The following is a 60948-nucleotide window of genomic DNA, read 5'->3' as shown; positions in this document are numbered from 1 at the left end:
AGCAATGGAGGCTTTGAACATTGCCTACTCTGGTTCAATGCCCCCAACCTCCGCAGGGATACCTGAGAAACTCAGCTGGAGGTGTGAGTTGAAGATTTCGCGAACAGGAGGCCTCCTCCAAACAGTCCCATCTCACCCGCACTACTCGCTTGGGTCTACCAGGTCTGTCCAGAGTCTTCCCCCATCCGGTGACCCAACTCACCACAACATGGTGAGAGGTTGAAAACTCCAAAACATACAACCTCAGATCCGACGACATGATGACAAAATCAATCATCGACCTTCGGCCTAGGGTGCTCTGGTACCACGTACACTTATGAGCATCCTTATGTTCGACGATGGCGTTTGTTATAGATAATGCATGACTAGCACAGAAATACAACAACAAACATAGAGCGTATAGTGTCCTGCTGAAGTGAACATCGAGACCGCCGCATTGACTGCGAGTAATCAAGGCTGCTGTTTATATTCCGTACAGCAAAAACTTAGTCTCAAGGGTAGAGCTGAAGGTACAGCAGTTAGACAACTAGTTTAAAATGGTCAAAGAGTAGCTAGCCAGTGAGTCAGTTTCAGTGGCAGACTACTCAGGGTCGTTTTTTGTTTGACAGTAATTGGGGGCATTGTATCTGCGTATTAGCATATTAAAGGCGGTTAGCACTGCAGAGGCAGCCTCGGTGCACGAAGACTTTGTCGAATAAAGACAGGGAGTCTCCCTGCGGAAGTCCGCCAAGGAAGGCCGACGGGGCCGGATTAACTCATCTGATAACTATCAACCTTTTTATATTCATATTTCGATTATATTATACCTAGAACTTATTCATAGCTAGCATGTGTTTCCTTACCATTCCTGTTCATTACACTACCCGTAGACGTAGATATGTCACAAAGTATATACGGTCAACTTCTAACCTTCATTACCTATTCAGATCGGGGTGGTGGGACAGGTTTGCTTCTGTCCCCACATTAAATACACGTCCACACCACTCTCTGTTACTGCCACATCATTTGAACACCATTATGTGATGCTAACTAATCCTATCAAAGCATGCTTAATTGTTCTTTTTCGCCCACCAGGACCGCTAGCCGACTTTGTGGAGGAGCTGGACATGCTCCTCAGCGTCCTCTCGGATGATGGAACCCCCCTGATAGTCCTTGGGGACTTCAACATCCACCTCCAAGGAACGCAGGCTGCCGACTTCTTGTCTCTCCTGACCTCCTTCGACCTGACGCTGCTGAGCACACCGGCAACCCACAAGGCAGGCAAACAGCTTGACCTCCTGACACGTAACTGTATCACTGAGCTAACCTCTGTAACCCCACTGCACATTTCTGATCACTACTTTATCCAATTCTCTGTCTCTCTCCCTCCAACCACTCCTACCTCCCCTCCCCTCGTAACTTTCCGGCGCAGCCTCCGCTCCCTATCCCCCTCCCATTTCTACTCTATTGTAACATCCTCCCTCCCTCCCATTGACGAGTTCTCGTCCCACCCCACTAACACTGCCACCGACACCCTGTTAACCACTTTAACTGCATCACTTGACTCTCTCTGTCCCTTGTCAACCAGGCCTGCACGATCTTCTCCCTCCTGCCCATGGCTTACGGATGTTATTCGTTAAGAACGGTCCACCCTTCGAGCAGCTGAGCGGAGATAGCGCAAGTCCAAAGACGGTCTGGACCTTGATAGGTATCGCTCCCTCCTTAAATCCTTCTCTTCTCACATAACTGGTGCTAAAACACTCTACTTTCTTTACAAAATTAACTCTGCTTCAAACCCCCACAAACTTTTCTCTACCTTCTCCACCCTTCTTAACCCACCTCACCCACCACCTCCCTCCACCCTGACAGCAGACAACTTCTACTCCTTCTTTGAGAAAAAAGTCGGAGACATTGGCAGCGTTTCCCAGGACTCCATTGTTCTTAAGGACTTAAGAAAGCTCTTAAGAAGGGTTCGGCTAAGAAGGAGCGCTAAGATAGGGGTGTTTTCCAGACCCGTTCTTAACTGCCTTCTTAAGATCCCGCCAAAGAAGCCTCTTAAAAAGCTATTAGTGGGAGCTGTCCACTGCCGTGGTGTTGAAAGTAAATCAATCGATGCCAGGAAAATCGATCACCCACCACTTTATCCGCGCATGAATCACACACAACACCGTGTAAGGCCGTAATCATAATACATATTGGGGGGACACATCCACCCCAATATTCAAATCTGGTCAAAATGTCCCCCCCAATATATTGATATAAAAATTAGTGCTGTCAGTTTAACGCGTTATTAACGGCGTTAACGCAAACCCAAATTAACGGCGTTAATTTTTTAATCGCGCGATTAACTCTCTTTTTGGCCTAGCAAACTTTGTAGTTTTTTTCACATGCTGTTGCAACAACTGCCGACGTTAGAAAAACTACAACACCACACCGGGTCTAGCTATACCGGAAACAAACAACAGGCACACACACTTGTTTAGCTTGCGAGCCGGTTAAAGAGTAGTAGCAGAGCCCGTTTACGGATATTAGACATCGAAATGGATGCCAATAAGATTTTGAATGGAAAGTTTACTTTCCATAAAGTTGCCAAATGGTTCCATTGACAAGACCAAAGTGATCTGTGTGTTTTGTCGTTGTAAGCTGAGCTATCATCGCAGCACGTCCAGTCTGAAATACCACTTGATGGCCAAGCACACAGCTGATGCGATTCATGCAAATTCCCCGCCCCCTCGTCAAAGCCAGGCGATTGCAATGTTGTTTTCAACAACAACAAAAAAATTGCACAAAGCAATCCGAACCACTTTTCCATGGTGATAAGAGCATTAAAATTTGAAAAAAGAATGGGACAAAAAGAAATCAGGGACATTTAGAATAGATAAAAATGTGCGATTAATTGTGATTAATCGCGAGTTAACTATGACATTAATGCGATTAATCGCGATTAAATATTGTAATCGTTTGACAGCACTAATATTTACTAAAAGTGTACTGTGATACAATTTTTTAAAAGTGTGTTCAACATATTAACTTTAAAATTGGTAAAAGCATGATGGTAGTATACTTTTCATATATTTACAGATAGTACACTTTTTATTTGTATATTTAAAATATAGTATTGAAAATGTGAATATGCTTGAAATACTCTTAAGCATACCTTTTTTTCACCTGGGATCATACCAGAACAAGTAGCATTTGGGGCAAATGAGGTCTGCATATGAACCGCCCCAATATAAGCAGTATATAATTTACTAGTAAAATGGGAATAGATACTAGTAACTATTGGAATAGATACTAGTTGGAAACAAATAGTAGATATCTGTAAAGCAGAGCCCCATAGAATACAATTGTAAAAATGTGCAATTTGTTACTAGTAAAACGTGAATAGATACTAGTAACTATTGGAATAGATACTAGTAACTAAAGAATAAGTACTAGTAACTAGTGCTGTCAAACGATTAAAATATTTAATCGCGATTAATCGCATTAATGTCATAGTTAACATAGAAAAAGTGTACTATCTGTAAATATATGAAAAGTATACTACCATCATGCTTTTACCAATTTTAAAGTTAATATGTTGAACACACTTTAAAAAAATTGTATCACAGTACACTTTTAGTAAATATTAGTGCTGTCAAACGATTACAATATTTAATCGCGATTAATCGCATTAATGTCATAGTTAACTCGCGATTAATCACAATTAATCGCACATTTTTATCTATTCTAAATGTCCCTGATTTCTTTTTGTCCCATTATTTTTTTAAATTTTTATGCTCTTATCAACATAGAAAAGTGGTTCGGATTGCTTTGTGCAAATATTTTTTTATTGAAAACAACATTGCAATCGCCTGGCTTTGACGAGGGGGCGGAGAATTCGCATCATCTGTGTGCTTGGCCATCAAGTGGTATTTCAGACTGGATGTGCTGCGATGATAGCTCAGTTTACAACGACAAAACACACAGATCACTGGTCTTGTCAATAGAACCATTTGGCAACTTTTTAAAAGCAAACTTTACATTCAGAATCTAATTGGCATCCATTTCGGCATCTCGCGCTCGTCATCCACTCAAAACGTAACGTTAGCCTACTACCAGAGAATGTCTAATATCCGTAAACGGGCTCTGCTACTACTCTTTAGCCGGCTCGCAAGCCAAACGAGTGTTTGGCGTGCCTGTTGTTTTGTTTCCGGTCTAGCTAGATCCGGTGTGGTGTTGTAGTTTTTCTAACGTCGGTAGTTGTTGCAACATCATGTGAAAAAAACTACAAAGTTTGCTAGGCCAAAAAGAGCGTTAATCGCGCGATAAAATAATTGACGCCGTTAATTTGGGTTTAACGCCGTTAATAACGCGTTAAACTGACAGCACTACTAGTAACTTAAAAATAGAGACTAGTACGTTTATAGAAATAAATGTTAAAACGGCGTGTTCTGTGAGGTGTGGTCTTTGGTAGCCAGTTTGCATGTCAACTAAATATCTTCAACAGCTAATTTGCATGTTAACTTGATATCTTCAGAAGCTCATTTGCATGTTAACTAGATATCTTTCGGGATATGTCGGAATAGTTACTAGTAACTAAAGAATAGGTACTAGTATCCAATGAAAACTTACTAGTAAAATGGGAATAGATACGAGTAACTATTGGATTAGTTACTAGTAACTAGTGCTGTCAAACAATTAAAATATTTAATCGCGATTAATTGCATTAATGTCATAGTTAACTCGCGATTAATCACAATTAATCGCACATTTTTATCTATTCTAAATGTCCCTGATTTCTTTTTGTCCCAATCTTTTTTCAAATGTTAATGCTCTTATCAACCTAGAAAAGTGGTTCGGATTGCTTTGTGCAAATATATTTTTTATTGAAAACAACATTGCAATTGCCTGGCTTTGACGAGGGGGCAGAGAATTCGCATCAGCTGTGTGCTTGGCCATCAAGTGGTATTTCAGACTGGACGTGCTGCGATGATAGCTCAGTTTACAACGACAAAACACACAGATCACTGGTCTTGTCAATAGAACCATTTGGCAACTTTTTTAAAGCAAACTTTCCATTCAGAATCTTATTGGCATCCATTTCGGCATCTCGCGCTCGTCATCCACTCAAAACGTAACGTTAGCCTACTACCAGAGAATGTCTAATATCCGTAAACGGGCTCTGCTACTACTCTTTAGCCAGCTCGCAAGCCAAACGAGTGTTTGGCATGCCTGTTGTTTTGTTTGCGGTCTAGCTAGATCCGGTGTGGTGTTGTAGTTTTTCTAACGTCGGTAGTTGTTGCAACATCATGTGAAAAAAACTACAAAGTTTGCTAGGCCAAAAAGAGCGTTAATCGCGCGATAAAATAATTGACGCCGTTAATTTGGGTTTGCGTTAACGCCGTTAATAACGCGTTAAACTGACAGCACTACTAGTAACTAAAGAATAAGTACTAGTAACTTTAAAATAGTGACTAGAACATTCATAAAAATAAATGTTAAAACGGCTTGCCATACATCTGACCAGTCCAGTGCTGTATGAGAGGCCTAAGGGTAGATGGGCGAACAGCTTCCTGGATAGATACCTTCTCTGTGTTGTGCTCTATCTGACCTGAGGACAGCATGTTCCATACTGAGGCAGACAGACTTGCAGTTTTTTTCTCAGTCAACTCCTTTGTACATGCCGAGTACATGGTATGTAGGGTACATGGTGTGATACTTTCCTCAGCATTTTACAGATTGCACATGTGAAAAAAGTAAGTACTTCAAATTGTATTTACATTGTGCATTGCACAAGTCATATAATCAACGGGTGTTATAAAACAAAAAATACCCTTAAGCAGTTAATGCTTCTCTCAATTATTACATTATTACAAAGCCTACTGTTTTCTTATGCTTTGCATAAGAAAACTATTTCTCAACCTATTCCTCAGTAGAGCCAAGAGGTAGGAGAGGCTTAGGCCTATTAGCATGTGCTACAGGCAGACGACACAGGACTTTGTGCAAGGCCTGTCTTGAATGTATACTATGCTTTATTGTCTCTCATTTTGCCTATCTCAGTTCAGTTACCTATTATTATCATGTTACAACTTGTTGATTGAATACTTAATTCCTGTAACAATTTAGGCAGTTAAATAGTTCACCATTAGATTCTTTACCCTTAGGTTTTTTTGCTGCCTGTGTGTGTTCAATTTAAATGTCCTAGTCAATGTCCTTGACTAGCAACTGGCAAGGAGTCATCTTGACCTGTCCCAGTGACTGAAAAGAGAATGTGGTGACGTAGTAGCCTCATGTCATGAGCGGCAGGGCACAGCTGATCGAGTGATGACGAGGCGGTGTGACACAGGAATAACTGTCTGCGTCGAAGTAACTAACAACGATGGTAGCAAGACAAAGATAATTGACGAGGTAAAGGCGACATGATGTTGTTTAAATGGGCAGAATGTTATTGCTCGCTGTACTGCTTGGGCCATCGCTTAGGTTTTACAACATCTCAACACAAGAACAGTACGTTAGCTAGCTACCTATACATAAGTCAGTCGACAAGAGCTAGCTACGATTTAGTTTGGGGATAGCTAGCTTCGCAGCTAGCAAGGCAACGTTTCAGGCAAAGCGAATCCGTTTGGGTGGACTGAGGTAGTTAAATATATAAATAACGACCACGTCCTTAGGTGACTGTCTACTACGTGCGTTTTTCACAGAGAGGTATAGCAAAACAAGCATCAAAGAAAAACGAGCTACTACAATAACACGATGCTTTTCATTCTAGGTTTACTGACAGAGCGCAAATGAGGTTTCGGCTCATGGCAATGCGTGGTTTCCGCGCAATCAAACAGGGGCCTAGCAAGGCAGCTTGGTATTACTTAAGTTTCATAAACAATAGCAAGCTGTCGGTGTTGGGGAGTTAAGTGAGGTCTTCAGCCTCCGAAGAAGTTGAACAGGTCGCCATGGTTGCATTGTTAAATGACATGTATGCAGAAAGCTTAAGCTTAGACCAGGTACACGGACAGCATAACTAGTTGTATTTGCAGGGCAGTCAACGTTGTTATTGTTTATTTTCCCCTCGACGCAAACCGATGACGTTAAGACATCACTAATCAGTTGCGAAAGTGCCTATATATATATATATAGTCTATTGATATACTTTAACGGACTACCTGAAATTCTGATATGCTTTAACGGACTACTTGAAATTCATAGATTGTATATGGCTAGCCTTTATTTAACTTTATTTTTCGGAATGACTACATAACCAATCACAACAGGCTATTGCCTGCAGTTTCCAGCCTCCTTCTACCTGCACGGACTGAGCGAGCCTGTCAGCCGACTCCTCGCACTCTGGTTCTAGCTTGCATCTGTCATGTTACTCGTGTGGGTGGATTACACAACCAAACTGGTCTGATGCAAAACACGTGTCTGTGTCATCAAGGAAAGTATGCAACTAGCTAGAAAGAGACAACACAGAGCCGAACTAAGTATATTTTAGGCGAGAAATGGCTGGATAGGGATGTCCAAATTCTACATCGTACTATTTGAAACGTATCCATGAAAATCTAGCCAATCTTCAGTGGTAGTTTATTTACATTTGAAGGTTGATGCTGCGTTACGAGGTCAGGATGTGTTTGCCTTACAGAAGTGAAGATGAAACGAACATGACCAGCACCGATGGCCTCTCTAAATGCGAGGCGACCCGGCGGGAGACGGGGAGACGGGCACCTGCCGAGATGCTTCACCTTATGTTCGCCGTCATTGTGTGGCTCGTGACGGGTACTACCATCTCCAGTCTTAACAAATGGATTTTTGCCGTGTATAATTTTAGGTATCCGTTACTACTGTCTGCTCTCCACATGCTGACAGCTATAGTGGTGGACTATGGTCTTATAAAACTACGAGTAATCCGACACAAAGGGGCTGGCCAGAAGGACTTGACCACCAGCGCCAAATGCAAGGTGTTCCTATTGAGCTTGACGTTTTGTGCTAGCATTGCTTTTGGTAATGTGGGTCTGAACTATGTCCAGCTATCCTTTGCTCAAATGATCTACACCACCACGCCAATCTTTACCCTTGCCATTTCCACTCTAATCTTGGGAAAGCAACACCATATTCTCAAGTACACGGCTATGATGCCCATCTGTCTTGGAGCCTCCTTCAGTATCATGGGTGAGGTCCAGTTTGACCAGATTGGCTGCTTCTTTGTGTTTGCCGCTACCATGCTGAGAGGAGTCAAAACCATCCAGCAAAGTGAGTACAGTCAGAGTTTTTAACCCTTGGGAAATCTTATTCAAATATATTTTATTTGTTTTGTATGTTTTTTGCAGGCAAAATGTACAGTCGGAAGTGTTTTCTAGCTTTGGAGAACTTATAATTGCTGAGTGTTCTTTTCCCCCTCTGGAAAATTAGGTTTCAAAGCAAATGTCTATGAAATCCTGGTGTTACCTTCCCTCTAGTCTCCTAATGTGGCACATATATCTTCTTAAACCACTTAGGTAGTTGAATAGTTTATAAAGTTTTGACTCGCTTGTCCATATAGCAGTTTTGTGTTCTAACATATATTTTCTAAATTTCCATCAACGTTTTTACTCACAAGTGAACGGTGCATGGCAATTTATTGATCTCCGAAATTCTTGTCCAGAACAAGTCAGGGCTCGACATTAAGGCTTGTCCGGGACAAGTGGATTTTTTTGTGGGACAAGTGGAAGAGAAATGTACTTGCCCCACTGGACAAGTACACAAGTTAAAACTCAAGCAAAATAAAATGCCATGTTACGTTATGTGCCAGTCATTACGTCTATTTTACTGATTTTATTTGACTGAATTCTGCATTAGCAAAACACAAAAAAGTGGCTTTTATCCCAAGATCTCTACAGACCGTGCAGCTAATTTAAAGGTGACATGACATGCTGTTTTTGGATGCGTTTATATAGGCTCACTCATTCATTTCAATGTGGAGAAAGGCGGATATCGCGAGCCATAACACCAACAGCAGAACGGTTATCCAAATAACAAAGAAGTGTACAACACTGGCGTTACAGCGTTTGTATTCACACACACACTTGATGCCATTTATCTTTACGTTAGCAACAGTAACTCAGCTGTTAGCTGCAGAACTAATGTTACAGCCACATTCTAAGGGTAGCAAGCTAGGTAACCATATACAGTAAAGCAACAAAATGATATAGCTTTAGTTAACTTACTTGTCGAAGTTTTGTAGCTTGACCAAGGAGATTCAGTAATTATCCAGAATTTAATTTCAGCAAGGCCAGCTTTGTGTTGGCTCAAGTTGAGGAAACAGTAGTTGCTGAAATGTTTAGCGCAGACATGCAAAACTTTGGGAAGTTGTGTCGGCGTATTTCCAGCGAAAATAAAATTGAGATATTGGTTGTGCAGAGGCTCGGATGAAGGAATTAAATAAAGATTTGAGCTTGCATTTGTACATCCAAGCACTGAGCAACTGTTGTGCTTCGTTTGTTTGCTCGCCATGATGTCTCTCCAGGAAAAACCGATATCGCACTTGCCCTTGCACGGTGGTAGCTCAGTTTCTCATGGGCGGGCCAGATGATCTGGGCGGGCAAAGCATAGAGAGGGGAGGTAAACTTTCTCGTATCTACGTCACTTGGAGGAGATTTTTAAACAGAGCGTTTGAGCCTTCATTTTGTCAAAGGCGGAGAAGAACTCCCAGGGCTTTGTTTAGACCTATCGAAAATTCTAGCCACTGGGGGACCAAAGACAGGCTAGGGGAACTCATATCAATGTTAAATAACCTCATAAAATGAAGTTTTCATGTCATGTCACCTTTAATGCCCAACACTTGAAAGGGGGCTTATTACATGAATTATTTACTGTGTCGTCTCAGTTACACTGTCAGGGCTTGGAAATACCGTGACTTGCTAAAGTAGGCAAATGGCTAGTAGAAGATAACATTTCGTAATCATTTCAGTAAATCGAATAGCTGCACGACCCAGTGAAATGTTTTAGCCAGCAACTAACGTAATTTAGCATCGCTAACGACATTGGCTAACTCAACTTCGGTAGGCTATCCTCTGTATTTGCAAGCCAACTTACTTATACTATATCTAACATAATTTTGTATACTTTTACATATATTTATTTAGCAGACACCTTTATCCAAAGCGACTTTCAAGAGAGAGCTTTACAAAGTGCATAGGTCACGGATAATAACAACAAGATAGCCCCAAAAACATTGCGAGTAGCCAAAACATGAAGCACATTGTGAACAACCAAAATAAGTGCCAAAGGGAAGAACCATAAGATCATGTAGTTAAGCAAGTTACGATACATTACATTACAATACATGAGACAGTCGGCTGCTCTTGCATTGCCGGGTTAGGAAAGTCATGTAGCCATGCAGCAGCTATTCTGTGGAAGGTAAAAAATAAACTGCCTACTACATATGCACAGCACTTGACAAAATGTACTTTTACACTTGTAGGTTAACGCTAGTTTAACAAGTTACAATTAAACAACATGAACCGCTATAAGTGCAAGTTTACCTGTAGAAAAACAACTAAATGTTGGTGTTAATTTTTTCTACAATTTCACTTTCTACCCAGCAGAGGCTGATTTACCAAGGGATCCTTTAGAAGGTGTATACTTAACAGTTGAATGTTAGCTGATATTTAACAGTACATTTAACTGATACAAATGCTGTTAATGCTTGTTAGGTACTACACAGCTGCCAACGCCAACACAAAAACAAATCTAAAATAATCAATCTTTACCCGGACAAGTGACTTTTCTGCATGGACAAGTGCCTCAAAAAGTTAAGTTTGAGCCCTAAAAGTCATAATCACAAGGAAAAAAACTAATGTCCAAAAGACTCCTTTTCTTTTTATAAACATAAAATCCACTTCGGTCTTTGCTTTATATTATGTATACATACAGAATTACGTTTTTTGCTTCCTTCTAATAACAGCTTCCTTTGTTTTAGTATTTAGTAAAACCATTACTAAATAATGTTTGTATATTACAAAATGCTTATGTGCCGTAACCAATGACAGACAACAATTATAGTAATCAACTAAAAGCATGGAATTCACTTTACTTTTTACAAAAATTTAAAAATATATATTATTTGCTTATCAAAGCACAAATAATCAATACCAAATTACCAATAATTTAGATTATAACTATAAAACCAAATATTACTTTTGAATAAACAATACAAGGTATTTGGTTCTTATACCCCCTTTCCACTAGCCTGGTCCTAACCAGACCCTCGTACATTTCATTTGTACAGAGGGTCTGGGATTGCTCCATTGACAAACGTTAACTTCCTTGAAGGCGGTCCTCTGTTGAAGTTTAAAACTATTGGATCTGCCCAGAGCCACTCTGATTTGCCATAACCAATTGCAAGCGTTCGCCTTAGCCAACTCCTTCACCACTACTGTAACGGAGTTAGCTGCCGTAGCTGGAAAATCAAACTTTTCCCGAACCCCGTTGGGAGGAGGGCCACAACATCATGGCCACCAACAAAACTCAGCAAGGAATGTTCTTGCTCCGGCTTTAACCTATAGATATTCGGCAGCGTTGCCACAACCGCAGAATAGTTTCGCTCGCATCTTTCTCCGCCGCCATTACTGAACTACTCAAACTAGTGCACAACATTAACGTCATCGTTCTCAGCCACTCACACACAAAAAATGTATTTCTGGAAACAGACTTCAGAGCGAGCTCCTAGACCTAGTACAGAAGCAAAATCCAAATTGAGCGGAAGTACGTAGGAGGGCAGAGCCAGGCTACCTTTCCACCTAAGTGAACTGGGAGCTGGTGCTACAGCCGGTTCAGAGCTGCTTAAATTTGCAAGCCTTCTAAGAACTGGTTTGCTTTTCCACGGGCTCGAGAGCCACCACAGAGCCACGTTATTACGTCACTGTATACATATACAGCGCCAAACACAAAGCAGAGCCCGTCTAAAGACTGTTTATTAATCCGAACAACGCTAAAAACGCGAAGTTTAGATGCGAACACTGGCATTATCAGCGCAACATTTTATAAACTTTTTCTGTATCCACCTTATTCTCAGGGGGTCAACTGTAGAAATGATTATGGGTGCAACTTCCGGTGAGTAGCGGGAGTTGCCGTTTGCTGTACGTTAGTCCCAGCCAGTCGTCAACAGGGATTCTTTCGAAAGTAAGTTGGATAGTGCTTTGTCATTTCAGTCATTTGATAGGATTATGATAAAATGCAGCAACGAGTGTGTGCACTGCACTGCGATGCTAGCTAGGTTATCGAAAAGTCAGAGCAAATTTACTAGGGCTGCCACTAACGACTATTTTCCTTTCGATTAATCTGTAGACTATTTTATCGATTAGTCGATTAATCTAAACGATTCATTTTCCAAAAAAAAACAAAAACAAAAAAAACTGTAGGTTTAAACTATCAACTCCAACGTTAATTAAAATATTTAGATAAGGTACATAACATATCCCAACATACACGAACACACACCCCTTTTAAACCAAAAATTCCAAGGTGCTGGTTCTGGGCTGGTGCTCATGCCAGTTCGGTAATGATTAGATAGCGATATTCGCCAATTATCTAAGAACCAGGTAGTATACATTTACCACACTCTAGAGCCGGAGTAGGGCTAACGTCTTTAAATCACTTCATACGCCTCCATTGTCCTAGCAAAGCGTCATGGTTACGGTTAACAAGTTAGCTAAATAGCAAGAGCTAACCTAGAGAGCCATCTTATCGACCAACGTAGAATAAACCCCGATTCTAACCTACCTAAACATTTATTCAATGGAAACTCTAAGGTAGCAGGCAGACAACTTTATAGCTTTAATAATGCGTGTATTTAGCAGCTACAATGACAACATAGATTAAAAAGGCTATCCCTTATAAACATGAATAGACAACACCAGACAACGGTGGTTTTGCCTTTTTGGCGCCTGTATGTTTTCTTTTCAGGTGCTCGTGCATAGCGCAAGTGCTGCTGTGGTAAGCCATTGATACTTTGCACAGTGTACAAACCACCTTATTGTTTGGTGATAGCGTTAAGTCGAAGTATTCCCATACTTTTGAAGCCTCGGGTATTTGAGGACTCGGGTTTCGGAACCAAGTCGGACTCTGCATCTGCCATGATATTTGAGCGTTGACTGGAGCCGACCAATGACTTGAGCCAACAACAACCGACGTCATGCAAGCACCAATTACGATGTGATTTTGAAGAAGAACACTTGTTATAATGAATTGAAGCGTTTTTTGTATTTTTTATAATAAAAAATGTGTTTTAAAAGATGCGTCGATTTAAAATATTGATGTCGACGCATTTTCAGCGTCGACGTCGTCGATGCCGTAGACGAAACATTGTCAGCAACTACATTTCCCATTTTGTCATCACATTTGAATTCAAATGCTTATTTACACGTACCGTTTAGCTGAAATATGAATTGTAAAAATTTACAGCAATGGCGGTCAAAGGATTCTATTCGTCTTGTTGGTCACTGTAACCCCGCCCCTGACGCAAGCGGTTCTTACTTGGTTCCTACTTTAGCCCAGCGATGTTTTGTTGCAACCAGAGAATGGCTGTTTATCAACCCGAAGAACGCTGAGAACGCAAGTACATTCTTTTGAAGAACGTTCTTGCAAGCTTCCTTGCGAGAATGGTCTTGCAAGTCCGCAAGGACTTATGGGAAATCAGAAGCGTTCTCGCTGGTCAAGTCACCATCCGATGCATCCTCGATAAAAGGGGCCGATCAGGAACATTTCCGGGTATTTTGGGCGTTTTTGGTGACTTATGTTCTTGGATTGGAACCGTACTTGGGCAATGAAAGATGACTTCAAACAAGTTCGCAAGAACACAAGAACGGAAAAGAACGTGGATTGATAAACGGCCAATGTCTAATATGGGGAGAACTCCCACTCTCGGGAAGCGGGTTCTGAACTGGTTGCAGTTCCGCACTAGTTCCATATGAGGGTGCTAACGGTCGAGTGCAGAATGAATGGTCTATAGAGCTATACCCCTCAAAATCCAATTTCTCAGAATATAATTTGTTTTCTAGTCATTTGAATTTTGAATTCGAAAGGGGAGGAAAGACAAATAGACACTGCTGGGTGTAAGATTTTTTTAAAGTCGCTTTTTTGTTGTAAATAGCCTTTTACAATGTCACTGATGTCATACACATTGTACGACCAGAGATACTGCATTACAGCAAGCTCTGGTTAGTTCCTTTTTTCTCTCGAGGCATTGACAACACAGCTGACAGGTTAGGCTCTACTTGTCAATACACATGCTAGAAAGAGTTTTGGCTTGCTAATGTTGTTGCTAATGTTGCTAATGCTCTGACATTCTGATTCCACTTTGGATGCCATCAAGCGGGATCTCTGGTCGTAGTCAGTCCTTCGCTAACCAATCAACATTCGTTAGCAGAATGCTAGCGTATTATGGGCAACAACGACGCACCCTGTAAGAAATCGAAAAGGACATAAGTAGTCGTTCATTCAACTTTCGACCTATAATCCATGTTGACCATGCAAAAACTACAATCAAATCTGAGATTTCTCAACGACAATCAGGTGAAAGAGACAACTTTAGCTGTTTAGCTCCATAGACTCCCATTAATTTTGCACTCAATCGCAATCACTCTCAGTGGAACTCGGGTGGAACCGCAACAAAATTCGGTAGAATGGGGCTTAAAGGGAGTGGGCAGGCTCTCCTTAAACAGGCTCTGGTGCTACTTAACTCTTTCGAGTCTACAATCCCGCCGGCGTGATCAAATCGCATGTCGGGTTTAGTAACGTAAAGAATATAAACAGAGAGATGCAGATGCTGTCGATTTCTGTTGAAAGTGCAGTCTTGAAACTACATTCTAGTTTTTATTTTATGTAAATAGACCAAGTAAAAACGGAGATATGATCATTTCAATTCCATGAAAGAAGTGCGTCAAATAATGCACTCTTACGCGCGTTGCATTTATTTGAATAGCTTTATCGTCTTTTAAACGAAACGGAGAACAACATGTGAATCTGCAGACTCAGATCTATAGGATGCACATTTTAGGGAGACAAGAAAGAGAAAAAGAGGATTAGGGTTATTACTATTTTGAGTAGTTTTGGGGAGATTTTGAGTAGTTCAGGACTATATTTGGAGTTATTTGGGGTGAAATTAGGCGGACATCATGTCCAACATGCCGTCGACTTGTTATTTCACAAGAAACTTTGTGCGCTTGAGGACCCAGATTTTGTTGTTGACAACGAGAGGTGAGAAAAACTTTTTGTGAACATTTATTGCTTTCGTTTATCTTATTATATTCTTCTATTCTACTTCACTGTAGTGCAAATGCCAATGAACATATTGAACTTTGAATATTTGTACATGTTTTATTGACATACAGAGAATGAAGAGCGATTGCCAAAGAGGTCAAAGAGAAAGTCATACATGCGCCAATGCTGACTTCAAGTGGAGAAAAAAAAGGTACCTCACTCCATGGAAGTAAGTGCAAGACCTGTGATGTAGCCCTCTTGTCTCATGTTGTGGACAGAAACTGTTTTGAGGAGTGGCACAAATAAAAAATACAAAATGAATGCAAATGGCTAGACCTGCTTTCTTTGTAAATAGTTGTACATAGCTTGATTATGTCTCAACTTTACCTTTATATGTTCATTATGCAACTTGTGCATCAATTTCAAACTTTTGAAATGCTTGGTTGAGCATGTGTATGTGTTTTATAGTCAAAAAACTATAATTTTCCCATACTGAGCTTGTGTTTTTGTTGTGTGTGTTTGGGTCCAGTATGTTGATAAAGTATGCCAAAGTGCAAAACTTAATTAAGAAGTCATGTTGGTGAGATTGTGCTGAAAATAAAATAAAGATACCAAACATTGGTATGGTAAACATTTCTTTCTGTAGTATATCAAGGCCAAATCAAAGGTACTCAAAAATTGCCAAAATAGCACAGAACCACTTTCCCTGGTTCGGAGCCAGTTCTTAGGCTGTCGAAAGAGACGGAACTGATTTGAGATTAAGCACTGGCTCCGAACCAGCACCCAAAATTGTTGGTGGAATTATTATTCCAAAATTGTTGTTGGTGGAAAAGGAGTATGTCATCTCCCTTTGCAGAACTCATGTTGTGACACATTTTTAGCTGTCAGCTGATTTACTGCTGACTCTTTTTACTTGGTACTTAAATTGTTCCTACACATACTATATCACATGAAGCTGAAGACTTAAGGGGATCTCTCTGCCCAGCTAACCGGTTTTGTTGACTTGTTGACATTTGACTCAGGGCTGACCACCACATATTTCCTCTAAGGGTGGTTTGCCTGTAAATTCAGTGCTGGAGATTACTGATGTCATAAATCCTCATATTATGAGATAATTGTTTTGCAATTCTGAAACCACCCAGTTAGTACAGAGCTTCTGAAAATAGCATAAGTTCAGAAAAAGTGTCTTACATAACAAATGAACAGATAAACAAGTGTGAACTTAATTCTTGTTTCTTAATTCTTGTTCAATATCAGTGTTTCCCACAGATTAGAAAGCATTTTGTGGCGGGGGGGGGGGGGGGATTGTTTCATGTCAGACGGGGGGAGTTCAAAATAATTCCTTAGTTAATAATTAATTACACAGAACTTAATTATATGAATACTTACTACAGTAACCGAGAGTGTATGGAAGCAAATCGTGATCAAAATTCAGATGAAAATGCATTTCCAGAAATGCTTTTTCATTTTAAGAATGTGGCTGCATTATTTGACTCATAAATAAAATGAGTAATCAATCATTCTATTTGCATTTTAATTTTCTTCTTTAAGACTGCTCATTCTTTCACTTAATTAAAATGAAAACGAAAAAGACATTTGAAATTTAATTTTCAAAATATGCCCCAGCAAATAGGTACCAAAATTCGATTTGAAATGTAAAATTCGAAAATGAAAATGCATTTCCAGAAATGCGTTTTCATTTTAAGAACGTGGCTGCAAAATCGTGACCACAATTCAAATTCAAATGCATTTCCAGAAATGCTTTTTCATTTTCAAGAACATGGCTGCAAAATCGTGACCACAATTCAAATTCAAATGCATTTCCAGAAATGCATTTTCGTTTTCGAACTGCCCATAATTCGAAAACGAAAATGCATTCTGAGCGGCGCAGCAGAGTGACGTCAGTAGCCTCTCTACTTCAGCTCCCTGCTGACCGAGCTACCCATCTTGTTCGGTAGGGGGTGGTGTGCACATACGCATTGCATTACATGACAACATTTGCCGGCAAATTGACTGAATTGCCGAGTCTTTAGAGGACGCATCACAGATTATGGCGCTCCTTCGAGGTTTGATATTTCCCGGCATGACCGAACGGTCGTAGTTAGTAAGTAGTTTATTATATGGCATTTTTAGCTTCTTTTCATTTTGTAAACGAAAATAAATGGTACCTCTAGGCTAATTGTAGCTAGCTCTCAAGTCTCCTGACACCTGGTTTCATGTGTTGCCTAGCAACTCATTACTTTTGATATAAAGCGGACAACATGGTTCTGCTAAAATGGCTTTAATTTCAACACAAAATAACGACACAAGTGATTAAAAGAGTCTAGTCTTCATCCTCACTTTCGATGACAAATCTTTTCAGCATCATCTGGATAGTAAAACTCAGCCGCTGACTCGTATTGGCGGCGGAGAAAGATGCAAGCGAAACTATTCTGCGGTTGTTGCAACGCTGCCGAATATCCATAGGTTAAAGCCGGTGTTGTATCTCCCGATGCATGACTCTCTGGATTGGCACCCCCTCGCGGGAGCGCGCGCGATTCAAAGAGTGAAAGATTTCGTCTTGATATTGCATCCAAAAGAAGGGGAGACAGAAGTCTCACATTATACCGTCTTTGTTGTTGAATTCAAGAGAAGGATGTCTGTTATCTGTGTAAATATCAGAGGCTATTTTCAACACAAAATCCTTAAAATTCGTCATTCAAACGGTATAGTAAAGAACGCGAACCAACATTATTGCTCCAAGACATCGCATTTTAAGGAAATATACCCCAGTATGATCATGATTATTGCTACACAAAATGTATTTTGAGTAGCAGGTTCAAAGTATTTCACATGGCATACTAATGTATACTAATTCATACTAATGTATAGGTTCAAAGGCATGCGATTTAAATGTAGTTAGCCTGTGTGTAGGGTGGGTTACTCAGACAGGTCGAAAACAACAGCCTTGTGATCCAGAATAGGCTATCAGCTGTCCTGAAAAGGGACCAAAAGTTCACATGCCTAGCCTACAAAAGACAAGTACTAAAAACAATGTATCAACCATGTATCAACATCAAAAGAACCATCGAATCCTTTTAGGAAATATTATTCTTATTGTTTAAATAAATGAAATAAATGAAAACATAAAACATAATCCCTCACCTACCATGGACTATTCTGTTTTCAGACCTGTCCACCCTATACATACACGTGTTGGTATTCAATTTATGCTATTAAATGTACATAATGCTGGCGTAGAAGGATAGAAACGTATGCAAGGGGAGAGCATTTCATGGCAGGTTTCCCATTAGATGTAAGTGCAATGAACCCCCTGTTAACCCTGACTAGGACAGTGTGACATGCCTGAAACTTACTGTGGTTACTCATACTAGTGCCCTTAGTGTACAGTAAGAATCATTTGATGCTGGGATATACAGAACAGACAATAGAGGGGTGGTGCATCTCACGACAGGCTTAATGCACCCCCTGTTAACCCTGACTAGGAAAGTGTTACATGCCTGAAACTTGCTGTGGTTACTCATACTAGCCCCATATTGTGCAATGCACACACTGTGAATAACAGACACTATAAAATTAAAGATATTGAATACAATTAAATAATATAAACCTTTTATTATTTGCAATGCAGTTGCAGTCCCATATTACCTGCTGGTAGGTATTTTGATTTTGGGAAACAGTACAAATGAGCTGACAGGACAACCACTGTCCTGTTGTAGTTATACGCATAACCAATACAATCTAGTGTATGATAAATACGTGACTCCTTTTGTGTTATTTTCTTTGTTACTAATGTTTATTGAGGTACATCTTCACAAAGTATTTCTTTATGTCAAGGCAGTTCTGTATATCCCAGCATCAAATGATTCTTACTGTACACTGAGGGCACTAGTATGAGTAAGCACAGTAAGTTTCAGGCATGTCACACTGTCCTAGTCAGGATTAGCAGGGGGTGCATTAAGCCTGTCGTGAGATGCACCCCCCCTCTATTGTCTGTTCTGTATATCCCAGCATCAAATTATTCTTACTGTACACTGAGAGCACTAGTATGAGTAAGCACAGTAAGTTTCAGGCATGTCACACTGTCCTAGTCAGGGTTAACAGGGGGTGCATTGCACTTACATCCCATGGAAAACCTGCCATGAAATGCTCTCCCCCACATACGTTTCTATCCTTCTATGCCAGCATTATGTACATTTAAAAGCATAAATTGAATACCAATACATGTGTATGTATAGGGTGGACAGGTCTGAAAACAGAATAGTCCATGGTAGGTGAGGGATTATTATGTTTTATTTTTTCATTTATTTCATTGACTTAAACAATAAGAATAATATTTCCTAAAAGGATTTAATGGTTCTTTTGATGTCGATACATGGTTGATACATTGTTTTTAGTACTTGTCTTTTGTAGGCTAGGCATGTGAACCTTTGGTCCCTTTTCAGGACAGCTGATTCAGGATCAGAAGGCTGTTGTTTTCGACCTGTCTGAGTAACCCACCCTACGCACAGGCTAACTGCATTAAAATCACATGCCTTTGAACCTATACATTAGTATGAAGAGCCATACCATGTGAAATACTTTGAACCTGCTACACAAAATAAATTTTGTGTAGCAATAATCATGATCATACTGGGGTATATTTCCTCAGAATGCGATGTCGTGGAGCAATAATGTTGGTTCGCGTTCTTTACTATACCGTTTGAATGACGAATTTTAAGGATTTTGTGTTGAAAATAGCATCTGATATTTACACAGATAACAGACATCCTTCTCTTGAATTCAACAACAAAGACGGTATAATGTGAAACTTCTGTCTCCCCTTCTTTTGGATGCGATATCAAGACGAAATCCTTCACTCTTTGAATCGCGCACGCTCCCGCGAAGGGGTGCCAATCCAGAGAGTCATGCATCGGGTGATACAACACCTGAGCAAGAACATTGCTTGCTGAGTTGTGTTGGTGGCCATGATGTTGTGGCCCTCCTCCCCACGGGGTTCGGGAAAAGTTTGATTTTCCAGCTACGGCAGCTAGCTCCGTTATACAGTAGTGGTGAAGGAGTTGGCTAAGGCGAACGCTTGCGATTGGTTATGGCAAATCAGAGTGGCTCTGGGTGGATCCAATAGTTTTAAACTTCAACAGAGAACCTGCCTTCAAAGAAGTTAACGTTTGTCAATGGAGAGATCCCAGACCCTATGTACAAATTAAATGTACGAGGGTCTGATTAGGACCAGGCTATAGCAACGCTAGTGCTAAATAACTATTTAACTGGTTGGCTCCATGATGCCGGTAAGTAGCTAGGGCTCCTGAGACTGCTCACCAAAAGAACGAAGGGGAACCCACTTGTCTAGCAGATTAAGACATGTCCGGAGGTACCTAGAGAAAAGTAGCCTTCCTAGACCTTTAGCTACGATACTAATGCTGAAGGCTCGCTGATATAGCTGTCTGTCTTACTAGAATGGCACATGTATGCATTGTTGCTAACGTGTGCTGACGTTGTGACTGTGTGGGTGTGTGTGTGAGAGACGCGTGAGTGACAGAGATACGGAGGGAGAGCAGGGAAAGGAAATGCAGCTGAACTAATACGCTGCGTGTTTTAGCCTAAAAAGTGTTAAACCTTTTTTTTTTTACGAAACGCAATATGCGGTGGCCAGAGTTGATTCTGTGGTGCACCGCCACAAATTAGTCCATGTGTGGGAAACACTGCAGTATTAAATGTTTGTACCCAAAGCAAACTCGACACTACTGGTACATTTACCAGATGGAGATTTGACACACACAATTCGGATTTAAGATATAGGGTCTGGAAGTGTCCTCACCACCGCCCTGAAATGCCAAACTTGTTCAACTGTGCCATGTCCCATTTCAACTTGCTATTTTCAACCTCTCCCTTGTAGTCGTAAAGGGCCAACCTTAGTTGTTTACATTATCTGACACACATCAGCTGTGCATATGCTTTTGTTGGACTAACAAGTAGCTCACTACTAGTTTTTCAGTCATCCTATGGTTTCTCTGTGTGTAACATCATTTGTACAGTAGATATCTTATTTTTGAAAGTCTTAATCAAGTTTTATTTGTGTGTATTGTTATTTTTTCTCTTCCAAATGCACTTATCTCTTTCTCTTTGCTCTCTTTCAGGCATCCTTCTCCAGGAAGAGAAGATTAATTCTGTGTTTCTTCTATACTTAATGTCCATCCCCAGCTTCCTCATCCTCGCTGTGGCCGCCCTGACCTTGGAGAACTGGGCAATGCTGGAATCTCCACTGCACTATGACTGCCACCTGTGGCTCTTTATCCTGCTCAGCTGCCTGGGCTCTGTCATGTACAACCTCGCCAGCTGCTGTGTCATCACACTGACCTCTGCCGTCACCCTGCACATATTGGGGAATCTGAGCGTGGTAGGGAACCTGCTGTTGTCACAACTTCTCTTCGGCAGCGAGCTGTCGGCACTCAGCTGTGCCGGTGTGGTGCTCACGCTCTCTGGCATGCTCATCTACCAGAACTCTGAGTTCATCGCCAGCTACCTGGATGCGCGGGGGACCAAAACCAAGATGGCAGGTGAGACAACAGAGGCCAGCAATACTGTGGGCGGCGTAGTGGACCTAAACAGCGAAAGGTTGGCGGACCCTGTCCCACAAGATCTGACGGAGAGGATAGATGGAAAGAGGTTGGACAAGATTGACTGAAAGAAGGGAGAGAGTGATTCAGAGAATGAGACTGTTGACACTAATCCTGAATAAAGGGAATGTGTGTCGGGTCAGCCTGAACTGTGGAGAGGATCAAGATATGGTCTGGGACATGAGGGCATTGTCTCGGGTGATGTGACTGAACCTGTTGTGGTTTGGTTCGTTTTTTGCCTCTTCTTTGTGCCAAGTTAGTTACCTCAGCCAGGGTCTCTTTAGAATGACGGAGGGGTCTGAATGATGGAGAAAACAGATGCCTTTAATGATGACAGTTGAAATCCCATCCTTTACCAATACATGCAATACAGTATAAAGCCTCTACTGAAATATGCACGCATGAGCATACAAACAATTTGATACCTCCTGAGATCATGCACTATCACTCACATTACTCCACTGTGAAAATGTTCTCATTTTGAGGGTGCTTACTGAGATGGCTGGTGTGGCTGTAACAAACAGTTTATGCTATGGATAGCCCACGTCTTGGACAGGACAGGTAGCATCCTCCTAAACTATAGATGGGCACAAATGCTGAAAAAAGAAAATTCAAGTTACTGTTACCTAACTCTCCCCTGGTCTAGTTATCAGAGGATAAGGGTATTTCTGGCAGCTTTTTGTGGGGTGGACTGAGGTTAATTGTGTTTTTAAAATGGGTATGCTGTATTTGTTTAAATAGACAAATAGATTTTTTTGTTGGCATGGAAGCCGTTGATTCAGTTTTGTATGAAGACACTGCTTTGTCCTGTCTAAGGTAGTCCATGACTATTTCCTTTTTTATCAGGAAATAATTCACAATTTAGGATCTTTGATTTAGTCTCTTGACTGAGGTTAGTTACCTCCTCTTCTATGTAAAATAGTCCACAGTGCAGCATACCTCTATTAATATAGTCCTCTCTAAGGAGTCTCATTCATCTTTAGCATGGCCTTTTCCCCATGGAAAAGATCAGAAAATGGACACAGTGGAACTGACTCACCCTGGCCCTGTCCCCCATTTAAGAGAGTGCTGCATTTTGTCTCTGTTAAATATGTTTTTATAATAGACCTGCTGGACAGTGCTGTTGTAACTCCATGTACGTTTAGTGGTTATGTTGAATTTTTTAGTTTTTAAAAGATTGCAAAAGTTTTAGATTTGTATTTTGTTTGGTCAAATTAATATTTATTTAATCATTTGTGAGGGGAGGGGGGGAACTTAATTCTTTTTTCTTTTTTTTTTTTTTTTGATAGAAAGAGGTCTGTAATTGTCACCATTAGGCATGCTTATAATTAACCGTTAACCGACAACACGAATGTTTACCGGTTAATACTACTGGTTAAACAGTGTTAGCAATCTAGAAACAATGTCTTTTCACTTTCAGCAACTTTTCACTTTCCCTAGAGACAAAAAAAGTTGAATCTAGGTACTTTGGCAATCTCAGTTTTTGTTGAGCAACAGCATAATAACTAATTCTACTTCCATGTTGTTATAGCCACTTTTTTTGTTTTGCCATCTGTTTTTTTTCTGTTGCTGTTTATGCTGCTGCTACAGCTTAGCTATGCTACTATTCAATTAATCAACCCTTATGGGGGTAAAAAAAACATTTGTTGTATTGTTTTTTGTTATGGGTCACAGACCCATAAAAAAACTCTATTCTATATTTTTCGTCTTGTCGGTTAATGGTCGTTAACGAGCATCGGTTATCGGTCAAATTTGTATTTTTAAAATGAGCATCCCTAGTGACCAACCAATTCATTTTACCAGCATCAGTCAAATTGATGTCAGTAAAAGCCAATAGATCTATTGCTCCCAACTGGAAGAAAGGGAAACAATTTTCCGCAGTCACTGTCTGCTGGTCAGGTTATACAACTGTCCAGCCCAGGTGTGGGATTGCATGCAAGACTTCCCAAAGGAACTTATGTTAGTGGACGTCTTTAATCTTCCCTGCTTACTCAAAGGGCCTATACAGGTTAGGGCTGCACGATTAATCACATTTTAATCACGATCTCGATTTCGGCTTCCCACGATCAAATTCGCGTGATCGAGCGATATTTAAAATGCGTCATTCCGTTCATAGAACGCTCAGTATCAATTGTTTTTTTTGCAAAGCCAATCTAGCGTTCCGTAAACCAATAGGTGCGTTCGACATCGGCTGTGGCTGCATGAAACGACCAGCGAGAGTTGCCGCTTGCTGTCGGGGAGGAGTTATAAACGTCTCCTTAAGTCGGAAAATTTGTCATTTTATGTATTGGGCTATGGTAAACTCTTTCTCCAATCTGCAGGCTGCAGCCGGCTGCGGCGCTGCATGGAGTCGAATACGCCTAAAGTCTGATCACGTGCCTCCATGAGCCAGTCAGAGTTGTTCCCTGCACCATGCAGCTCAGTTTCTAGATGTAGACGGTTACAGACAAGAGTAACGTGAGGAAAATTTTGCAACAGATAGCAGTCGGTCATAAGTAAGCATATACAGAGGATAGATCGAAGTTGAGTTAGCCATTGTCATTAGCGATGCTAGCTAATGTTAGTTTGCTAGCTGTATAACATTTAACTGGGTCTTGCAGCGCTGCTTGATTTACTGAAATTATTCTGAAATGTTATGTTCTACTAGCCACTAGCCTACTTGAGCTAGGCACAGTTTTCCAATTCCTCTTTCAAGTAATAAGCCCCCGTTCAATTGTTGAGCATTAAATTAGCTGCAAGGTCTGTAGAGATCTTAGGACTAAGCCACTCGAGCGAACACAGATCTGTGTTTTGCTAATGCAGAATTCGGTCAAATAAAATCGGTAAAATAAACGTAATGAGTGGAACATAACATGAAGTAACGTGGCATTTTATTTTATGTGAGTTTTATATTGTACAGTGGGGCAAGTAAATTTCTCTTCCACTTGCCCTACAAAATAATCCACTTGTGCCGGACAAGCGAACAAGCCTTAATGTCGAGCCCTATGTATTGTTTTTTATTGATGGTATATTTTGAGTTTTATTCACATCCATTATGCAGGTACAGGTGCATTGTGACAATAACATTTGATGAGGTTAAAATCAACAAATAATCGTGATAATTAATCGTGATCTCAATATTGATCAAAATAATCGTGATTATCATTTTGGCCATAATCGTGCAGCCCTAATACAGGTGCCAAATAGTGTTCGAGGAGAGCATCTGATAAGGACCCAATCTCTCACATTACAATAGGTCTTCTTCTCTCTGTTGCTCATACACACAGCTTCAATTGTTAAAACTTTAATGTCAGAATCTGACTAACCAGGTTTATTTGAGATTCATTTAATTACTACAACCTGCCATGTTTTCTATATTTTGTCACAAGCACAGCAGTAAGCACAGTAGGATGTGCTGCCAAACTGGACCAGATGAGTGGAATGGCAATACAATAATTTGTTGCCAGTACTAAAACCTTTTCTACAATTTACACTCAAGAATTGTAGAGAAGTGTGTTGGAGTTATTAGTTGAATACCTCAGTTGACAACAAGGCCTTCAAAGCCCAATTGTAAAAAGGAAAAAAGGATTGAGTAAGCTGCTAAAGATCAAGCAGCTTTTTGTGCGGTCTACCCACAAGCAAGGTGTCCACTGGTCCGAACAAGAGTTGAATTCTAGTGAATGATCTCAAAAGCTTAATTTAAATTGATCATAGATTGTTCTAACAATGCTTTTCATTTAGAGAGACCAGTGCTGCATTAAGTTTTGGTTGGTTAGACTGTGTGACAGTTGTTGGGCACATACTTGAGGGTGGTGGAACGAAGCTCTTCTTGCACCGAGTTACGTAAATGCTGCCTTTCAGTCATATTGGCCCCTCTATATACAGTTTTTGTTGCAAAGTTAGGTGTAAATTATTATTTTATTATGTTTGTCTTTTACAACCATGGAAGGCTTGCTTACACACATTGGTTCAAGAACATGAATGTCTCAGTTTTATCTCAAAATTAAGAACAAACTGAATATTTTTATGTACACACATGGACAAAATAAGCAAATCAAAGAGTACAGCGATCCATGTCAACGTTGCTAGAATATTACTGCTATTTTTATTTGTATGTTCTGTGAAGCCTGATTGTGAACTGACTGAATTAACTGTCGAAAATATATGAGCTTTTTCTAACAACTAGGTGGAGCCATTACTCCAACTCCATATTTGACCTCGAAATGCACCAGTCTCAACTTTGTAGTAAAAAATAACTTGATGACAACACACTGTGTTTTGTGGAATCACATCCTCTGCCATATATGTGTATGTGCAACTGTGTCCTGCTTGTCTCCATACAGGGTTGTCTGCTCCCTCTAAACAAGCTGATGTTGAAGTGCTAGGCAGCTTTTTGCCTGAATAAGGCAGTGTTGTTTACCTCCCCCCTTTTTGCCGAAAGCTTAACCCTTTCCCTTCTGTACCAAGTCATTTGTGTGTAGGGCTAACTCTCCAGGAGAAGGAACAAAGCTTGTGTCAGAACAGTGTCATTACAAAGTCAGAACTCCCCACAGCCACGCATTATTACGTTCCTCGTGACATCATCTAAAGTCAATGGTGATGGAGAGTGTTGAGTAAAGAAGTGTGGGGAGGACAGATTGACTGACCTAGGATTCTTCCCAACCCTCCCAGAACTATGTCCCTTTTTCCTCCACCTTCTTATTTGTACGCAAGCAATGACTGGTCCTCTCCCCTGCCATCCCCAACATCCCTCCAGATACTCTACTGAGGTAGGGTGGGGGTAGGGGTGTGGTTCTAGGCTACCACAAACCAGTCTTAGAAAGGGGAAAGAGCTGGGACGAACTGCTCATGTCTGCTGAGTTGACATGTAAATCTGAATTTTGTTGGGAGACAACATCCTTGGTAAATGTTCTAAGCCATAGTGTTGTGAGGACACCCACCAACTGCACCCAGGAAACAGGTAGGGGACACTGACAGCATATCATACATTACTGTAACTTATAACTCATCATATCTGGTCCTTGTTTCCTTACAAATTAGTACTCCTCTATATTCTAATCCAGCTCCTATCTGCTACTGCATAATCATTGCAATAGCTGGAATGTTTATTGTATACCTTTTGAGTTTTGATGAGGATTTTCTCTCAAAAGTTGTCTAGTTCTAAAGTTGAAGTTCTGCATGACTATATTTGTACGTGCTTCAGGCATTTTTGTGTGGAGCAACTCAGCCAGATGCTGAAAGAAAAAGGACACTTTACTGTTCGCACAAACATGTTTTGGAGGAGCATGGTTCAGTCAGTGCACATTTAGGCTTTCTGTTTATATTCCAATTACTCAACTTGACATATGAGTTTAAGACAAGTCATTCAAAAAAAAATTAAAAAAAAGAATGACTTAAAATCTTCGCTGTCCTTGTTTCATGGAACATGTATAAGTACATATTTGGGTGATGGTAAATAGAGATTATTATTAATGACCTTCCCCCTTTGGCACACCCACACATTCCTAATCTCCTTAAAATAAACGGAATATTTCACACAGACATCTGTTATCCTTTCCTTGTCCACTTGTTTTCTGCCTCTTCACAGTGAAAAATTAGGATCACGTGTTTTTGTGTATGTAGGTTTAATGTATGTGTGTAGAATTGATATGTTACATTTTGTTGTGTATAAGCAATAGAGGTGATGTAGCTGTGCCCATGTCCTTCACCATGAGTATTTCAAAATATTTAAACTACAATAGTTACATACTTCCTTATCTCCATCTGATTTATATCATATTAAGATGGAGGTAGGACCATATGAGCGAGGGGCGGAGCCCACATTCACCCAAGAGACCTCAGAGACAACCCCCACGGAGAGCCTATCAGACCCACTGACCAGTCAAGCTCTGGCTGCTATAGAAGATGAAGCAGAGCTGAATAAACTGGTGACATACTGGCTGTCAGACTGTAGTAATTTGCTTTGTTTGAGTGGCCTCCTGGAACAGTTTATCTGAGGATATTAGACTTCCAGCAGCAGTGTCTTATATGAGCTTTAAAACATGCCTAAACAACCCTAAAACTGCCTTTTAATCTCTGATCACGTGTACAGTGTGTAATCAACTGTTTTCCATGCATTTTTAAATTAAGTATACTGTGTTACTTGAATGTAAAGAATTTTGCGACTCTTTAAAAAAAAAAGTTATCTCTGGCAGCTGGACAAGGCAGTCAATTTTGAGGAGAGGCAAATGATCCGTGCTGCATTGAGAGAACTGCTCAGGAGGAAGCGAGGTAAGATGATCTAATTAAAAGGGCAATGTTCCCTCTGATTAACACTTTCTTTAATGTCTTGTGACTGTACTATCAGAAACAGCGATACTGCTATACTGACAATCATAAACTCATCATTGTATATTTTTTCATGTTCTTTAAATATTGTTGTTTGTCACGTATTGTTTGTTTACATTATATTATGCTACATACTCTGCATCTCTCATATGTAAATTGAATAAACAGCTCTAAAAAAACCTAGTTCACTGTATTTATTTCCATCTATTTCCATCTCTTTATTCTCTTGTTTCTTCTTAGACAAGCGGGAGCAGGAGCGTGGGCCCAGGCTGCAGGGCTTGAGTAAAGCTGGCACAGCAGGGATGGGGTTGAATAGAGGAGGTCAGACCCGCATCATAAACCACCTGCTGAAAACACACATCAAGTTCTCACTAACTGCACATACACAACCACATACTTTCCCACTGCCTCTGTCTTTCTTATTTTCAAAGACAAATGGTGTTTGATTATGTATGATTTCCACTTTGCTTCCTTCATTGCCTATTTATCCCTGTATTTTCACAGTAGGGACAATACACTGCCAATTCTCAGGACCCAAGACAGGAGCCAGGTGAGTCATTCGCCCATTTGCCAATATTTACCCCAGAGCAGTTGCTGCCCTCTTCCAAACCAAGCACACAGCCCCTCTATCTCTGCCAACATGATGAGATCTGTGTTTACTCTAGGCCATTTTGTTTGTGAGGGAAAGTGTAATGTTCCAGCAAGCTTGTCCTCTCTCCTCAGTGTAATGAAACCCGCAGTGGCTTCTGCTCCCCACTCCCCTGCCCCTGTCACACCTAATACTAAAAACGTCAAGCAGATGTTACTGGATTGGTGCAGGATCAAAACAGAACCATATGAGGTGCGGTTAAGGTTCCCTCTCTCCCTCGAGATAGACTTGTGTTATCTTGAGTTAACAGCATGATACCAGTACCCTTACTGGTTCAGTATACCACTTCATTTTGCCTTTACTCTATACAGGGGGTTAACATCCATAACTTCTCCTCCAGCTGGAGTGATGGAATAGCTTTCTGTGCCCTGGTTCACCGTTTTTTTCCAGACGCTTTTGAATACTCCATTCTCAATCCTACCAAACGCAGGGAAAACTTTGAGCTGGCATTTAGCACTGCTGAGTGAGTTATTTCCCAACCTTTGACATAGAACCTTCAAACATAAACAATACATCACTTGACACTAACAAAACTGTGTTTCCTGCAGTGTCTAAAAACATAATCCAGGCGAGAGGTTGATTAGTCTTGATTAAACACACTTTCTGCTGTCCTTTGCAAACCAGTCCACATCAATCTCTTGCTGTACTTCTCTTTCTTACTCTCCCTGGACTGTAGGAGATTAGCAGACTGCCCCCCTCTGTTGGATGTTGATGACTTGCTGCGAATGGATGAGCCTGATTGGAAATGTGTGTATACCTACATCCAGGAGTTTTACCGCTGTCTGGTGGAGAAAGGCCTGGTCAAAACCAAGAAGAGACCCTAGGTTAGGACCTTATACAGAGATGTCAGATATCACCTCATCAGGAGAGGTGTAGTGCAATAAGGTCATGCATGTATCACAGAAAAATAAATGTTTAGTGTGTTCACCAAAACTGTTGTAAAATAGATAGTACATGTTTTCAATTTGAAATTGCCTACACTTCTCATTTTTTATGCTTCTAGTGCTGCATATGCCCACAGAGCATGTCTATGTCCTGGTTGTATGCGTTATCTTATGCTCATCTGTGTATGTGTTTGGAGAGGCACTAAGGATCAGTATATTGCTCTAAGATTACACATCTGCATTAAACCAGAAACATTGAGAATCATGCTCTGGCTTTTTCTGGTGCACTGTATGACCTTTGAAAATACCTTTTTATGTACTGTATGACAGTGTATGACTGTATATGTGTGGCGGCCTGCAGAAACCCTTCACATGGTGAAAATTATTTGTATTCAGGAGAGTTTGTAGTTTCTATCTATCCATCATCTGCCGCTTTTTCGGGGGTCGGGTCGCGGGGGCAGCAACCTAAGCAGGGATGCCCAGACTTACCTCTCCCCGGCTACTTCCACCAGCTCTTCCTGGGGGACCCTGAGGTGTTCCCAGGCCAGCCGAGAGACATAGTCCCTCCAGCGTGTTCTGGGTCTTCCCCAGGGCCTCTTCCCAGTGGGACGTGCCCAGAACACCTCACCAGGGAGGCGTCCAGGGAGGCATCCTTATCAGATGCCCGAGCCACCTCAACTGGCCCTTCTCGACACGGAGGAGCAGCGTTTCTACTCTGAGCCCCTCCCGGATTACTGAGCTTCTCACCCTATCTCTAAGGGAGAGCCCGGACACCCTGCGGAAAAAGCTCATTTCGGCCGCTTGTATTCGCGATCTCGTTCTTTCTGTCACTACCCACAGTTCGTGACCATAGGTGAGGGTAGGAACGTATATCGACTGGTAAATAGAGAGCTTCGCTTTTCCACTCAGCTCTTTCTTCACCACGACGGACCGATGCAGAGCCCGCATCACTGCGGACGCCGCATCGATCCGCCTGTCGATCTTGCGCTACCTTGTTCTCTCACTAGTGAACAAGACCCCGAGATACTTGAACTCCTCTGCTTGGGTCAAGATATTCTCCCCGACCTGGAGATTGCACTCCACCCTTTTCCGGTCAATAACCATGGCCTCATATTTGGAGGTGTTGATTCGCATCCCAGCCGCTTCGCATTTGGTTGCGAAGCGCTCCAGTGAGAGCTGGAGGTCACGGCCCGATGAAGCCATCAGGACTACATCATCCGCAAAAAGCAGCGACCCAATCCTGAGGTCACCAAACCGGACCCCCACAACGCCCTGGCTGAGTCCAACCCTCACCGGGAACAAGTTCGACTTACTGCCGGCAATGCGGACCAAACTCTGGCACCGGTCGCACAGGGACCGGACAGCCCAGATCAGGGAATCCGGTTCCTCCTGAATCAGAAGTTTGACAATCCAACGGACCCTCCTCTCCAGAACCCCTGAATAGACTTGACCAGGGAGGCTGAGGAGTTTGATCCCCCTTTTTAACCCTTGTGTTCTCCTCGGGTCATTCTGACCCATCAGTCATTGTGACCCACCGTCATTTGCGACAACTTTACCGCATACAAAAACAAAGTGAAGCATTTTCTTTTAACCGTTGGGCTGTCTCAGACCCCCCACATTGCGAAGGTTAAAACAAATAATAATAATTTGCTTTTGTATTGGGTAAAATTGGGTAAACACAACAATGGTTTGTTATGAACCTTTTGGTCATGTGACCCGAAGGCAGCACAAGGGTTAAAGAGGGGAACCACCAACCCGGTCTGCCAGTCCAGAGGCACTGTCCCCAATGTCCACACAATGTTGCAAAGTCGTGTCAACCAAGACAGCCCTACAACAACCAGAGCCCCCCCCCCCCGATGTCCCCAGACTCTGCCTCCACGTCGGAAAGCGTATTGGTGGAGGTCTTCAAAGTATTCCTTACACCAATCCAGGACGTCCCCCATTGAGGTCGGCAGCACACCATCCCCACTATATACAGCGTTGACAGTGCACTGCTTCCACCTCCCGAGTCGCCGGATGGTGGTCCAGAACCTTTTCGAAGCCATTCGGAAGTCATTCTCCATGGCCTCACCAAACTCCTCCCACGGCCGGGTTTTTGCCTCCGCGACCGTCAAAGCCGCATTCCGCTTGGCCTGCCGGTACACATCAGCTGCCCTTGGAAGCCTACCAGCCAATAAAGTCTGACAGGCTTTCTTCTTCAGCTTGATGGCATCCCTCACCTCCGGTGTCCACCACCGGGTCCGAGGGTTACCGCCGCGACATGCACCGACCGACTTGCGTCCGCAGCTTTGGTCAGCCGCCTCAACAATGGAGGCCCAGAACATGGCCCATTCGGACTCAATGTCCCCGGCCCACCCCGAGACATGATCGAAGCTCTCTCTTGGAGTTGAAGCTCATTCTGACAGGGGATTCTGCCAGCCGTTCCCAGCAGACCCTCACACTATGTTTGGGCCTGCCAGGCCAGACCGGCGTCTTCCCCCACCATCATAGCCAACTCACCATCAGGTGGTGATCAGTTGACAGCTCCGCCCCTTTCCTCACCCGAGTGTCCAAAACATTCGGCCTCAGATCTGACGACACGACTACAAAGTCTATCATCGAACTGAGACCTCGGGTGTCCTGGTGCCACGTGCACATCGGGGGGCCGTTCCTCCCAATCACGGCCCCCCAGGTCTCACTGTCATTGCCCACATGAGCATTGAAGTCCCCCAGGATGACGAGGGCATCTCCGGGAGGAGCGCTTTCCAGCACCCCCCCAGAGACTCCAAAAAGGGTGGGTACTCTGCGCTGCCGTTTGGTGCATAAGCACAAACAACAGTGAGGACCCGTCCCCCCACCCTAAGGTGGAGGGAGGCTAACCTCTCGTCCACCAGGGTGTACCCCAACGTACAGGCACCGAACAGAGGGGAAACAAGTATTCCCACCCCACCTCAACACCTCTCACTGAGGGCAACTCCAGAGTAGAAGAGAGTCCAGCCCCTCTCAAGGAGACTGGTTCCGGAGCTGGTGCTGTGCGTTGAGGCGAGGCCGACTATATCTAGCCGGAACTTCTCTACCTCGCGCACCAGCTCCGGCTCCTTTCCCGCCAGTGAGGTGATGTTCCACGTCCCTAGAGCTAGCTTCTGCAGCCAAGGATCGGACCGCCAAGGCCCCCGCCTTCGGCCACCGGCCGTCTCACACTGCACCTGACCCCCATGACCCCTCCTGCGGATGGTGAGCCCACTGGAAGGGGGTCCCACGTTGTCTCTTTGGGCTGTGCCCGGCCGGGCCCCATGGGAAGGGGCAAGGGCGTTGTTAGACCCTTTTTACTGGGGCACATGCCCAAGTATAAATCTGCTGTGCCCCAGTAAAATCAAAAGTTTGAGTTTTAACAATTTACTTTATTAGTCAGTGTATTCATCCCAATCAGTATCCCAATCAACATTTGTAAAATCAAAGCAGTTAATCCGAAAACTTAAACCAATGCCCGCAGAATTCCATGTCAGCTCGCTCGCTCTTTTGAGCTTGCCAAATAGCCACTGCAGCACGCACACAGAAGTCCAGGTGTAGGACTTGGCACACAAGTCAGAATTGAGGTAGGCTAAGAAAACATTACAAAACTAAAGAGAGAGTGGGGTGTGCTTGCACAGTTGCAGTTGTGTATGTTTCAGGGACGTGCAAAGGTACGGCTATTGTTGCCCAGGCAACAGCCCATTTGCCCTGATTGTCTGATCTGCCCCTCTGGAGAAAGTAACTTTTTTTTTTGTGACTGCATCAATAAGATAAGCCCATCATTAGTAAAGTTAAATAAAGTAAAATTGTGATATCATCCAGTTCTGTGTTAATTTGATTTGCCACCATAACGTCAGCGTTGCCATCTGCCATGGGCGTTGCCACAATATAACAAAAAAGTTGTTGGACCCCCCACATTAGCAATCAAAATATTAGTGCATGACTGGTCTACTAGTCCAGCGTTCTTTCCATTGCTTCACAATCAAATCTGTTCCACTTTATCAGTAGGGGGAATACCCATTGCAATATAATCCTCCGGATTTTCCTGGTTTCCTACACAAACAGCCTCATCACGCACGTAGATTTAACCCCCATACTCTTTGATCAAAGCGTCACGCTTGCAGCTAGCACTTCAGACATCTACTGTTCCACAGACGAGATGGACATAAGGAGGTTTTTTTTACGAGGAAGAGGAAAGTAAGTTAGAGTTGCCCTAGTTTGCCCTTCAGTGGCCAAAGCACCCTTATGAGACATTCTAGATTCTTTGATACTATTATAGCATGAAGTCACAAAGATCCTTCTGCAAACATTATGATTATAGCTAGATAAGCAAACTATTTACCTACAACTAGCACGAGGCAATACCATACTTTAATTACCCATTACAAGTGGAACAGCATTTGTTGATTTTTTAATCTGGGTCTGAAATATGTTGTGCTTTTTGGCCTGTTCAGGCGTCTGTTTCAGGCATAAAACAATGAAGAATGTTTTTTCCAAGTAGCTAGAGCTACTGTCATGGCTTTTTATTGCCATAACAACCGTGAGCTAATCTGGAGTCAACGTTAGCTAACTAGTTTTTCTAAAGACTGAATTTTTTGTTGTTGTTTTTAAACCCTTTATTTCAGAAATGTCTTCCAAATTAAACAAGGTTGCCCAACGTTGTAATTTTGGCAATTTGCAGAATTTCATTGCTACATGTTACCCAGCTAACACATGACGTTGCGGCAATGTTGCCAGTAAGTGCTCAGTTGGTAACCCGCGACGTTACCTTCAGGCAACATCATGGCAACTTTGTAGCAATGTTATAAAGGGAATGTTGCCAGTTGGTCCCATGGACAACGTTGCCGTTACGTCGCTCTTTGGTCGTAGGACAATGGATCTCGATTGCATTATCAGTGGTTTATCCAGAGTTTGAGAGATCACACTGGACTGTTCTCAGTTGTGACACTTTTGTAAGGTAGCCGTAGTCTACATGAATTTAAATCCCATCCCAGCACGTATAACTGTAGACCAGTGTTTTTCAAAGTCTGGGTCGCGAACGGGTGGGTCGCGGGGGATGAAAATTGGGTCGGCAAATATGTTTTCATAATTATTTTGTCTTAGGTTTTTGTAAATGACTTAACAACCATTTTAGAATAGTGCTTTGTTTCCTGTTTATTTCCCGTTTTATATGGTATTTTCTTTTATTTTGAAATGATGGCGCAACAAGCTGGTGCTAGTGCTGTAATCGGACGTAGCCTACCTGCAGAAGAAGAAGTTAGGAAGGATAGCGCACTGACGTGTAGCTCGCAGAATAAATACGGGGTATAAAAAGTATAAAGTATGTTGAGTTTCGGAGTTAAGTCGTTATGTTAGCCTGGCTTCAGAAAAGGTACTAAAGCAACGCGTGTGCCAGAGCCAGACAAGTCAACAGAGGTCCAAGTCCAACCAGAAACATCGGATCATGAGCTTCAAACAAATATGCATGGCCGCGGGAACTCGGGGTGGAAAACCAGGCTAAGAAACGTAAGGGTGGGGCTGAAAAATTGAGGCAAAAAGACATCACCTTCACTAGACAAGGTTTTACCAATGAAAGACGGCTGTGTTTATTTAATATAAAGCTCAAAAACTATTTTGCGCTCGCATTAAATGTGGAAGTATCTTTCTTTCCAAACTAGCATCACATCAAACACAGACTGCATGCATTAGCAAGGCAGCTGTGGTGTAGATACTTTAGAACTAATTATTATGTTAAAACTTGAACAAATAAATAATAACGGTAGGGAAATTGTACATTTGCAAACACCCCTTTTCATATCATTTGGGTCGCGATGGTTTGTCATTTTGAAAATGTGGGTCGCTGAAAAAAAAGTTTGAAAACCACTGCTGTAGACAATGCATGTCATTAATGTGCAGCTCAGCCCCAGCATGTCATTGGTCATCAATTTTCTCATGTGCAAAAAAAAAACATAGTTTTAATAAATAAAATACTTCACTGATTTAGTCTTTCATTCTTTACTATAAACATGTAGAAAAGCAATCAATGTGTGATGTGTAACATGATTAAGCAAACATTCTTTGTAGGCACACCAAAGCTGTATGACACACAATGCAAATTTGTGCTCCAATAATTAATTTAACAATACAAAATTGTTAAATGTGACCAAAAGGTAAGCGACTCTTAAGAGTTTAATTTCCAAAGACAAGTCATCACAGAATATTACAATTCTTCCTTAGCAAACCTGCCCCTCAGTCTGCCCCTGAGCAACAACTTTCGCTGAAACTGGGGTTTCAGAAGAGATTTTGCAGGGGTTCCACCGTCTTTCATGCATTGGATTTGAACTGGAAATTAGCTACTTAGAAGGTGAGTCTCTTTACAGAAATAGTTTTAAGTAGGCCTATATAAATTTATTTGCAGAAATTAAATGGGGCATGCTATTACGTGTAGGTTTGAAATGTAGGCTATTTAGCCTGTTAATTTGCTATCAGATTCACATTGTTTACGTTAGGATTTCGCTAGCTAGAGGTAGGCTAATAGGTTAAACCCTCCAGAAAGTTATGTTGAAATAGTGAAAATGCATGTATGATATCAAAGTTTAGCGTCTCACAAATCACCCACAAAAGAATCAATGAAAATAAATGTTCAGAACTGTTAGAAAACCTAGCTCCAAAATAGATTATTTATTCCTGAATTTTGGTCATGGCATGCACATGCCGTTATAAAACACAGCGTTGTCGCTCCTTAGTAAGGACCTTACATGTTTGAGCCATATAATTCAAAATCACCTTAAATTTATTGAGTGAGTTACAAAATGCTTTGATATCTATATCACTCCTAAATATTATAGCTAGCACAGAGGTGCAATTAGAATTCCCATTGGAGAAAAAGGTTTTCATGGGCATTCTTCATGAAATGAGTATGTTACATTTTTTGAGGAATACTGTTTACACCATGCAACAACAATTTACTGTAAAAGCGCTTGACTTATGGAGAATGACTGGTTGGGATTGTAGCCCAATGCTGGACCTTTAAAGAAAAAGGGGTAAGTATACTTTAAATCTATAAGACTATCATGTCTCTAATTCCTCCAAATTGTACATCACATCTGTTTTTGGATTAAGTTTATTCGTTTTAATATCAATATGCTAATACTATACATAAACTGTGCACTGTCCACTGTGTCCCTGGGAAATAAAGGTAAAGTGATGAATGACTGTTTATAACTGTTACAATAATTGTATGAGCCATGGCAACCTTAAAGGCTATGTTTTGAAGCAAAAGTATGACTTACAGGGGCGATTGACTGGGTTTTTGGGGTATTTCACACTGTTCCTTAAGGTCTCCGAATAGGGTATGTAACATTGGTTGGGTTGAAAATGGCCCGGGTGCTCTTCTATGCCCCCTGATAGATCCTCTGAACTGTTCCTGGGAAAAAACACTAGCTTTTCTCCTTTTATGGTATGCTCATTAATATTTAGATAAGCTGCGCACTGATTGTTTGGTTTTCAACGAGTGAAGCTGGGGAGCAAAAACACAACACGGCCAACAGCAGCACTCACTGAAACACCGAAGGTGGAGACTTTAAATAAAAACGCGCAAATAAATCTATTATGTCTACACAACACTGTTTTCAACAGATTGACTACATATCATTTGAGATAATAACACTACTTGTTTCCACTTCTGTGGTTGAAGCAAACTGGATTGACTTGGGTGGGTAGAACATTAGGCTTAGCAACCAAACCATATCGTGATTCAACTCGGCTTCAGTTAGCTAGCTCTAGATATCTTGCTGAAAAATAACCTGACAAAGATCAGGGGCCTGTACTACGAATCGAGATTTGGCGTTAGCGAGGTAATTTCAGGTTCAACCCAGGGTTTTCTGTACTACGACGGTGGATCACTTGATCCACTGGTAACATATGCTGAACGGCTAACCTGGTCGGGAGCAGGTTAAGTTGGAGATCAGAGATCAACCGGTATAAAAACCCTGCCCACTAACTAATTCTTGACGATAATGTAGTCACCGTCCATAGAAGATCCTGTGGAGCTTGGTGCGCGGATAGTCAGAGGTGCGCTCAGAAGAAACAGAACATTTAGAGACAGACAAAACCCTTTCGCATTCCCTCATCATGTCTTGATGAAAAAGAGATTTCCAAAGTGCCCTTTGTAAAAACTTTGGACTCCAATATGTTGACAAAATGAAACAAGGTTTTTCACTCAATGTTCTGATTTCCCTTCTGGAAATGTATGCAAATGATATCATATTTTACAACTTAACCCATTCTGTTGTCCTTGGGTTGCTTTGAGCCATTTTCTAATCATTTCCATATCAGAAATGTGTTTTTTTCCCCAATCAAAACCTTTCAAACCAAGAAGAACAATGGGTATCTGTACAAAGCTCTTCACAAGTGATACATAAATGATCATTTCACTACTTTCATTGAATTTTGATGTTTCATTCACTTTTATAGCATTTTTAGGACATTGAAAGAGATAAGTGGTGAAAACCCCTAGAAAAGATTAAAACGGCACAACAAGAAAGCCACAAAAAGGTATTAAAAAGACCAAAACGTAAAACAAAAGTTTAACAAATACACCCTCGTGTGTTCTCCCTTCCCTATGAATAAAGTAAAATATGTCAGTGTAACTAATTTTAGTGTCATTCATTCAGGCAATTACTATCTCTTCTCAAATTCCAGTTTTTCTGTCTCCAGCCTTGTTGTTTTTTATTAAAAGCCTCTAATAATCGAGCTCCAGGGTTTTTTTTTAATACAGGGCCCCTCACATTGTCTGCTCCAACCTAATACAAAAGAACATTGTCCCTTTCCAAGGCACACTTGGTCAAAGTTGAAGGTGTCCATTTGACTATTACAAGGTTCATTGCTTATACGTTGTGTCTTTGTCTTGGCTTTGAAGTGGAGGACCTAGGCTCATGGGGAGGAAGATGTTCCTATTCCTGCTGAGTTTAACACCATAGCAATTTAATCAATTGAGTCATATTTGAAATGAGCACTTTAAGGACTTGTGTCTTATGTTGAGACCACCACCATTAGTAAGTTATCACAGACACTTCAATCACAGCCACACGTTCACACACTCTCACCATCTGTGTTGCAAGTGGTAAATACAACTCAAAAGTGTACCCCCAAAATGAGCAGGCAGACACAGTTTCCTGATCATCTAGGACCTCCACTTGAGAAAGTAAATGGTATATTTGATCAATATTCAGCAACCACATATGGCATACATACTGGCGTATGACTATTAGTTTCACTGTTACCTCTGTATGGCACAGTGGGACGACAGTCACTGCAGAAAACAGTAATACATTTCACTCCTACAATATTCATAAATAATTGTTGAATGAACATGGTCACATAGATTACTTGAAACATACATATGCCTGGGCTTCCAACCTGCTGCCACCAGGGTCTGAAGAAATGCCCCCTTCCACTCCTTCCATCATGGGGTGACCCTGATAGATATCCTAAAAAAGGGACGAGTTCAGGCAATTCAGCCTTGTACTTGTTGGCCTTAAAATATGTACAAGTATTGGCTTACCGTTTTGAATTATGGTTTTATTTTTGATTTGCTCCCACAATCGTTTGCCACTGCAGGGTTGCCACTGCAGGGTTGCGACTAAAATAATACAGCAACAAAAGTTTAACGTTGTGGAATGCACACGTGTAATTATGATCACATCTTCAATAAGTCATGTAGCTTATGCATTTACAGCTGCTATTTTCTGCCAGATTGGCTGCAGCGACTTTGTTGAATTTTGCCTATAATATATGTCTTTATTCCTGATATGATTGTATTACAATATTTCACGCAAGAGGAGCAGACAAAGTTTTTTTTCTGCTCCTCCTCCGTGAAATATGCGGCTCTTGTTTCGTCCATGTTTGCGATTGGACATACGGTTCAAACACCGCCCCTTTATGTGAACGCGCACGTCTCTAGATTGGAAAGATCTGGGTTGAGTTAGAGAATTGATAACCGCCTTCGTAGTACCGCTTATCGTGACTGCGATTGCTAGGCTTCGCGTAGCCGGGTAACTGAAAGTAATCCAGAGCATGTTGATCTTGATTCGTAGTACAAGCCCCTGGACAAACATGCATTGTTAATTGTAGATTTACATGACACAGGTTATTTATTTGAATAAAACACAATCAGGAACATGAAACAACGTTAGCCCCATTGCCAATAAACTAGGCTAAACTATCACACATTCTACCTATGCTATTGCGTTAGCAAGCTAAACTATTTTACATGCCTACTACAGTCTCGGTGTTACTAGTAACAGTTACTAGCAATGCTAACGGATCCTGTATCTAGCACCTGCCTTTCTCCAGTTCATTCAAATAAATTATCACGACAGGCGTTAGCAATAAGCCAGACTGCTGTTTGTTTTCTGGCTATTTTTTCAGAAGCTTCCCTTTCTAATGACAACTACAGCTAGTCAAGCTAGAGTCATTTGATGTGTGTAGAAATGTATTTAGCTTTCTACTTATGCTAAATACAGGACACGTTAGCATTGCTAATAACTGTTAGCACAACATCATACTGTCCTTACAGGTTGCGGTTGCAATAAGCATACGGTCGGAACAGCACCTCTTTCCAGGTTCAGCTTCCTAGCAAATCCTGCTTGAAATTGTCCAAGGTTGTGAAAACTGTCTTGGGTGAAATGTTCAGAGCAAATGAATGATTGAGTGTCGAACTTCGGGATCTTCTCATAGACAACAGCAGCCATGCCTGTCGAATGTTTGGCTCCTTGGGAAGACTGTGAGTGTTAGCCTTCCCTGTACGGCCTGGAACACAGCATTTACGACCGTGGTCCATTTTCAATATCCTTGTTATAATTCAAAACGACGCTACCTCGGGCTGGTGTGGATGTACATTTTGGGGCATGACAAAGATATAGACCAGAGCCAAAAAGGGCGGTCCCCGGTCATACGTCACACCAGTGGCTTTGTTGAAAAGCTAGCGTTTTACAGCCACATTTCTTCTTTTTGAGATTTGCATAGGAAAGAGGTGTCAATGGACTTTGATATTCACTGTATGTTCATTTTACCCACCGAACTGTCGTTATTCAATTATGACAAGGTAAAATCGGTTTTGCAATCAATCGCCCCTTTAAAACTTTTGCATCACCAGATGCCATACCCCGAGGTGTCCACTCTGGTCTGGTGGAGGAGAATCCATTGGGGGCCTAGAAAAACAGCTGGCAGCCAGGCAAGTGCAAATATAAGACACAAAAAAATACTCGAACCATTGCCAACTCATTGTAAGGCATACCTAAGTTGTTCTGATCGTGGGGGGAAACATATTTGTCAAAACAACAAATGTTGTCATACTAATACTTTGTATACCCCATTCAGCTGTACCATCTTGGGCAAATACCATTCAAGGTATAACATTTGTTATTTACATCAATGTCACAGCTAATGTCGAAGAACCACAGTGTATGCCAATCATGCAAACTCTTGTACACTCGTTTTACTTGTCCTTAATTACAGACACATTGCAGGTTATGCTCCGGAAGATAGTGAGATTGGAGGAGAACCAGCGAGAGGCTCTCCTATTCAGGCGACTACAGGGCATACACACTGAAGAGGTGCCAGTGATGGACCTACAGGTGGCCCAAACACAGGCTGAACTCCAAGACCATGAGGAGCGCCTTAAGGTGCTGGAGTTGCAAAAGAGAGTGGTGTTTGGAGATGCCATAAACTATGGCTTACACGCAGCGTTCAACATTCACATTGCTGCTGACAATAAGTTAAGGACTTCTAACTGCAGACGCTGTGATGAAGTGGAAGATGGGACTGGGAGAGAAGGCTGTGGAGCTCCTCACAGCGGAGACACTCAAACACGAATGAATCATGATTGCAGCTTCCATATCCAAACCTTTCACATGGCTATGTGACAAAAAACTAGAATCACATAATATTTTATTGATGATGTATATTATTTTAGATGTGATTTTTTTTGATGACTTGTATAGCTCCTTTTCACACGTGCAATTATGTTGATCGAACACTAACTTATTTTGTGCTTTATTGTCGGGGTCAACAGACAGGACCTGATGCAGTGATTGGCAGAAGATTTTAATTAACTGTTTGGCACTTTGTTTGAAATAAAATGACTGAATTTTACATGGAAATGCTGCCTTGTTTATGATTAGCTTGAGTTAGGCTACACATTACACAAACATAGAAGCTAAAGTTGGCTACCAACTTCGGCAACTATCGATACCAACGTTGGTATCAATAGCCTGATTGATAGCGTGATAAGATCGATACTTAAGTTTCATTCCACACCGAGTACATAACTCCCTTTACATCATAGTGGTTGTGCAAACACCGTCTAACTTTGCTCAAACTCACTTTGCCCCTTCCCTGCTAGGCTGAGTTGTTGCCGTGTACGTGCAGTAACACGACTCAGCGGCACACATTAACAGTATTTTTGACAAAACTCGTTGTCTTGTGTTTTATTAAGATCATAATCATGAACAATTAATTAAAGGAAACATTTTAAATGTTCATTCAAATATTCATATTAATGATGCATTCACTTAATCAATTATGAGGCATTGCTTTCCCCGACACGAAAGTAGATAGACTGCTTTTCTAAGCCAAAAGTATCGGTATTGGCAATACTGGTCCTGTATTTACTCCTTGGTATCGGATCTATACCACATCGTGCAGTGTCGCACACCCCTAGCAGCTGTAGAGTGAGGCAATAGAGGATCCCTCTAGATTGAAGAGAGCTTGATCGACTGGTGGAGTCTGCCTGGTGTGTAATACTGTTCATTCACCAATCAGAAGCTTTAACCCGCCCCCTGACTTGGTGACGGGGGACGACGGATTTATTTTGCTGCAGAAAGTTACACCGTGGATAAATGTAAGTATAAATAAATAAATGTAAGTATAAATAAATAAATGTGAACACATGAAAACGTAAATCTATATATACACACACAAATACATGTAACATTTATATATTTAGTGTCTCATTTAATTTGTAATTTATATATTTTGTCTGTCAATTAGGCATTACATTATATAATTAGTCATTTATTTAAGCTTTGTGTTATAATATTTATTTATTTAGTTTTGGCCCCTATAATCCTCCATACACCAGAGCCCCACCTTCACGATTAGCCTATGTTAACTTGAATCTGCAGAACGCAGTCTGAAGCAACAAGGCAGGGACCAATGAACATTAAATAAAATAGAATGAAACGAAACAATTTAAGAAGACGCTATATTCATATATAGTAAATTATTCGAAGTAAACAAAAATCAAAATGTTCGAGAAATTAAAAATAACAATTTTGTTGCAGTTCTTTCTGTTGATAACAGGTGGGGCAGTGCCCCACCTGCCCCTAATGACCAGTCGCCACTGGTTACGGCCATGCTCATAAGTGTATGAATTCGTATCAATTAGATACTCTTTGGCCTTGTTTTTATAGGCTACCAGTACTTATTCTGAAAGAGTTGATTTTGCCAAGCTGCCTGCCTTGCTCTGGCATCGGTGGCGGTGTTTGACTTAGCCATGATAATATGCTTATTGTCTTCGTAGAGACACATTATAATAGTTTGCTCAGATGGTGAGAATATCACGGCTCCCTCTTTCGTCTTTTCCGCCATCATATCGTTAGAAAACCACGGTTTTGGTGATCTACCTTTCCTGCCTTTTGAAGTAGGACGTGCTCGTGCACTTGCCCTGATAAGTTTTGCCTGATTGAAATTAACCACATGATTTCGATGCGGATCAGCCGTCGACGAACCGATATTTGCGGTTCTCAGTTAGCTCGCTAATGTTAACCGGCTAAAGTGACAATTGATTAGCCTAACTTAGCTTCAACCCTTGCGACGAACGGGCCCCTGGTCTGAGTCTTCACAGAATGCGGGTGGGATGATTTGCACGGGACAAAACCCATTCCGTATCGTTTCAAAACGGGACGCGCTATTTTATTCTCAAATACGGGACGATTCCATATTTTAAGGGACGGGTGGCAACCATGTTACATTTATCTTGTGTTTTGAAACAATGATTTTGTGGAAAGAAAATATGTATAGGCTAACTGTAATTAAAGCATTAGATCATGTTTTGAAAGAATGACTAGCTGTGTTACAAGTGTGATCTGTTCGGGTTTTGTTCCAAGAGTTTTGAAAATGTACCACTTGTGAAAAAGTACTAAAGCAAAAAATAAATAAAATAGTCATCTGCACAGTCGGGTCAAGAGAGCCCTCTATTGGACAATCTCATGTTTCTTCCATTCGTCAGCGTTAGGTTTGTGCGTACGCAGCAGCAGTAGGTCAAACAGGAACTATGGAAGCTTGCCCCACATTGACCATAAGCATGTCTTCAAAATATCACAAGACTTGTCATCGCCAGTAAATAATAGTGCCTGAAGGTGAGATTACCTACACCAAATCGATCTATTCCAACTCAAATGAGCTATAGTCTATTCTTTTCGTTGTTGTGTTTAACCCCAATTTGCTAAACGGCAGTTAGCCACTACTAGTAGCCTTATTATTAAACCTAGTAGGCTCGCTGACAAGATTTTTCTCTCAAACTATTGTCAATCATCTAACCCACTATTGGACTATTTTTGTGTTTGTGAATAGCATTTTCACTCCTTGCCCCTAAGCTACTTGAGTTAATTGAGTAGCATGTGTGAAACTGCCTGTTGGAATGAACAACTATCAAATATTAGATCAAACTTAAGTCTGCTTCAAAAGCAGTATTTAATTAAACAATGGACTCTTATTCATTATTTACTAAATTTGATGAAATGCAGCATACAGTCAATTATAGAGTGGTGTGTAAGCAACTCTTGATATTGGCCTACCTAGTTAAGAACTCTCTGGTCTTATTTTATGTCCTAACTGTTGTTTCGATTTATTTCAGCCCCGTGGATGTATGCCAGGGTTCTGTATCAACATGTGGCCAGGTTTTGCCACCCATCCCTGGCCGTTTACAGGGAGGTATTCTGGGAACAGCATCGACATAAAACCGTGGCTGGTTGTAATGAGGAGGAGGGGAGAGATGTGTTACTGTTACCGCAGCGAGCAGATTGCAATGTGGGTTACACATTGCAGTACAACCCTTCCTCATATCAATACCCCCAGCATGACTCTGGGACCTCCTTGAGCAGAGTAGAGGTGGAGGAGGAAACCGACCAGACTACCCTCATCCCTCCCTTCAGACAACAGAGTAACCACTACAGTGTCAGCTCCTCACGTCATCTGTGTAGCTCCAAGAACACACTGCTAGACCTAGCTTTTAACAGAAACTCTGGCGGTAAGAAGGCAGGAAATGCTTCTCGATATCAGACTGAAGCCCTAACCCCTGATATCAAAGGCAACCCACGCGCGTTCCAGAGATGTCGCCCCGAATACTCTGCAATAAGCCTTGACCTTTCCCAGCGACCTCCCCCTATACAATCCAAACAGGCCTTTCTCCTTCTCCACAAAGTTACCATCCTCAAAGGCAGCATGAAGCCTTCAAATGTGACTGACTTCCTCTGTAAACTAGGCCACCTGCACCACGACCAGACCCCATTAGTGAGGGGAGACACGCGTTTTATAATGCTGCTTCGCTATGCTGTAGAAAACCTGCAATACTTCACCCATACCCAGCTACTTGAAATACTGCAGTCCTTTGTGTGGCTTGGCCTTCCCTCAACGCACAGCATGCTAGGGCTGTATGAAACTGAGCTTGCCCTTAGGGCAGGGGAGATGACTGTCCACCAGCTACTACTAGCTGCAGACCTATGGCGCAGCCTGAGGAGGTCTGTACCTCAGTATCTGGAGCGCCTTTTCCACTGCATTAGCCTGAACTTAAAACAGGTTGGTGTACCTGAGCTTGTCCAACTGCTGTATATCATGGGAGAGGGCAGGTGGTGCCCCAAAGAGTTGGTAAATCCCATAGAACAGCTCCTGATAAAATATGTGGAAATGCTAGAGCCCGAGGAGATAGGTGTGGTGTGCTTGGGTCTCTTTAAGTCCCAAACATCACTTTCTGTTTGGGTAGTGAATCGCTTGGTGGATAAGGCTGTCTCTGCGGTGAAAGACATGAGCGACTTTGCCCTGGTCAATGTACTGAAGCTTCTGCGGTTTACTTACCTGGATCACAGGGCATGGCTGGAGGCCATGGAGCAGGAGGTTCCTTGTCGCACCCCTGGAATGGGCGTCCAAGGGCTAATGCATATAGCACTGGCCTGCTCAGCCTTGCATTATCGCAATGACCACATCTTATTAGCCATAGCTGAGAGGCTACCGTCCTTGGCGTCACACTGTAGGAGCAAAGATTCCGGCAAGCTGCTTTGGGCCTTTGGTACCCTGGGAGTTCAGCCCAGCCAATGCCCCAGTCTGTACCCCAGCCTCTTAGAGGCACTCAGACAAAGAGAGACTGAATTCCAGCGTTACCCAGAGCACCTCCTGACAGGCCTCCTAGGCCTAGCCTTTGTTTGTACATTTCCTGAGGACTTGTTAGTGTTAGCATTGAGCCCTGAGTTTGTTAGCTTAGCAACCATGTCCAAGCAGCTGGACCTGAAGAAAGACTTGTTTACATTAGATGGTACAGTAGCTCTTGAGTTTCCTCACTGGACTGGGCCGAGATTGAGTCGACAATTAAAGGAAGAGGTAGAAGAAATGCTTTGGAACTTTGCCCAGTCTGACGTTTGTAAAAAAGATGAAGTTTTAGAGGCCGAGAGTGTTCTAGGAGAATTACTTGGAGGGGAAGAATTTGTTAAAAAACGAATGATTATCCCTCACACACGCTCCATTGACCTCGAAGTCCATCTTGACTCTACTGGGAAACCTGTGGTCTTGGCAACAAGTAATCTCACATCCTCTCTGGAGAGGAGCACACCTTCCAAGTGTTCTGCAGGTTGGGAGAGAATCAGCACAGGGGTTACACTTACTGAGGACCTCTTGGCTCAACTCACTAACAACAAAAAGAACAAACAACTCAAACCCTCAAATTTGACACCCCAGAGGTTCCCCTTTCGAAGAATGGAACCTGATGAGGGGGGGCGTCTGTTCAGCATCGGTGTGGAGTTGTCCGATGGCCTCTTAGAGTCTCTTACCAAACCTGGTAGTTCAAGTGCCGCCTCCAGAGACTTGCCCTTGCCTAAAGGGGCTCCTGTCAAACTGGCCATTCAAGTGTCCAACAGGAACCACTACTGCTACCGCTCCCAGCAGCTGTTGGGACTCCATACCATGAAAAGGAGGCAGTTGGAGCTAGTTGGGTACAGGGTGGTTGAACTGCCCCATTGGGAATGGTTTCCCTTGCTTAGGAGAAGCCGTGCTGAGAAACTGGCCTATCTCCACTGCAAGGTCTTCAGTAGACTTGAGTGACCTAGACTGTGATTGCAGTGAACAAAAAGAAGCAAGCGTGCAGTTATGTATACTTTGGAACACTCACTGTAGTGTTAATTACATTTGTCCAACATTCTGGTATCAGAGCTCAATGTTATGTGTTTAACACAGTTCAGAATAATGCTATAATGGGACACATTTTCATTATGGTTATACAGATTTATTTATTTTGGGGGGTTGTTTGATAAGTATATTATTAATTTTGGCTAGGTTAACATGGTTTTGAATACTCAGTGATTGACAGCGATTGTTCAATAAGTTGTGTGTACATGGCAAATAAGGGTTAATGTAATAATTAACTCTTGGAGAACAAAGTACAGTATATAACTTGCGGTTGTCATGCGGTTTTCTTTTTTGTGTCCTATTGAATATGCAATATGTAAATATTATGACCCATCACCAGCATTTGTCCTTCTTATTCTTTCTTTCATTCACCCCATACAGAATGAATGTCAATTTATTTGCAGAATATTGCTAAAAAAATACACCTTTGAATCAAGTAGTAGGGCACCTTCTGTCCTACCAGTTGCTCAGAAGGTAGGTCCATAAATAAAAGGAAGGTCATATATAACAAATCTACCCATTTCTATCATAATTTGTTAACCCATTCCTGTTTCTAAATCCCACGTTGCATTCAGATCTGTCTCTTTTCAATAGACAACTCGACTCGTGGTAGGCCCCATTTAATTTCCTGGTGAACCTCTAGGACCAATAAATTATATAGGTAAATTTGAGCTATGAGTTATGTCTGCCTATACCTCAGATATAACGGAATTTGCGCTGCGCTCTCCGCTGGGTTCAGTGCAAAACGTACAAGATGTCTGGGAAAGTTGGGGAGGAGAGCGCAAAATGAGGGGAGGGAAAAAAACATGCGGGTGTCCGTCACATCAACAAGCCTGTGTGGCGGAAGCCATTGGAAATAGCAGTAGCGGTTAGAACCGAAACTGTACTGTACTGTACTTTAGCGAGTGGTACGTGACAGTGGAGCGAGTGATACGTGACAGTGGAGCGAGTGATACGTGACAGTAGCTAGTGGTACGTGCCAGTGCCTCCACTGCCTCGTGACAGTGGCTAGTGGTACATGCCAGTGCCTCCACTGCTACGTGACAGTACCTAGAGGTACATGCAAGTGCCTCTACTGGCACTTGAGTTTCTGTTCTGTTGATGGTGGTACGCAATTGTGTCGTGGCAGTTGCATTGGGTGTCTTGCTTTTGTTTACTGTTATGTAGGCTAACTGCCCTGCGGCCATTTTAGAATAGGAAAACAGGCTATAAACTTTTATTTTTTACATCTAAGTTAAACTGTTCGTGCTAACAGACTCCAAACCATACTTTTTATGTCTCATACAAGCTTACCGTACATAGTCGATTTAGACATTATATTGCATATAGTGTAATGGTGTGACTGTAATGTAAAGCAGACTTGTACACACGTAATGAATTAGTAAGCAATTATTTTACTCAGAGTAACTGAATTTAAGCGTGCACATGAGCCACCATTGTAGACTCCTACGTCTCTAATGCCATCGTTGTGTTGTTATCAGCGCCTTCTAGTGGCGTATATCATTAATTGTAATAACTGAAGTTACAGTTTTTCTCCATTGCTTTGGCTCAATTCTTGAAACAGAAAATACATTTTCAATGCAACACGTGCATTTAGCAAAATAGCCTATATGGTTCAGCAAAACTACATAGATCACCTTTAAAAGGTCATATCTCACCCAAAACAGTTAACTCATGCTTCAAAACCAAATCATTTTCTCATATAGTCAGTGCCCCCAAAATGAAAAGTTCCTTCTCGATTGCTTTGGCTCATCTCTCAAGAAAAAGAGGACATTCTCAAACCTTTAAATACATTTGCCAAAATAACCTAGATGGTTCAAAAACACCATGGCACACCTGCAAAGGGTCATCTCTCAAAAAAAAGACAACTCATAAGTCAAAACTAAAACCTTTTCTCGTACAAATAATCAGTGCCCTAAAATGAAAAGTCCCTTTGGCATTGTGTAAACACTGCAGGTCAAAATGTTTAGATGTTTTGTCTGTATGGCAGTGGACTTTAGAAATATCCCTCATGTGCACTGTGCAACAGGTACTGTAGTAGATGTTTACTTTCCAGAATACAATGTGTCTCAATCTACATTTACATTTATTCATTTAGCAGATGCTTTTATCCAAAGCAACTTCCAAGAGAGCTTTACAAGAGTGCATAGGTCACTGATCATAACAACGTGATAGCCCCAAACATTGCGGGTAGCCAAAACATAAGCATACATTGTGAAAAATCCAATTAAGTGCCATGGGGAAGAACCATAAGAGCATGTAGCTAAACAAGTTACAACTAAACAACATGAACCTCAAAAGTACAAGAGTGTACCTGTAGAAAAGCAAGCAACAATACTGTGATGTATGCTTCATGTTTTGGCTAATCACAATGTTTTTGTGGCTATCTCGTTGTTTAGGATCATTGACCTATGCACTTTTGTAAAGCTCTCTCTTGGAAGTTGCTTTGGATAAAAGCATCTGCTAAATCAATATGTGTAAAATGTAAATGTGTATCAAACTGAAAAAGGTAACAGTTGTTCAAGAGTAGCCTACAAGGTTTCACATCACATATTGCACTTACACTGCACAAGAAATGTGTACAGCACAACATACTGTCACACCAAAAGCACATCAAAACTAACATTATGAAAAGCCTACACTAGTAGTATGAGTAACCACAGTAAGTTTCAAGCAAGTGACACTTTCCTAGTCAGAGTTAGCAAGGGGTGCATTATGGTAAGCCTGGAATGAAAAACACCCCCTCTATTATCTATTCTGTATATCCCAGCATCAAATGATTCTTATTGTACACTGAGGGGACTAGTATGAGCAAGCACGGCAATTTTCAGGCATGTGGCCCTCTCCTAGTCAGAGTTGCAGAGGGTGCATTTCATGGCAGAAAACCATGCAGTAAGAAAGTAAAGCAAAGCTGGAGTTTCAATTGTTGTTGTCCTAACTCTCCTGCTCATCCTCGCCCTCCTGTCTGTCTGGCCACAGATTTCATTGACATCACATCTGATGTTCTCCCTTGCGATGCAACAGGGAAAGAATTGTTATGCATGCCGCAACAATCCCTTACACTGATCTGCTGTGACATCATCACAAGCAGCATCCATTGTCTGGAGCAGGTAAGAGTACCATCAGCATTCTTTGATGGGCAGTGAACCCTGATGAGTGGGCAACGGTGGAAGCTTACATTGTCCCACACAATGACAAATGTAAGACAGTGAGGCCCTACCAAACCCCTCTCATGTAGAGGGATAAGATCGGAGTGCAGGCGGTCCAAGGACACCAGGAGTGTCTGGGTATTGTATGGGCCAAGACTGGGAATGTGGGTGACTACACCATTCTCTGAAATGGCAGCACAAACAGTGATGTTTCCCCCGAGTTGGCCTGGGACAAGCTCTATATATTTGATGGAAGCATTTATCCTGCTGCATTGCTCCTGTCAGCAAACTAAACTTACAGTGTGATTGGTGATCAGATGTGTCCCCTTGTTTAGTAAAGTTCTGGTTGCACCTGACAATGACTGTAAGCAGATGATCCAAAAGATCCATATTACAGTATATACCATTATGTTTTTCATGGTATTATGTGCCTGAAAGATTTTGACAGTGGAGTGAACTATTGTGCAGGTGATGATGTACACATGGAAATTATGCCAATATGTTTTGCAGAGAACAACCTCTTGACTGAGAAACAACTGTCAGTTTAGACCAGCAAGATATTTTCAATTGATAGTTGGCCTAATTGAAGGCAATTATACCTAACCATTTCAAAGATGTGCTAAATCATTTGAAATGTGTGCAAACTGTAGGCAATTGCACTTGTCATTTACAAGGATGTGCTAATACAATTGCAATTTGATTAAAGGAATGAAAATTCCAACCTGTTGTGAACAAGTGCCCAGCGGTTTGGAGGTTTGCACGTGTTGTTTTGAGAATGTCATTTCTGTTTCGTGAAATGAGCCAAAGCAATGGAGAAAAACTGTAATAACAGCAGCCGTATTTCCTTTTTTACATTATATATGCTTCACTATGCTTCAATTTACGTAATTAGTTGCTGCTTAGCGGGTGAAAAATATGCTGCACGCGCCTTCTCCATTTCTGCATTAGTCAATCTGTGATCGATACCATGGTCTATTTAAGAAAGCCGTGAAGGTGCACTTATTCCAACTATGTACATCTGGATTGACATAGCTTCACCTTCTCATCCTGGTTTGGCAAACGTGCAACCGAATAAACCGCAATGAACGGATCACACTAACTCCAGCTGCGCTTTTTCAGTTATCCTAGATTTCTTTATTGTACTTTTGTGCAATAGTCCCTGGATAGCTCCTTTCAGGTAACAAAATGTACTTTGTGATTGGTGATTGGATGTGTCCCCTTGTTTAGTAAAGTTGTAGTTGCACCTGACAATGACTGTAAGCAGATGATCCAAGAGATCCATATTACATTATATATACCATTATGTTTTTCATGGTATTATGTGCCTGAAAGATTTTGACAGTGGAGTGAACTATTGTGCAGGTGATGATGTACACAAGGAAATTATGCCAATATGTTTTGAAGAGAACAACCACTTGACTGAGAAGCAACAGACAGTTTAGACCAGCTATATATTTTTTAATTGGTAATTGGCCTAATTGAAGGCAATTATACCTAACCATTTCAAAGATGTGCTAAATCATTTGAAATGTGTGCAAACTGTAGGCAAATGCACTTTTCATTTACAAAGATGTGCTAATACAATTGCAATTTGATTAAAGGAATTAAAAATTCCAGTCTGTTGTGAACAACTGCCCAGCAGTTTGGAGGTTTGCACGTGTTGTTTTGAGAATGTCATTTCTGTTTCGTGAAATGAGCCAAATCAATGGAGAAAAACTGTAATGGTAGAACAGTGGTGGTGAAAACAGTGATTCAAGTTCACAACCCAATCATCCTGTGGACACATAAAACAAATTAAAATACCTTAAATGGTATTACATTTTAAAACCAGCACATACAACTCATATTCACCTCTTGTGTTTGTCAGGGACACATAAAAAGTCTCTCTTTTGATAGAGTGACTTAGGACTTCAGCCACTTCTATTGCCCAACAATTGAGAGCAGGCTCCTGTCTGACAAAGGGATGGGCCCTGTCTTTCCCACTTGTGTTGTTCCCTCCCTTGCTCCCCAGTATCCTAAGGGTATACCTGCTACACAAGGACAAGTAACTTTGAATGCGAAAACATAGTTTATTATCGAAATAGTAGGATAATTTACGTTTACATTTATGCATTTAGCAGACGTTTTTATCAAAAGCGACTTCCAAGAGAGAGCTTCACTAAAGAGCATAGGTCACTGATCATAACAACGAGGTAGCCCCAAACATTGCAAGCAGCCAAAACATGAAGCATACTTTGTGAAAAAACAAATAAGTGCCAAAGGGAAGAACCATAAGAGCATGCAGTTAAACAAGTTACAATTAAACAACATGAAACTGAAAAAGGGCAAGAGTGTACCTGTAGAAGAACAATCAACAGTAACATATTTCACAGCGAGTACCAGGGTTCAAATCCATTATAACTAACCAACCAGAGCAACAAGTCTCTCAATAAGAGTCATTGTGATCCTGGGGGAAACTAACATCAGGTCCATCCAAGCATTCGTAAGTACCGTTGTACACCCGGAACAAGTGCGTCTTGAGCCTTTTCTTGAAGGTGGGGAGACAGTCAGTGTCCCTTCAGAGCAACCAATAATTTTAAATGCAAACAAACCTGGTGCACCTGAGCAAGTATAGTAGGATAATCAAACTCAGTGATCGGTTTAGCTTCTCTTTTGTTAACCCATCCCGCATACTAAAATAGGGACGTCAGCTAGAACATTTGCCTAACACATACAAATTCAAATTGCCAATCACCGGTACTCTGTGGCATGCAAGACAAGAGAATATGTAAACACATTTTGGGCCTCTGCAGCGCGAAAAAACTCTAGGCTATAAAACCAGTAAATATACATTTAACAACACTGAAAACATTACTAGATGTAATGCATAAAATACGAAAATTATACATATCAAACATGACATGAAAACTTGCTTGGAACTACATTTACACACAAGACAATTTTCTATGGTAATTTCTGAGTCTAATTCAGGTCTGCCAATACAGCCCAACACTAGCTAGCTGAAATAGCCACACTGATAGTGAAAGTACATCATTCTCTCCATTTACATTTAGCAGACACTCTTATCCAGAGCGACTTACAGTAAGTACAGGGACATTCTCCCTGAGGCAAGTAGAGTGAAGTGCCTTGCCCAAGGACACAACGTCATTTTGCATGGCCAGGAATCAAACCGGCAACCTTCTGATTAATAGCCTGACTCCCTACCAGCTCAGCCATCTGATCCCCATTGATAGCTAGCCAGCCACTTAGCCTATAGTTGCCAACTTGAGACCGGTTATAGCTAATATACCAATGGCAGATGCTTAGCGTAGCGGTGGCAAACTGTTATATGATTTTCTGTCGGAGGCTGGGCCAAGGAAAGCACCACAATGAAAAAGAGTTGACTTCATTTATTAAATCGAGCTGCTCGGATCAGGTCACCAGGACAGGCAGAGTGGTTGGCATGAATGAGAAACATGTCTTTCAGATGGACATTATATAGGGTGACCAGACGTCCTCTTTTACCCGGACATGTCCTCTTTTCGAGACCTAAAATATGTGTCCGGCAGGGATTCCAAAATCGTCCGGGATTTTGTCTCGTTGGATATTCATGTTTCTCTGGGTCTTTCACCAACTATTACGCCCTTACAAGTTCAGGAAAGGGTATCTCCCTTACGTACCACCTTCTTGCGCGAACTCTGACTGTAGAGAGAACTGTCATTTTGATCACTTTGACGCAACGAAGTGTCCTCTTCTTCACAAACTCAAATCTGGTCACCCTACATTATATACATGAGCTGGACCATACACATATAGTAACCACCAAAACATGTCCTTAAACAGTACACATTCCACGACTTAAGGTACAGGGAAAACAACACACAGGTGATGTGGTCATCACTCATTGTTTATACTATTTTCTGCATGTTGCCCTTTCCGCAAGTTAAACATTCTCCAATCTTGTGACAATGTGCATTGTCACAAGCCCGCTGCGTGACCTCTTGACCACAGTAAGAGACAACCTCACATATGTATAGAAAACCCGCGTATCAGTCGTCCCTCTTCTGTCTTTGGAAATGGTTTTACCATTTTCAACACACAAAATCACTGAACACATGTCTGATAAGCCTGCACCCTTTAAATCAGTCTGGAATCAACTTGAATTCCCATCACAATTACCAATGATGCATGAGTTATCAGTCTCCTGTAACCTATACTCGCACAACCAAAACCCCACTCCACACTTGGCAAAGAATGAGTAAAAGATCATGTGGCTAATCTACACTACACTTCACACAGACACTCACTTGGTCAAACCCCCTCTTACCATACGAGCAAAATCCCAAGTGTCATCTCTGTGTGACAATGCTAAGTTTACAACACTCCAAAGCTAAATATACATAACACTCAATACAATTCTTAATACTATTCCTTACTACATTCCTAATGGAAGGAAGGCTCTGAACTTATGAATCTAAATTAACATCACACCCAAACAAGTTTCATCCGAGATTCAGCCGAACTCGAATTCCTCTTTAGGCATGGCTTCTCCTTCTCCTCTCCTTCTCCATCTGTTCAACTTAGTTTGCACTCATAATTACACAATGCATGACATGCAACACTACCTTTCCTAATCAACATTGTCGATGGAATCTATTGATGAGAATGAGTCTTCAGAAGAAGTATCAGAACGTCCTCTAATGGATTTGATGTTAACTGCTATATTTCCTGTGGTTATGAGCGGTATGTTAGTGATGGAGTGCAGAGATCTCACCATCAGTGCTCAAAATATTGGAAAGCAGCAACCCATGATCACTACAACTATTGTGATTATCAGAAACACTGGTGCCAAGATTCCTACAATCCATGTCAGTAGAGAATTGCCCTCGAACATGTTAGTCATGACGTCCTTGATCTAATTATTATATCCTCCTTACATTCTGGCATTCCGATTGGTCCTAACAATATTCTCCTGTATGTCTCTAATGTTGTCAATAGCTTTCGACAAATTACCAAGACCTTCAGATTCTAATGGAAGATACGTGCAACATGAATCGTCACCTACAATAGCACAAACACCTCCATGAGCAGCAGTGATTGGAGACAAAAGACAAAAACAACACCATATCCAAAGTCAAGATAATGACATATTTATGCTGAGGCTAAAAATATTACCCATCCTTTGATGTTCTGTGTGCTTCATTCCACAAGTCCTATACCGCATCTGCTAAGTGCTTGTCGTAGTCGAGATGCACGGATCCATTGTGGTTGGCCTTTAACCTAAACAGCTGTTCTGGTCACCAAAAGAACCTGAGTCGGGGTCTGAACCTCGGTTGATCCTGCTGAGCCAATGTTTTCAAACTGCGTACTAAAACAATCTCCTGGCTTAAAACTATGAATACTCTGATCACCTGGAGTGGGGAGAGAATCTATGACTTGTTGATTATTTTCAGACACAAAAGACCACAACTGCTTCACATAATGTTGTTGAATGTCCTGCAACAAGGTTAAATCATTTGCTGGTATCTTGTCCATCAGCACACCTAGAGGAAAAGGTCTAGCCATTAAAACTTCATGGGGGGCCAATCTGTACCTGAATTAGCCATCGCTCTGATTGATAGAAGCACCTGTGGAAGACCTGTTGTCTGTTTAGTCTGATGTAATTTCACCAAATTTTTTTAATGGTCCTATTTGTTCATTCCAGTTGTGCTGAGTTTTGAGGGTTATAAGGAATGTGAAATGTCCAATTAATCCCTAATGCAGCGGCCAATTGTTTTGTTACTCTAGATGTGAAAGGAGTGCCATTGTCACAATCTATCCCATTTGGTATCCCAAAGTGAGGAATAACATGTTCCATCAAACACTTGACAACTGTTTGAGCGTTTTCTTTCCTTGTCCCAAAGGCTTCTGGCCATTTTGAAAATCAATTCACTATCACTAGAAGATAAGAAAATCCTCTGCACTAGTGCACGTGAATAAAATCTATCTGTAATGGTTGGAAAGGACCTCATTTTGGCAAATGATCTCTTTTAGCTGGATTGACGTGTGGATTACGAGCACAGATTAAGCATCTCTTAACAAAATCCCTAACCTGTTGTTCTAATCCAATTGTGAAGAACAATTGTGAAATATAGTGCATAATGCTTTTATACCCTACATGAGTAACGCCATGTACATAGGATATTAAGGAGTCATACGCTATTCTTTCATCTAAATTTTTCCATAAACCATCATTGTGTTTTACACATCCTTTCTTCTCCCAAAGTTGAACTTTTGCTTCGCCTGATTCTGATATTCACAAAAGAATGATTCATCCATGGTGGGAAAGAAGCATTTAATGCTGCTTCCTTTGCATGCTTGTCGGCTAAATTATTACCTTTGTCAATTTCAGAATCTGCCTTTGAATGACTTGCACATTTTACTATAGTAATGTTAGTTGGTAACATCATAGCATCCAATAAGCCTCTTACTAAATCCGCATGTTGTATAGACCTAGCTGCAGTGGTTATAAAACCTCTATTTCCCCAAATCTTACTGAAATCATGAGGCATATATACATGCTCTAGTCAATGCTACTAATTCGGCAGCTTGAGCAGAAGACACAGGTAATATATGTGCTTCGATACAGTTCCCTAAATTATCCTCTATGGAATATCCCGAAAGAATAGTGCTATCACTGGGAGCATTGCTGAAACATCACAAAATAGAGTAAAATCACTATGTTCCAAAGCTGTTTGTTGTAAGTCTGTCCTTACACTGGATGCAGAATTGATGATATCCATGCAATCATGAGGAACTACATCATCTAATTCTGTTCCATGCACTAAAGTTTTTAAATGAACAGCTGGATTAGTGTGTGTGGCTGTGGAAATAGTCACATTTTGAGTTCCAGTCAAAATGTGTTCGTAATTGCTACGTCTTTGGCTCGTCATATGTTGTGTTGTAATATTCACTATGATAATGTTCACGGTATGTGAAGTGTGTATTACCATGGGATGTCCAAGAACTATAGTTTGTGCCTTTGTTACTGCCTGAAAAGGGGAGATATCAATGAAGACCCTTGGACACGATGCTTCCCTTCTGGCAGCTGCATTGAGAATCTGTATTATTTTCAAAATGATTTACATAGTTACAAAAGTTCTCTCAATAGATACAAGACACAATTTGGAACAATAATAAGCATATCCTTTACATTCCAAAGTCAACTTGATAATTTAATTTTCTTATTTTCTTCCAGTAATCTTTTACAAGTGAATAAATAATAAATTGTAATTTCTTACTCTTTTCTTAAACAGGTAAAATCAAATGTGCCAGTATTCATGAAGATGATCTATTCGTCAATAAACAAAGTAAAATTATGAAACATATGTACTGGGGACAACCAGAGACATATTGCAAAACATTACTAGCCATTTGTCTCTTCTATTCCTTGTTACCTACTATGGTTAATCAGACATGAACACACAACCACAATAGTCATTAATCAAACACATAAACATTGTCAATATTAACCATACACATTGATAACTTCATACTCCGCATGTCTTACTGAGTTAAATACTATCAAAATGCATACAACGCGTGTTATTATCATGCCGCTTTGTACAGAGTTTAGCTAGGTGCGTTACCGTCTCAGCTAACAATCGAAAATACAAATATTGTGCTTTTAGACACTGAACATTCGGTTGGCATGTTAATAAAACACAAACAAAACAACTTATTAAACATATTCTAAAGTTCAAGAGCACAAATACACATTTTGTAAAAGGGGAGATATCAATGAAGACCCTTGGACACGATGCATCCCTTCTGGCAGCTGCATTGAGAATGAGGCATCGTGACCGAAAGCTCAAAACTCCCCCTACCAGTCTCTGCAGGCATGACTAATCAATCACAAAATCAATCTATCACACACTCCCCTGCAAAAGAAGATGTCGTCCCGACATCACAACCTTCATAAGCCAATAGTTACTACCCAGTACCTCATAGTCATCAACTGTGTGTTGGGAGAAATAAACCTGTAGTAAGTGTTCTGAGCTTAACAAAAAATGTGGATGTACCACACAATTCCAAGACTATTTTATGTTCAATATCCCCGCATACACTAAGGTTGGTAAACTTGGTATGGATTTATCCACACTGTTGCTGGTTGGACTTCTCTATATGGTAAGGACTGATATTGGCAAGGCACCCTATCAGTATGTGCTACACTATAACATGCAGGAGTCCCAAGACGGTCATAGGTGAGAATTTTAAGAGGTCGTCTTTCTCTTCTTGGTAAGTCACGTTTTTGTTCTTGTCTCACGTGTTCACCAGAATTCGAGTATGGGGACATTGGAACCTCATCCTGTGCGTCTTCCAGTGGTTCATCATCCCAGTGATTTTTCTCTTCCAACAGTACATCACCCTGCTGCATCTCAGCTTCGTTTGTATTGGGTTTGGGCTCCTCAGTGTGCCGTGATGGTGTCTCTTGGTAACTGTGCCTTTGTGTGTCATGTCCAAAAGTTCTGTCTGCAATGGGCACTTGATGCTCTACTACTGGCTGATAGAAGTAGACACATTCCTCTTCGTCATCGTCTTGATCTGCGTTTTCTGCAGGTGCCTCTGCCATCCTTTTCTGTTGTTTGGGTGCTGCATTTGGCTGAATTTCCAAAGGTAAGTGATCAAATGGTAATAACAAGTTTTGGTGTAGAATTCTTGATTGTCCTCTGCCTTGTTCAGGTTTTGTTTCATAAACTGTGATGTTTTCTCCCACCTACCGGATCATAATATGGATGTTTTCTTCCCAGTGATTACGGAGCTTTCCAGTGCCTCCTCTTGGTGTCAGATTTCGAACAAGGACACGATCACCAGGGTACAAAACTGATGTTCTCACTTTGCCATCATACTGTCTTTTACCCCTCTCGGTGGACTTCTTTGCATTCTCTTGTACTATGTCATTGGCTTCTTGTATTTCTCGTTTCCATTTCTCCATGTATGTTCGGTGATCTGTTTTTCCTGTTTCTGAAGTGAAACCAAATGGAAGGTCAATAGGTGACCTTGGGGATCTTCCGAAAAGCAGGTAGAAAGGAGAGAAACCAGTTACATCACATTGTGTACAGTTATAAGCGTGGATCAACTAATTCAAAGATTCTTTCCAGTTCGTCTTCTGTCTCTCAGTGAGTGTTCTTAACAATTGTAACAATGTCCGGTTAAAGTGTTCAACTTGCCTGTTACCTTGGGGGTGATATGGTGTCGTCCGCGATCCAAGTACACCACAGTTCTTTTTCAGCTGAGCAAAGAGTTGATTTTCAAACTCACCGCCTTGATCATGGTGTATCCGTGCTGGTAGTCCAAACTTTAAGGCAAAATCGTTGAATATTCGATCAGCTACTGTTTTGGCAGACTTAGAGGTGGTGGCGTAAGCCTGGGCAAAACGGGTGAAGTGGTCAACTATTACCAAGATATATTCATATCCGCCTTTACATTTGTCCAAGTGAAGAAAGTCAATCGACACAAGTTCAAAGGGTTGCGTCGTGATGATACTGGTAAGTGGTGCCCGTGTTTCTTTACAGGGTGTCTTTTGTTTCAGACAGGTACAAGTCCTTGCCACATAATGTTCAATTTCCTTTTGCATGTAAGGCCAGAAGAATCTATCCCTAATCAGTGATGTTGTTCGATCAATGCCTTGATGTCCCATCTCATCATGCAACTCTTTTAGTACTGTGGTCTTATACCGCTCAGGTAAGACAAGCGTGTTTTGTTTGTGGTTCTTCTACGGAGAATCCCATCTTCATCAAGTTGAAGTCTTTCCTACTCACAAAGCAGACACTTGCTGTGCATACTGAGGGTTTTAAATTCCTGTCCCGATGGTTTTTTGTCTTCCAATTTGCACTGAAATACTGGAGCAATGTCTTTGTCCTCTTGCTGTGCTTGTTTGATCTCAGCAATTGACAATGTTTGTGTGTCTGCATTAGCTGTTGAACATTGCAGAGAGGTAAGCACTGAACAAACATTTTGGTGCCCTACGCATAATTCCTTTATGATGCCCCCCCCCCACCACCACAGCTGCCCTGTTAATGCATCCACATTCTGTGTTTGATATGATGCTGGTTACGGAGTCAAATGCGAGCGCGCAATGCGCGCGAGCCACATTTTGGGGCCTTTATTTGAGTGCATGATGTATTTTTGTCTCTTAATTTTTCAGCCCCACCCTTACGTTTCTTAGCATGGCTTTCCAAATTAATTATAAACATTTAAAACTGAAAGCATGCACCAAGGAGCTCTCCACCTTTATTACTAATTTAAAAACTATTTGATCAATCGAATATAAAAGTATCATAGAATGTACAGTAAAGTAACATCTAGCTGGCGTCAGTTATTTCAAATGCATAGATACATTTTAACAGTAAATCTAAATTTAGTTTGCACCTAACATATTTGAGTGTGCTAAAATTAGCAATAACGTCAGCTAGTTCGAGGTGTATGCATAGGCTAACTATAAGTTAGCAACATATTTCCCGTATTTAACAATAATTAAACATGGACTTACCTGAAAGTAATGCACGGGCATCATCTTGCAGTTTATTTATTTTTCTGCCACTGACTCCTTTTGTCTTTTTGAGGCCCTTTTCAAAAAGTTTACCTAGCCTACTGTCTCCTTCGCCACTTTTCATCAACAATACAGACTTGAGAGCCTGTATCCCACAATGCACACGTTTTATGGCCTTGTATGTACCACTCAACAATACATCGATTACCTACAAGAG

At 41.4% G+C, this 60948-nt stretch overlaps 3 protein-coding genes across 10 annotated transcripts; all 3 read left to right on the top strand.

Annotated features, from left to right (window-relative positions):
- Positions 1 to 1562: 1562 nt before the first annotated feature.
- Positions 1563 to 27695, top strand: slc35e4 (solute carrier family 35 member E4). 5 transcript variants are annotated; one of them, XM_084686282.1, is made up of 4 exons: positions 6207 to 6369; positions 7241 to 8202; positions 21327 to 21746; positions 27569 to 27695. In XM_084686282.1, the coding sequence occupies exons 2-4, from the start codon at positions 7557 to 7559 to the stop codon at positions 27586 to 27588; spliced, it is 1086 nt and encodes a 361-aa protein (XP_084542408.1). In that variant the 5' UTR covers positions 6207 to 6369; positions 7241 to 7556; the 3' UTR covers positions 27589 to 27695. The 5 variants fall into 5 exon arrangements, with proteins under 5 accessions (XP_084542407.1, XP_084542408.1, XP_084542405.1 ...); XM_084686279.1 differs by having other exon boundaries at positions 6208 to 6369; positions 21327 to 21855; positions 27569 to 27678; XM_084686281.1 differs by lacking the exons at positions 6207 to 6369; positions 27569 to 27695 and adding an exon at positions 1563 to 1687 and having other exon boundaries at positions 7595 to 8202; positions 21327 to 27326.
- On the top strand, positions 21634 to 33457 carry smtna (smoothelin a). 4 transcript variants are annotated; one of them, XM_084686283.1, is made up of 8 exons: positions 21634 to 21746; positions 27569 to 27712; positions 27980 to 28055; positions 28353 to 28433; positions 28617 to 28662; positions 28836 to 28953; positions 29073 to 29224; positions 29438 to 33457. In XM_084686283.1, the coding sequence occupies exons 1-8, from the start codon at positions 21717 to 21719 to the stop codon at positions 29583 to 29585; spliced, it is 795 nt and encodes a 264-aa protein (XP_084542409.1). In that variant the 5' UTR covers positions 21634 to 21716; the 3' UTR covers positions 29586 to 33457. The 4 variants fall into 4 exon arrangements, with proteins under 4 accessions (XP_084542409.1, XP_084542411.1, XP_084542412.1 ...); XM_084686285.1 differs by lacking the exon at positions 21634 to 21746 and adding an exon at positions 21773 to 21855; XM_084686286.1 differs by lacking the exon at positions 21634 to 21746 and adding an exon at positions 21891 to 22032.
- A 10442-nt stretch (positions 33458 to 43899) lies between these two features.
- On the top strand, positions 43900 to 47408 carry fastkd5 (FAST kinase domains 5). The gene is made up of 2 exons (XM_084686277.1): positions 43900 to 44038; positions 44536 to 47408. The coding sequence occupies exon 2, from the start codon at positions 44544 to 44546 to the stop codon at positions 46986 to 46988; it is 2445 nt and encodes an 814-aa protein (XP_084542403.1). The 5' UTR covers positions 43900 to 44038; positions 44536 to 44543; the 3' UTR covers positions 46989 to 47408.
- The last annotated feature ends 13540 nt before the right edge of the window (positions 47409 to 60948 follow it).

This window comes from Hypomesus nipponensis, chromosome 22 (assembly GCF_054491055.1).
Source record: "Hypomesus nipponensis isolate SF chromosome 22, ASM5449105v1, whole genome shotgun sequence".
NCBI classification, from domain to species: Eukaryota; Metazoa; Chordata; class Actinopteri; order Osmeriformes; family Osmeridae; genus Hypomesus; species Hypomesus nipponensis.
The sequence above is the reverse complement of the archived record's forward strand: the minus strand, read 5'-3'. Positions and strand labels throughout refer to the sequence as shown.

What these genes read in the sequence shown, in the direction of transcription:
- slc35e4 (XM_084686278.1), top strand. Translation starts at nt 7,557, where the DNA reads ATGCTGCGTTACGAGGTCAGGATGTGTTTGCCTTACAGAAGTGAAGAT. An exon ending in AGTCAAAACCATCCAGCAAA is followed by an intron (nt 8,203 to 21,326) that starts GTGAGTACAGTC and finishes GCTCTCTTTCAG; the next exon opens with GCATCCTTCTCCAGGAAGAG.
- smtna (XM_084686283.1), top strand. Translation starts at nt 21,717, where the DNA reads ATGCGCGGGGGACCAAAACCAAGATGGCAG. An exon ending in AAGCAGAGCTGAATAAACTG is followed by an intron (nt 27,713 to 27,979) that starts GTGACATACTGG and finishes TATCTCTGGCAG; the next exon opens with CTGGACAAGGCAGTCAATTT. An exon ending in GATGGGGTTGAATAGAGGAG is followed by an intron (nt 28,434 to 28,616) that starts GTCAGACCCGCA and finishes GTATTTTCACAG; the next exon opens with TAGGGACAATACACTGCCAA.
- fastkd5 (XM_084686277.1), top strand. Translation starts at nt 44,544, where the DNA reads ATGTATGCCAGGGTTCTGTATCAACATGTGGCCAGGTTTTGCCACCCA.